This window comes from Dermacentor silvarum, chromosome 1 (assembly GCF_013339745.2).
Source record: "Dermacentor silvarum isolate Dsil-2018 chromosome 1, BIME_Dsil_1.4, whole genome shotgun sequence".
In the NCBI taxonomy this organism is placed as follows: domain Eukaryota; kingdom Metazoa; phylum Arthropoda; class Arachnida; order Ixodida; family Ixodidae; genus Dermacentor; species Dermacentor silvarum.
The window spans coordinates 77,949,602-78,021,690 of record NC_051154.1 but is presented as its reverse complement, the minus strand read 5'-3'; the positions used below and the strand labels follow the sequence as shown (position 1 = coordinate 78,021,690).

The following is a 72,089-nucleotide window of genomic DNA, read 5'->3' as shown; positions in this document are numbered from 1 at the left end:
GTATATTGGCGCCCACGCGCTTGCTTTCTACCTTGAGACAACATACGCGACCTGCCAGTGATGATCAGCGCACGCTTTAGGCCGCGTTATCGCTATCTCGTGATCCGCAAGTGACTCAGCCCGACTCGTCTGGCTGAGAAGCCGCCGAATATCATCGATAGCGTTGCGCGCGCCACAGGTATCCGCTTGAGCGACGCAAACGCCGGCACTGCCATCTCTTGTGCACTTCGCTGCTTACTCGCTCCGCGAGAGGAAACTTCAAGACGCCGTCTTGCGTGCATTTCTTTTTGCAAATTAAAAAGTCACCGTTGTCATAGCCTTTGATAACGCGAAAAGTCATTAATATTGATTACAATACAAACGCAGTGGCGAAAAGTGCAAAAAGTCGCAAGAAGTTTGCTAGTTTCAACCAATATTATTTCAAATAAACGTGTTTTTAATAAAAATGAAGGCTGAAAACACAAATGCCAACACTATCCGAGAGCGATACAAATGCTATGAACACGCGTTGTGAGCAAAAGATATTTAAGGCCCGAAATGACAGGGAAAATGCGGCGATACGCTTGCCTCTCCACTGCCATTGCATATGGCTGCTCATTACCATAATTCGCGCGGCTCGTCGCACCACAAATTATGGCGGAAAATCTCTGCAATGGCGGCCCAGCGCAACGTCACGCAACGTCAAATTGACGTTTACGAAACGGCCCTTCCTGTGACTACACTAGTACACTGTACTGTGACGCTCCTCACGAGATATTCCTTCAGCCAATGGACAAGCTGACATGCCGGCTATCTTGGAACGCCACCACATATTCGCGAAATTGCAGATGCATTGCACGAGCTTCTGCATGCTACCGTCCACTTTCTTTTTAAAGCGCTAAAGTCGCAATATAGGCGCCAAGGACCACAAAAAAGTATTAGTCGATAAAACTTGCTGCTCCACGTCACGCTTCGCCATTCTGACGAAAACGCAAAATTGCATTTTGCAAAACTTCCGTTTTCCGGCACAAATTTCGAAACACGTGACCTCTGGACAGCCAATGAGACAGCCAAGATGGCGGATAATGGCGGCCGTGCAGCCGCCATGCGTGTCCAGAATAGAGCCTCAGGTAATGTTCGTGTTGTTTTAAACACACGAGAAAATCTATATTTTAATTTTCAACATTGACAGGTCGATCGATCTTTATTGCAGTGGTTTTCTCACTACACTTTGCACAGCCGTCCGTATTCCGTCGCTCTTCGGGCCACATTTTGCTCGGTTCTGCATATTTCTGAGCATTTCCTCGCTTTGTTTACTCAAGGCAAACCGCAGTCTTCAAAGCAAATGCGCGAAGAAGCTTTTCCATCACATTATGGCATTTAGGGAGTTCGATGAAATACCGCAAGGAGCTTCTCAGCTTTGCGATATCAACAAGTTCACCAAGTGGGAGTGAACTTGTCGCTCTTTATCCGGTGCAGCCAGAGATAGCACGGCGCTTGCTGTCGCTCTTTCCGCTTAACTGGTATCGCGAAAAGCGCTTTTCCGGACTCCCGGCGGTTGCTGCACCCGAACGTGCAGCACCCGGGCATTTCCTTTCGTTTTGTTTTAAGTCTACGAAAGTTACATATACACTAAATTATACAAAATGCAAAATCTGACCTCGTTGATGACTCGTACGCGCGGCGTGTGCGAGCGATGTCTGTCTGCTTATCTCCTCCGGCGCGGCTTAGATCCGCCATCTATAGTGGAAAGTGATCACCTGACGGCAACTGACCAATCGGCGGCGCGGCGGCTAATTAGAGAAAAGGGCTGCGGTACTTTCCAGTGACCTTAATTGGGACGTACGCGCTACAGCTTTCTCGTCTCCTGTTTGCAGCTAAGGTTGCAACAAAGGCTCGCCCTATCGTCACGTTGAACGTTTTAATTCCCCGGTGGTGCAATTGGCGATAGACGTCGTCAAATCCGAGACTGTTTGGCGCAGTTAGGCGCAATATTCGTCGATTGTATCAGGATGGCGCAGTAAATCCCAATTGGCGCAGTTGGCGCAGGAGTGGAATCACTGCAACACCGTCTTGACATTCCCGCATCTCGCCGTGACGTCATGGAATTTGAGGGTGTATGCTTGGGTCAAGTGAATTTGTTATCGGTCAAGGTGAATTGATTTCTAAGAGAGCCAAACACAGAACTTAGCAATTCAAGAATTTTTACTGAACTGCAACTGCCAAAAAAAAAAAAATTAATATTTGAAACCTGTGATGTCACAATGACGTACCAGCATTGAAGTTCTGTCATGAAATTCAAGAAACTGAACTGCGACCTTCATTTCCTCTTCTAGTTATCCACCTATTACCACAAAACTAACGGAATTAGACTTTTGGAAAAATGCTTAATCAAGCTAAACTGATTTATTGTTTCTCTTTAGTGTCTGTTTAACAATAATTTACTTTTGAATGCAGCCAAGGTGGAGCAATCACACTTGCAGCAGCAATCTTGGAACAGCAAAGACTGACAAGCAACACATTGTTATAAAATCACAGTTACTTTTTCAGCGACTTTGTTGTTGCCGATTCCACCTACTGTCTTTCAGGAACATGTCTGTATAAACTTGCTAGACTCGAGCAGACTCAAGTGCCCTTTTGGTGTCCACCATCAGGTAGTCATGTGTATGGCTCCAGGAACCAGGGTGTCAAACCGAGAAGTTTTCGGGTTCAATTCGAGTTCAAATTCAGACTTCTGCAAACATCAAACAGGCCGATGTTTGAATGACCGGCTGAAGGAACATGCGTACGCAATGAAAGGGTCTGTACCGAGCCATTTAGCCCAGCACTGCAAAGAATGCGGCTGCAAACCTCTCTTTGAAGATTGCACAATAATAGGTAGGTATAAAGATCAAAGAGCACGCGAGATTTGGGAAGCGTTTTGCATTCAATCGCACGGAAACTCCTGCGTCAGCGTACCCTCTGTCTCTCTGCATAGCTGCGAGATAAACTACTTGTTAAAAACACGATAACCTGCCATGACGAGCGTGATTAACTACTTGTTAAAACATGATAACCTGCCTTGACGACACGCGTGATGTGATGATTTTATTCCCTTCCTGGCGCAGAAACCGTGTTTTTGTGGCCTTCTGCGCTGAACCTGTGCTTTGTATATATTGCTTTGACAGCAATAAACCAGTGGTTGTTAGTTCAGCGCCTTGTCTGTCTACTCACTTCGTCCCGTCCTAACGCTGTTTGTTCCCTTACCAATGATGTACCAACCAGCCCAGACCAGCACACTCCTTCAATACACTGTGAGCCGAGATGCACAGGTGTACTGTAATTTGCTTTCGAAGGCCACAGTGCCCAATGCGATGACAACATTTAATTCCATTCAGTTGCTCCAGCAAGCTGCCTTACAGCTGCATGCACTTCACCCGATGAGGTACCAGTGCGGTACTAATATATTAAACTGCTAAGAACATGAATTGAGATAACCCCGCTGATGGAAAAATCACCTATCGTATCGGCTAGAACGGGCCCTGTTTTTCTCATTAAATGTGGATTTATATTTTTAATTTTTCACTAAAAGTCACGAAAAATAATCTTTGGCGCCCCACGTGGCAAAAACGTGAGCATACTTATGAGGTCTACCACGTGACCTTCTACTAATGTACGCAATTCCTGGTCTGTTTATTAGTATTGAAATGCAGTATCATTCTTTCTATTATAAGTTTTATCTAACTTACAATGTACAGATTAGCCTTCGTTTGTTACGAGCAGAAAAGTGGCACTGCCTTCACCTTCATTTTCAGTGAGTTGGCTTGGCTTGTATATTGACAGAATAACGACGCCGGGGGCCGGCCAGCCATGAGGTAGGCGTGTACTTGGGAAAAAACGCGGTACAACTATTAGAAAGGTCTGTACAACAATGAGAACTTATTGTCCCAGTCTATTTACCTTTAAAAGTGGTTGGAAAGGTGAAAATATAGGTGGTTAACCACAGTTCCACTCCCTCCAGTGAAAGCAGGACGATGGGTGGCTTTCAAAATTTGCGAGGCGAGCTATCGGCATCGCTATCACTTCTCAGCATTGCTGGAGAAGGGACTCTATAATGTTTTAGAGGCTGCTCAGATAAAAAAATTCTGCTTACAAAATATCCACGCGCTTTTGGAAGTAACTGCTGCAGGTGTAAACACTACCGAGGGTGAGCTTTTCGCTGCACCATATAGAACTGGGTCCATAAAAATCGGTTGTCAGTCCCTTTAAGATTTGGCAACGACACAGGCCTGTGCGACAGGCATTGCCCTTGCCCTTACAAAGGATGCTCTGTTTAGTGCAGCCTGCAACCAAGTTCTAACGACACACCCATGCAAGTTTCATCATTTCACAAGGCTGAAACTTACACCATCACATGTTTTCTGCGTAAGTGTGACGTAACACACCTAACTCATTCCGGGCTCTTCCAATGGAATCTAGTCTGCAGATTCAAGTGGGGGCTTTGACTTCCTCTTTTCATCGTGATTCTCACATGAAGCCTGTCACATGCGATGCCAAGCAGTACTGGAGAGAACGCCAGGCGTTTCAATGCTATAGATTTCTTGTGCGAAGTTGTATTACAACTGCAACTCAAACAACTGTGTAGCATAGAAACAGAACAGGAAGTTCAACCGAAATGTTCCACTCCCTTTGCTGAAGCAAGGTGTACAAGCACGTGAAAGCACGCCAGCATTTTTCATCACATAGAGAGCAGCCTTGGTTGCACAAAAATTAATAACATGAGTGTTAGAACTGAGTTGAGGTTATTAAGTCTTGCCTGCAGCGTGGGGAATCGTGTGCAGACTACGGGAGGATTTGGGCCTTTGTAGAGCGTTTCCCCTCTGACATTCCGAAGTAGAGGGTCCACAGGGCCTTCTGAAGCTTTTATCGAACCGGTTCAGTACAGCTCCACCAATAAGTTCGGTTCGTTTGCGGTTCTGCTCCGGCTTTTGGTTCAGTTTCGGTTCGACACCCTGCCAGGTACACTACCGTCAGGAGGCTCCCAACGGCGGGTTTGGAGTCCGTTGACGGAAACGTTTTCGCTAACAGAATTTAGTTTTTCATAAAACGTGCCAAAATTTGTAAACTCAGCGGAAAATTCGTGAGTTGGTCCATTGTTTCTTAATGCAATGACGAAACCCATTCTGGGGGATCGGCCATGAATCAGGCAGTACTAGTGTTCGGGAAAATAAGATTATAGGCAGGTATGATTACCAGATTTGTGGGGGAATTCGAGGCGCCCATCGGGGTGGAAAATAGGGAACTCGTCGTCGCTGTCACTGGCAAGGCCCACCGGTGGCAGATCGTCGTCGCTGTCACTGGCAAGTTTGGTTTGGTTTGGTGCCTGGCCCACCGGTGGCAGATCGTCGTCGCTGTCACTGGCAATACCCACCGGTGACAGATCGTCATTGCTGTCACCATGTTCTGAATCCGAACTTATTGTAATAACGACCGGCGACTTCCTGTATGACGGAAAAATAATGTATTAAACGACAGCTCCGTAATTATACGTTGATATTTACGCCACGAAAACTTCACGTTTAGACAATGGAAGCGACACTCAACATTTAGCGAACAGGGCAAGATTAGGCAGTGGTACCGCGTCTGCACTAAAAGCGCTCCAGACAAATACCGAGCCAGCGCACATGGAAAACCGCGATCACATAACGCAAAACTGAGAGCTTACCGTGGAGTGCTCCGCGTCGGTTCGGCCTCCTCACGACGCTTCGGCATCGTCAAACCACGACGATCAAACACGACAAGCAGTTGCAGAACTTGAACAAGGACGGTGCCGACGACACTGAAAATTACGCCTCCAGAAAGCAGAAAATTTGATGCAGCACACGCGACAATCGCGATGAAGTAATTTACTTTGCTTGCTAGAACAGTACACTCTAGTTACGTATTTTAGTTCGCATTCAGACACACTTGGCGCCAAGTACTCGCGTTTGCGCCATAGAATAAAGAACTTTGCGCGCACGAATGCAGGCTTCGCGCCACTTCGCGCGGTCATAAAATGCGCGGTCTCAGCCGATGGTACGGTGGCTAGACTGCTTCTCCGCATCATGACAACAGGAGTGGCGCTGCGGTCAGACGCTAGGGCTACTTTTCTGTAAAGGGCTTAACCCTACAGTGCAAGGCAACGGGGCTGATTTTTTCAAAGCATTGGGGTTTAGGGACAGTGAAGGCAAAATAGACTTTAAGCGGGTAGAAATAACCAAACAGAGGTTATCTGATTGGTGGATAAAATCAAGGCAGGGGTGAAATTTCACCCACCACAAAGTACAAATTATGTTAATAGTCATGGCTAGGTGGCGTATGCCACCGCCCGATTTAAAGGGTTCATCTATCCATCCATCTATGTCGCGAAGCGCGCGTCGTCTGCTACTGAGTGTGTTGTTGCGCGCCTGTTATATTTAAAATAATTGGTTTTCACAGTAAAACCTGAAAGAAAATGATCAAATTCTGTTGTGATAATGCACAAGAGTGCGATGCTTCTTGCTGCAATGACTAACTTTTAAAAGCAGTCATTTATATCGGTAAGGACGTATTTTTGGGCTAGTTGGTTTTTAATCATCAAGTAAAAGACAGCGCCAGAATATGCACAGGACCAAACGACGAGTAACGAGACAGACACAGGGCGCACTAACAACTGAAGGTTTATTCACAAAAAGCGCAGAATATGACAGTTGTTAGTGCGCCCTGTGTCTGTCTCGTTACTCGTCGTTTGGTCCTGTGCATATTCTGGCGCTGTCTTTTACTTGATGACATTTATATCGTCTGTTAACACGCTGACGGCACGGTGCACTGCGCTCGCAGTCACGATAGTTCTCTGAGTTCCTGTATTTTCCTTAGACCTTTAAGGAGCGAAGTGAAGATTGTGGGTGATGTACGTGAATACCGAGCTCGTGAGACTACAGGATAGAGTGAAAGTGTTCCTGCAAAGAAGAAAACAAGCCGGAGGGGCAACACTTGCTTTGCACCGAATTGTAAGTTCGGCTACAAACATGCAAGCCACGGGTGAAAATATAATTGGTTTCGATGCGCTACGACCCAGAACTTTCTGAGAGGCGTGAGCTTGCCCTTCGCCGTGCTGACAAAATGTTTCAACCGCATTAGTCCTACCAGCACCATTTCAAGGCGCATGCCATCGAGCGTATGACCGGCAGGAAGATCGTGCAGATGCCGATGCCGTATGTGCAGCTAAGGAGTGACACTGTTCCTTCGATGCTACCCAAAGCCGCGGCTTACATAGTGAAAAAAATTTCTAGAAAAACAAGCAAGGCTCCGACGGGATGTCGGCCGTTGAAATAATCCCGAAGAGACAGCGAACCAAAAATAACTTACACACGCTTCAAGCAAATAAGATGCGAATGAAAATGTGGCGTGTTTTACAGGTGAAGAATAAGTATTTGTAGACAAATAAGAAATTAACCTGCTCAAAGATGGACGACGAAATAATTGTGTATGCGAAAAATTCAGCTTGAAGCGCAGCGGCCGCGGTTTACAACAAAATGACTGGTAGATTCCCTGCCGCTGGCATTTTTTCAAGCGAAACTTGTTATAAGGCACAGATTTCGGAGGCGTCCGTGTACGCAAAAAGTATCATCATCAGCATTAGCTCGAGCGTCGTTGTTTTCGTCCGCAGCTGGCTCGTTGGCGCCCATCGGTTTGCGCTCGTGCTCGGCAAGCGCGCTCGTGCCACTGCTCCCACAGCTGGCTGCGTTGCCGCTCGTCATTCCAGCGTAGAATTTCACTTCTTTTGTGACCTCACCTCAAAACCAAACCCTACACGGGAGGACTGGGAGGCAGCCCTGCTCGGCTGCTCCCACCTGGCGAGCCAGAAGGCCCTGGTCGACCGAGCACAAGCCGCGGCGGTCGCCAATAGGCTCCTGTAATGAGGAGCCCACCTAGTGAGTGTGAGAGGTGGCCCGGGCCAGCCAAACCTTCCTCCGTGTATTTTAAATAAAGCTTTTCAGACAGACAGACTGTCGTCGTAATGGGGGAGGCCGCGTTTACGGGGGTATGAGCCATTTATTGTCTACGTAACGGGAAGATTTAATTTCGGAGCAATTTAATTTCGAAGAATCGCAAGCGGCAATGGCGGGCAAATGCTGCTAACCACGCTAGGGTGGCTAGAAGGGGAGGTGTGAATACCGGCGGCGCAAGCGTGACCCCTCAGCGCACCGATGCCGCAGGGCGGCGCTGTTGACCGAGGCGCGGGAAGGCACGCAACCGAAATGAGCGCATCGCCAGCCTCTAGAGTCTTTATCAAAAAATCAACGTTTTATCAGCCCACATCACTACTCCTGCGAGATTTTACGGGCCCAGTTCGTTTTGCGTCGATAGATTCAAACGCGTTTTTTTTTTCGTTTTTTTTTATTTATTTATTTAGTTTTTTTTTTGTCCTCCGGATCAGGATCATAGGGGCTGGGGGCTCTGGAATAATTTCGACCACTTCGGGTTCTTTAACGCGCACTCACACCTTACGGCGCACAGGTGCCTTGCATTTCGACTCCCTCAAAATGCGACCGTCGTCGTCGATGCCAGCAGTAATCACCCTATGCGTGCCGTACGTACGACCTGTAAACTGCAGTCATTACCCGATTACTTCTCGACGTACAAACCACTTTGTGCCAGCGCTTGAAGACGTGTAGCATGTCATTTCGACGCTCAAATAAGCAATTTACTATGATTGCAGACAGCAACAGATCTGGTCATAAAATCGTTTATTTAAGTGAGGAAAACAACTATGGGAAAATTTGATCTACAACACGCAATATTTCAGTGCTTTTAGTTTATTCTCAGTGCCCTGCTGAATGACACCTTTAAGCAAAAAATGAACCCTTGTTACGCAATAAAAACGTACAACTGATGCTGTCAGGGCAGCAGAATGCTCTAGGCAATCAATTTTTGGCACATCACCAATTGATCAACTGCATAAACTTTGCCACAGCTGGCATGCAAACGAGTGAGTGTTTTCAATAAGGACATTAATTGACCAGCTTGTAGAATGGTTCTGATAGATATAAAAGGCCCCCAAGGTCCCTTCTGTTTGTTCTTTAGATTTCACAACGGTTTCGTTGTGAAGCTGTCCAGCCAAGTAGATGCTACAGCTGGCAAGTCCTTCTCCAATGAAGAACACTACCATTTTGGTTAACAGGCGCAGTATTTCGTTCAATGCAAACTCTGCAGTCCAGTAACGAGCAATGTTTTGTTTAAACTGTTGCAGTGACCACAGTTCCAAAGGTCGCTTAAGCTCGATAATGAACAATTCTTCTGCGACTGGACTGGGCATTCCATCCCGCTGTATATTTACAGCCTCCACGTCTGCCGGTGGGCATGCATTCCCCCGTCTTGTCAATAGACAAGCGCCGCTTCTCTTGTAAGATAATAATAATAATAATACTTTATTCGTACTCAGAGAGTCGAATATGTAGTCCAGGCATACAGGGTCATAGTAGGGGGAACTGCCTATACCGGTCCGGAGTGGTTTGCGTGCGGATCCTGGGACCCATGGAGCGTGTGCGACATCTCTTCTTTTTCTTTCTTTCGTCAGAGTCCTGCTAATGTATTTTGGCAAGTTCGGAAGTACTGTGGGCCCGGCATCTTCTGAGAGGGCAGGAATGTGACGTTGTATCAAGACTGCAGTTCCATTAATAAAGTCGCGAACAATAAACCTAAGAAAAAAAAAAGGCGGTGGTGATCAGATTTAGCTAGCGTGAAAGGCCTCGTGAATAATACTAGGATGGCAATTGGCAATGCCACGACGACGCTGTGCAACACGCTATGTATCGCGAGAAACACAACAAAACAGGCGACGAGACCAAAACTGACGGCGAAGGCACGGAGGCAAGGCGAGGCCGGCAGGCCGGCGCGGCTATGCTTCCCGCGCCGCGAGCGGTAGCGCCATATTTCCCCTGGTGGCATCGGTGCGCAAGGGGGTCACGCGCGCCTGCAGGAAAGCGCCGCCGGTATTCACACCTCCCCTTCTAGCCACCCTAACCACGCCGCCGAGTAAACCCGAGACATCGAAAGCAAGCGACAACGGCGGACTGCGGGCATACTGTCAGCGACGTCGTTACGGTGGCTATAGTCGGGTACAACTTTAGAAGGCAGCGGCATTTGCCCCCTCAAAGGCGGATGCATACAAGCCTCCAACAATAGGCGCGCACCATATAGACTTGCGTCATGAGCCGGACGGCTGGTGTCCCCGCCGACGGAGAACATGGCAGCCTGCGCTTCAGGCTGGGGCGAGTCGCGTCAGCGGGACTATTTCTTTAGTCGCGGAGGCAATCGGCTGCTGCGCTTCGGTCATCTGGGAGGGGCCTCTCCTGTCTTCTTAAGTTGTACCCGACTATAGATGGGTAGGTGTGCCGACCGAGCGTAGTTCACCACTTCTCCGCATCATGACGCAAAAGTGGCGCTGCGGACAGTATAACGGTAAAGCCCTATAACGGTAGGGTGCCTCGATGCCAGCGCCGGCGCTGGGCATCGAGGCACCCTATATAACGGCTGAGCTGCGCGCAACGTCGGCTGCGCTGTGTAGACGAGCCGCGTGTTTGATAGTATCGCTGCCTCTGCTCTAGCTTTGAAGTACGCGCTATACAATACCATTTTGAGCAGTGTAGGCAAAGCCAGAATGGGGAATTTGTTGCTGTCGTCTAGTCAGAAGACACGATATGCTGAAATTAATTTTCTAGCTTGGCGATTGGTCACATTTATTGGTATAAACGCGGCGCTCCAGCCCATTGCATTAAGTACGTAGATGCATTTTTTCCATGCATAAAACAATACTGCAGTGGTTTTATACGGTACATGGAAACGTGTTTACGTGATATTTAGTGAGTTCTAATGTTTAAATTTCGAGAAATCCAGCTATTGTGTTTATTGATGCCTCAGTTACGGTATTTAAATTGTTAAGAGACGAATTGTGTTGGTAAGTGCATATGGTTCACTGTTTGGTTGCAATAAAATAAAGCAATACGTCTTGGGCTAAATTCATGAATATATTTAAAATACAAGAAACGCTCTCATAACTTGAGTCAGCAAACGCACCAACATAAATAGCCTAGCGCCAGCAAGGCCGCAACGTTGGTCCACCACATCATAACATTATTCACAGCACACGCCTCCAGTTCAGGTGATTCTTCTTCTCCCTGTTGCTTTCGTGCGCCATGTTATTGCCCTTGACAAGAAAGTAAAGGCGTGTAATTGAATAGAACTTCACAACATCGTTTGTGAGCATTCTTGTGCCGCTTACATCCGATCAAATTCGGGGGATTCAGCTGCAGAAAGGATGCAAAGGATACACTGTTCCTTCGTAACTCATTTAAACTGAAGCACAGCTTGAAGGCGTCTTCGAGCGATGCTACCAGTTTTTTTAGTGCTTCAGAAGGGAGCAACAGCCCTGACCTACTCATTCTGTTGAATTCAGTAATGTCCCTGAGCAATCAGAGCACTTGGTTCTTTGCAGGAACTTCCTTGCTACATAGCCTGCTATATAGAATATCAGCCTAGAATCACTTTTCTTTTCCCTGTAGCAGCGCAGCGGTGCTCGATGTCGCAGGCGCTGAGCACCTCATGTGCGGCTTACAAATTTCCAACGTCGAGGAGCTCATGGACGTACGCTTTTCGGTGTACCGCTTGCTCATTAACGTCGCCGATACAATCTAGCCACCGTACCGATACTGAGCAAGCTACTGAGCAGCTCGGGGCGAACATTTCCGCTGTCAGACAGCGGAACAATTCCGCTGTCTTTCTCACAAATTTAGAGCCCGACTTGCAGTTTAGAGCGAAGCAGTAGGTATCCTTGGTGGTCTTCTTTGGTGGAGCAATGCCGCCGCTAATCTCGCCGGTCATTTACCGACCTGGAACATTCCACATCGCTAGGAACTTACAAACAGTACGAGAGATGCGGAGCTCTTCACCTTTGAAACTGACACGAACAGACGACATACAACTATTCCAATACGGGCTTCACTGTAGTTCATTCCTTTGAATCAACCCTTGATAAAAATGGACAAATTGACATAATTTTCCTTGACTTCCGTAAGGCATTCGATACGGTCCCTCATGATAAATTAATTCTAAAACTTGAAAATGCAGGAATCCCTCAGATGTTTATCTCTTGGGTTTCTGCTTATTTGTCTAACCGGAAACAATTCGTTGAGATAAATGGCGAAAAATCGGGCTGCCTTCCGGTCACATCGGGTGTTCCCCAGGGCAGTGTACTCGGTCCTCTTCTTTTTATTCTATATATTAATGATATTGTTAACACGGTTGAAGGTGGTGTACAAATTCGATTATTTACCGATGATTGTGTGCTCTTTAAAGATATTGTTTCTCTCCATGATCAAACTAGTTTATGTTGTAGTTTAAATAATATTCTTGCATGGTGCAGGTGCTGGGGAATGACACTAAACACAGATAAAAGTGTACTACTGCGAATGACACATAAGAAATCACCCTTGCTTTATACATATGTTAGGTCTATCACCTCTTCATGAAGTCACTAGCTATAAGTACCTAGGAGTGACCCTTAACAATACTCTATCGTGGAATGATCACATAACTAACACTTGTGCTTCAGCCTTCCGAAAACTATGCCTGTTGAGACACAAACTTAAGAAAGCCCCATCTAACGTTAAAATGCTATGCTACATCTCCCTAATTAGACCTAAGCTGGAATATGCTTGCATAGTTTGGGATCCGTACACAAAAACTAATATCAATAGTCTTGAGAGAATTCAGAGAAAAGCGGTCAGATTTATATTTAACAAGTTTTCCAGATGTGATTCCCCCACCGAACTTATGGAAATTAACAACATTGAACCACTCGAACTTAGAAGAAAGAAACAGAGACTTGAATTCCTTAAACTACTTCACACCAACAATTTACCCCTTGACCCATCTGAACATTTATCACAGTTATCAACCAGAACTACACGCCACCGCAGACATGATGCATTAACCCCTTACTTTGCAAGAACAAACACATATAAGTTTTCTTTTTTTTACTCGAACTGTAACCGAATGGAATTGTATAATTGAACCCACTTCCTAATCATGTAATTTTATGGTTCTGTTTGTTTTGTCTATCTGATTTTCATTGTATGTACCATATGTCGCCCTCCCTGCTTGGACCACGTGTCCGCAGTATTTAATAAATAAAAATAAAAATGCCATGTAATTGGACAGAACCAAGGTAATGGTTTTTGCTAGGGCACGTTGCCGGGCTAGTTGGTTTGAATTCTTAATAGACATGGAGCAGCGCAACACAACAGAGATCAATGAATAAGAAGACACATACACTGCACTAACTTTCAACTCAAAGTTTTATCTGATCGCACGTGTCATTTATACAATGACAGCGGATCGATAATAAAACCAAGGAGACAAACATATAAAGATACAGTACAGTAACCACATGTGTCATCACTCTAATCACACCGCACCTGGCCATTTCACGGCAATGATTCTAGATACCTCTTTTCTTTCTCCGATAAGGCTAAAGAAGGAACGCTCACACGTTTCTTTCATTTTGTCAATTTCATAGGCTTCAATTATCTCTCGTGTCTGTACTGTACTATATCTTATATCTTAATGTGTTTGTCGCCTTGGTTTACAATGAATAACACGTGCGATCAAATAAAACTTTTAGTTGAAAGTTAGCGCTGTGCATGTGTCTTCTTATTCTTGGTTCCTGTCGTGTTGCACTGCTCCATGTCTATTATGAAGGTAATGGTGTTTACTGTTGCTTGGAGATACTCAGATTATTATTTGCATTCTGCCTAACTACATAATTAGTCTTAATTAACTTCTCAAATATTATAATTAGATGAAAAGTGTCAATGAGAAAATTGTCGAGCCACATGAAACACTCCCGATACAGTTTTCTGCTGCTCAATACGTGCTACACAAGTGTTCTTCCGAGAGTGAAAGAAGTCCGCGAATACACACAAAATTGACGCGCGACTGGCAGCTCGAGGCACTTTGCGTGTGTTTGCGGGTTTCTTTTCACAATGCGAGACCAATTCACAATGTCAGAGTGGTCAATATTCACCTCATGAAAATAATTACTGAATGCATTTGAAATATTAACCGGATCAGTGCAGGTTTCTCCATTAAAATTAATTTTAGTTATTGGAATGTAGTGCACATCCTTGTTTAAAAAGGAATTCAACAACTCTCATTGTTTCTTAGCATTGTTTTCACATTTTTTAAATTTCATGTTTGTAAAAATGCTTTTTTACATTCTTTAGCATATTAGTTAAAACAACGCAGTAATTTTTGTATCATAAAAGTAAGGACATGTTAAATGGCTGGGGTTTTGTCTTTCTGTACATATTTTCCTTTTTTCGCATGCTTCTCAATAGTCCCTCTATCGCCCACGGATTTTGAGGAGATTTGTACTTTTTTTGCACTTTACCTGTTTTGTGCTAGCCAACACCGCATTTATAATCAATGTACAAAATTTTTTAAGAGCTAGTTCAGCATCGCACTGAGACGTTATCTCGGATCACTGGGTTTTGGAAAAAAATTCTACAAAAATTTTTCTCCTGAAAAATGCTTGCGACGAAAGATGACTTAGCAACTGGCAAGGAAGCACTTTAGTGCTTCCTTGCCAGTTGCTAAGAGAAATACTATAGGACAATGGCACATTCACATCTTGTGCAAGGACTGTACAGTTGGGACAGGTAGCGCCGCCCTTGAAAACCTTTCACTTGAAGGTGATAGCAGGGGTGAAAGCTACCGAGCCTGAATCCTCAAGGAAATTTGTCCAACCCTGTCAACCTTGTCAGGTTGTGGGCACATGTGGAACAAGGTACAGGAGTAGGCATATGTGAGAATATAAAAGCATGTGTGTCATGTTGACGAAAATTATTATGGGCTAGAAGCGATGAGGAGTCGGGCACAACAGGTATCGATAGATGCTTGTTCTTCGTGTTATGTGCTTTTTTATCTACCATGTCATTGAAAGAAAGGGTCAGAGCTCTATCCTCGTACCCAGTGTACATGAACATTGAAACACGAATCACTATGAAGCTCTTGCATTTTTTCACACAGTAATGGAGCTTTAATGACTACCTTCGCCTGTTTCATGTGATCAAGAGCAGCCAAACACGAGAATATTCTGCCAGGAGCCAATGTTCTGCCAAGGGCACTTGTCTTTGTCAGGGCAGACAAGTCCTTTTGTTGAAACATTGGCTCCAGGATGAGGATTCTCTTGTTCAGCCACTGTTGATCAGTTCAAGCCTCTTTCTTCCTGTGAAACCGTTCTTTTGTTCATATGTTTAATGGCACTCAAACACTAATCACTGCATAGTATGTGTACTTGTATGATGTTCGACAAAGAGGTTGCTGCCTCAATAGCATCAAGTATGATTTGGAGCTCAAATAAAGTTGAGACAGAGATATTCATCATGTATTCCTTATTTATTTTCTTTAATAGGTAAATGTGTAAGGCTGACTTATGTAATACATTCACTGTCATGTGTAACAGCATCGCCTGTGTGCACCATGCATTTGCCAAGGAAACATCAGTGTGCATTGGGCTTACGTTTCTTGCAGTTGAGTGATTTGTTACCTGCCATACAAGCAGACCTGCAGTGGACATAAATATAAACTGATGATGATACAAGCAGATTCGAAGGAGGCAATGCATTGACCTGAGGTACTGACAGTGATGAGTTGTAGAAGTAGGTGAGGAGTTCTGCAGAAGCTGGAAGATGACTATAATTTGCGTGCTCACTCACGTTGAGCTGCCAATTCCACTATGGTGTGTAGCTGAGCGTGTTCTTGAAGAGTAAATAGAGGCTGTAAAATGCTGGAGAGCTGTGAATGTACTCACATCTAAATTAATGACTTCAAACTGGTACCACTGCTTAAGTGCAAGTTAGTAAAATTGGGTGGGGTAGAGTAGGGAAAGTATTGAAACCGAAATGAATACCAAATAGCATAATATTCGATTGAATATTAAAAAATATATAATGTTTGCACAAGCCTAGTACATATAAACTTAAACAGAGCAAAATTTTATGACGTCACCTAACAATCTAATTTGAAACCTTGAGCGCACACTGTGTGCTGCGTTCAACAAGTACTCTGTTTGCACTGCCTGCCATTGCAGCATTTACCGTTTCACACAGATTCTCTCCAAATTAGTGTAGCCTTGCACCATTACAAAAGAAATGGAAGCATGGGTTCATCACAGGCACTGCTGAGCCAGCATAATAAAACGATTCCTTTGACTCAATTCTGTTTCATTCTTTTCACCCACTGCTCCGAATACGCTGATGCAGGTGAAATGTAAGTGGGGGAATGGTGCTGTGCAGAAAGGAATAAAATTGCAATTGAATCATTGCATTATTCCAACTCTGCCCTGTTTAATTCTGCCGCCACTATCAACAATAAGAATGTTCTTTCACAAAAAAGCACTGTATAGTACAAAATTTATTGTCATTATTTATTTACATATTAACATCAGCCACTTTTGGTAGCTCCCTTCATCACATAAGCTTTCTTAGCTTGTCAAGCCTGAAAAGTAGGAAGAGGAATAAAATGCAAACATTTAAGGTAAACTGCAGCACATGCACAAGCATAAGTATAGCATAGTGTAGTAGTAACCGGCATATACAACCCACATGAAAATGTTCAGTTGGTCAATTTTACAATTATCATTTGTAACCAGTTAAGACAATCACAAACCAGCAAAAAACCAGCTATGCAACCTTCGACTTCAGTGATAAAAATTTAACTGGTCAGTTATTTTCATCGGGAACTGATCCAGATATAGTTATTAAACGGGCACTGCAACACTTTTTGAATACGGTAAGAAAATGTTCGCAATCTGTAGACAATGTTGCCATGAACAAACGAGTAAAATATTTCAAAGCATGCAGCAGAGAACTCATAATCGCACATAAAAAATAGCTAGCTCTCTCCAGTGGCTTTCGATGCCCCCTCCATTATGTCCTACCTATGACGTTATGCATGCATGCACATTATTCCAATCTTCAAGCAAATGAGAAGCGGTGATTGTTAATGATTCCTGCTCGTCCTGTCACTGCTCCTTTGTTGCTCTCTGGCAACTTTGTCAGATGCTAACCTTGCAGGGTTGCCATAAGTGCAATGTGGAAGGAAGGAAGAAAGAAAGAAAGAAGCAATATGCCGTGCACTGCTATCAGCGCTACCCCAGCTGAGAGGAAAAGTTGTGTTGAGCAGGAATGTGGAAAGTAAATATCATGCTCTATAAATCTCCATTATTAATTAGGTTCTTTTTCAAAACTTTATTCAGGAATATATTCGTGAAAGGCATCGCACTCACTCCAGTGTGTTCTAAGTTTTGAAGAGAAGGCATTGCAGGGTCTCTTTAATGTGTAGTACACTCGGAAGCTATTAACAGTGATACAGAAGCATGTGCCAAAAATTGCTGCAGGCATATCAGTCCACAGGCTTAGCACTGCATGAAAAGTGTGCAAAATAAAGAAGATGCTCATAAAAGAAAAAGAGAGAAGGCTTCGAAGGGCACTGAGTGTTTTTGGTTGATTTTTGAAGAAGTTTCTTGATGATGAAAAGGAAAATCAGCAAGGAAAGGAAAGATTTGCTTTCAATTCTGCTCATGACTGGAACCTCTGGAACCATTAAAGGAGTACTGACATGACATTTAAAATATTTCATTCCTTACATTAATAAATGAAGGTACTCAACCACGAAACTACAAAAAATACTGGCAGGGGTCTCGGAATGCCCTATACAGCTTGGCTGTCTGTTATGCTGCTACAATGGGCTGAACAATGAGTAGCAGCATAAAAGCTGACTGAACGAGCTGGAGTGAGTGGCAAAACGGTGCAATGTTCTGGTATTAAGTGACCACCTCCTGTGACATGATGTCATGATACATACAGCTCCTTACTAACGAAACCAAAACTGGTTCGCAGAAAAGGTATTATAGTAAATTATTTAGGATGCTCTGAGGCTTGCCAGTATTGGTTCTCGGATTTTGAGGTCGAGGACTTTCATTTAAAGAAAAAAAGAAGTTGCAATATACCTTTAACATGCTCTCTCTTACTTTGCCAGTCACAGAATAATGTCATTTTTTAGCATATTTTCCAACTCAGGGAGCATACATTAAAATAACTGACGGAGAACACAAGTGCTTTTGTATTCCACCTCCATGGAATGATGCCACCACAGCCAGGAATCAAATCCATGACCTCATTCTCTGCAGAAAAATGTCACAGCTACTGAGCCACCATGACAGGTAGGCCTACACATGAAAATGAAGTACTTGACAATTAATGAGAATCTTTTTAAAGATCCAATAAGGGAACTCTGTTTCACCAATGCCTCTAAAGTGGGTGTCCCTCTCTTGTTATCTAGTCCTGCCACAGCCACTGACACATTGAATCAGGTGCTGGCTTTGGGATGAGAGCCCAAGGTTGTGGTGGTGGTGATACCAGAGGCATTCAGCAATAAGCCAGTGCGGCCTAGCTCAACAAGCCAACTGCAATCGTTGCCAGTAGACTGAAGAAGAAGCACATTCCCTGATTTGCTACAGCAAAGTAAACGATCTGAACATACTTGGTAAATTCTTCTCTCGTACAGAAGCTAGAAGTGAGCTTTAAGTGCATGTTGGTGAAAAAAGAAAAGTCTCTATGTTCTTTTCTTTATGTTATTCTGTGGTATGAAATGAGAAAGCAAACGATATACAGTTAAACCTGGATATAATGAAATTGACAAATTCCCAAAAAACTTCGTTATAAAGAGGATTTCATTATATGCAGGTTTGGCACGAAATTTGAAAAAGAAACGCTTACCGTATTTACGCGATTCTAAAGCGCCCTCGATTGTAACACGCACCCGTTTTCCGTGACCAAACGAGAGCAAAAAAAAAAAAATCCTTTACAGTACCGCGCACCTCATGCTTTCATACAGAAATACAACTAACGCTCAAGATTAACTCCCAATACACTGAAGTTGCGATGAAAAAAAAAAAAGTCCCAGTTTTCGGGCGAAACTGGGACGAAGAGCGAGCGACACGATGGCATCGTAGCGTCGTATAATAACATCACCTAGTGTCAGGTTAGTGAAGTGAAGCTCAGAGACTTGCGCAGTAACCAAAGAGTGGCGCTGCCAGTGCGTAAAAAAGAAAAAAAAAAAGAAAAAAAAAACTTTTTTTATTCCTTTGGCAACATCAACGGAAAAGAAGAGTGCCGGCTTGGTGGGCTAGGCCAGCTGCAGCAAGCGGTGGGAAAGGTCACGCCCGCGGCGGCGAGATCACAGGAATGCAGGCCCGCCTCGCGCACGCTCGCACTCACGCACACGTGCGCTGGCTCTTGCCTCGCAGTCACCGTGAATTCGAGCGCACCAAGCGCGACGCCGCCGCTTCGCATTCCGTCACGGCAGAAAAGGTGAAGCTTGCTGCTTGCACAAAAATGACAAAATTTGAGGGAAGATTTCTAGGTTGTCGGCGGGAAAAATTCGTTATTTCGAGGGGGTCTCCCGCTGCCACTTCGTTACGTGGAGGTCTCAAATACATGTGCTTCTATGGAGTAATGGCGGGGAATAGAAAAACTTCCTTATATCCAGGAATTCGTTATATGGAGATTCGTTATAAGCAGGTTTAACTGTATATACACACACATACCGGTTGTTCAAAATTAAGCTTTACGGAATTTTTAAAAATCACCTGTGGCAGGTAGCACAATTCTTATTGTTGAGCTGGGTTTTTATCGGCCGTATAAACTTGTAAACATTCCCTGTTTAACTAAATTGGTACTGGTACTGGATGCGTGGACACGTGTCGTTTCACACAAGCGCGAGGCGTCGGAAACAAAGAGCGAGCGACACGATAGCACCGTAGTGTCGTATAGTGTCACCTAGTGGCAGGTTAGTGAAGTGAAGCGCAGAGCCTTGCACAGTAACCAAAGAGTGGCGCTGCCAGCTCGTCGAAAAAATAAAAAAAAACTTTTTTTTTTCCTTTGGCAACATCAACAGGAAAAGGAGAGTGCCGGCTTGGCGGGCTAGGCCAGCTGCAGCAAGTGGCGGGATCAGGTTTGAATGAAGGGAGGGGGAAAGGTCATGCCTGCGGTGGCAAGATCGCTGGGTCGAGGGATGCAGGCCCGCCTCGCGCACGCTCGCACGCATGCGCTCGCTCTCGCCTCGCAGTTGCCATGAATTCAAGCACGCCAAGAGCGCCGCCGCCGCTTCGCATTCCGTCGCAGCGGAGAAGGTGCTTCCGGTTGCTGCTCGCGCAAAAATGACAAAATTTGAGGCGAAATCTCTAGGCTGTCGGCGGGGAAAATTTGTTATTTCGAGGGGGTCCCCCGCTGCCACTTCGTTACGTAGAGGTCTGAAATACATGTGCTTCTATGAAGTAACGGCGGGGAATCGAAAAACTTCGTTATATCCAGGAATTCGTTATATGGAGGTTCGTTATAAGCAGGTTTAACTGTAGATAGATAGGGATAATTTATTTGAAAGAAGGCGGAGAGGTCAGCCTGAGCTCTAGCCTGCTACTCTGCACAGGGGGAGGGGGAACGGGGACATAAAGGTGTGATGAAGGATGATGATGACATAGAAAGAACGATGCACAACGGTCAAAGCAAGTTCAACATTCCGTTGATAAACATTCAGACATGTCATTCATGAAGCCACCACCGGGTTCCATGCCTTGTCTGTGGTCACTAGTTCAAATGAACCTTCAGATAAAAGGCGCCAAGACAAAGCTGGTGTGTGGGCTTCTCTTACGTCAGAAGTACAAATGCCAAGCAAAAGCTTTACAAAATGTAAACAGCTGCGATAAGCGGCTTCAGTATGGCGAGCACCTGAAGGGCACTTTTAGCGGCCAGATTCTCGACACTGCAGATAATCGCGGACATTGACTCTACCACGTGCTTCGGCATTTTCTGGACACTTTCCTTCTGATTATGTCCATCTCCATGCTTGCCTGTTGTGTCGCTGGCTTTATTGGCCCTATCATCACAAATTTTCTGGGAACACCATGTAACAACGGAAGAAAATGGAGAGTCTGGTTGTGTACATCAAAGCCACAAAATTCAGAGCAAGAAGCTGCAAATTTTGGGGCTTTGACATACTCATGAGGAGATATAAATTTGAACTTGAAAAATTTTATCTAGCCAGGTGGTTTTTCATAAGTAATCAAACTTATCCAAAAATGTAAATCTTAAATGTCAGCAATGCAGCCTCTTTTGCCCGTGGTAATGGCCAGCTAGGACAAAGAAAGAACCACAAAGGACAGCGCTCATCCTGTGTGGTTCTTTCTTTGTCCTCGTGGTTTGTGCTGTCTGTTGTTACCATGAAACAACAACTCACCCTATTTTCTGTTCTTTTTTACCCACCAGCAATAATGTGTAATATTTGATGTATGCACTGTTCTTGCATGTAAGCATGCATTATAAGCATGGCATTAATAAAGAAATTACTGCATCTCTCTTCCTATTTATTTATGCTTGACTGAAACTTTACTAGCATTTTAGATGTCATGTTTTGCACATTGCACTTATCTGCTCTCTCTGGTGCTCTTTTTTTTTTCCCTCCCCCACTTCTTATTAGGGCCTCCTTCCTGTTTATGCCAATACAGTTGCTGACTGATAGTTCGGACATGCTTATTCCACTTTGAAAGACTGCTTGGCTGGCCCTCGTCACGGGTGTCGTAGTGACAGTGACGTCATTCTTAAAATGAAATTCTGTGGTTTTACGCGCCAAAACTAGTGGTGTGAGAATATTCGAAACTTTGAATATTTGACTCAAATTGGTTAGTGTTCGATTTGAATCGAACGCCACTTTTACTATTCGAGATATTTGAACCCCCAGAAATTGCTGTTGCCAGTTCTTTAAGTCAGCTTCACCGCAGTACAGCCGTGTTATGCGGCAAAGCATACAGACTGTAGACCGGTTTTCCCTAGCCTGTTCTCTTTTACTCTCTGAATGATTTTTTTTTTTTTTGAAGCACTGGAAATGTGTGATTTCTCAGAAGTCAAACTAGCCCAGCTTTCTGCCACAAGAATGTATTGCGGTGAAGCATATTTGTCATGCAGTGGAATATATCAGAAGTAAGAAGAGGACAGTCTTGAGGCCCCTGCAGGTGCTTATGGCTACCCAACACTACCAACTCATGTACCCACACTGCATTGGTTCTTCATGCATCTGCACAACACCAGCCAGGTGGTGGAAACCTGGCACTACTAATGGTGTCTGCTACTAAACTGGCTATTCCTGTATTATTTTGTATTTTATTATATCTTATTACATTAATCTTGGAACATATTCCATTGTTCTTTTGTATTTCATTATCTCTGTTATTACACTAATTTCACAACAGTTTCCGTTGTTGCTTTTTGTATTACGTCTAATTTTGAAACTGCCTACCTGCTTGACCCAAGGGTCTGTAGTATGAATTAAATAAGTGCTTAAATACACTGTTTCCAAACTGCAAATTTGACCAAGTAGCAAGCTTGGCAATGTTTTTAGACCCTCATTCTAAAGCAGTTCATTACAACCAGAATGCTTCAAAGGCAAATTGGATTAACAACTTGGCTTTAGAAGAAGCAAGGTATGTCCTCAACAACGAAAGCTTCTAAAGAGGCTCCTGCCACGTCAGTAATGTCTAAAGACTTTGATGAGCTCATCAACCAGCAGCAATTTTCACTTGCTTCTGGCAGGAATATTCATTGCCACAAGCAAAGGTTGAAAGATATGTGCATAATGAAATTTTGGACCAAAAAGAAGATCCATGTAAGTGGTGGTGTAGCATGGTGCCCACTGTTGGCTCGGCTTGCGAAGATACCTGCCGATACCAGACACTAGTGCGTACAGTGAGCAGTTCTTTTCGGTGTTTAGAGGAATTGTGACACGCAAATGGATGTTGCTGTGTCCCGAACATGTCGAGCAGCTATCCTTCCTTCATGACAACATTAAATCATCGCAGTTATGATACTGTCAAGCAAAAGTGTTGTACTAGAGAATTTTGTTGACTACAAAGCATAATTTTCCTGTACGTTATTTGCTGTGCAATGAACTTGCTTTTTTTTGTACGTTTGGTTTGTGAAAGAAATTGCATTCTTGCAAAACCATAGTACTATTCGCACTTGGTTTTCATGATTCAAATTCGCTTCAAAATTGAAAATTTGATATTCACACACCCCTAACCAAAACCATGATCCAATTATGAAGCACGCTGTAGTGGGGGGTCTTCGGATTAATTTTGATCACCTGGGGTTCTTTAACGTGAGAATATATGGTATATAAATAGATAACTAAAACATAGCTTTACTATGCAATAATATAAACTTAATGGACGAACTCATTACATGTTACTGAATCCGTAGGATGAGCAGATACTATTTAATTATCATAATCATAGGAATGTTCTATTTTGTAAGCACTGGTTGGGTAATCTTGAGACTCTACAGGCATGATTTTGCAAACTACAAGAATCTACAAAGCTCAACTAAGACATTAAAGGGCAATGCAGCAGGTAGACACACAACTAAAGATACCAGTGATACTATGCAAGACAAACACAGCATGCAATGCTGCTTTGCTATGGGCAACAATTTTTATATGCACAACAATGAAGAAAAAATCTGATGAATGTTCAGTGTATACCTTGACATGATATCTTTATAAGAGGGTTCTTTCTTCTCAGATTTTGGCAGTTCTTCACCTGAAGTGTCACTGGTTTCACTATCTTCACTGCTTTCACGTCGAGAGCTCTTTCTCACTGTTGCTTGTTTTGCATTCTTCTTGTGTTTCTTCTTCTTAAGTTTAGACTGACAAAAATAAAAAGAATAAACTTGGCATAAAATCGCGAAATTTTCAAAAGCATAGAATAAATGAGAGTTTTCTAGACATACCTTTAGCTTTTTCTTGTGTTTCTTCTCACTCCTTGATTTGTGATCTTTTTTCTTGTGTTTGTGTGAGTGTTGTGACTTAGATGAACCTTGAAGGATAGCTGAAAATAGAAAAGCAATAGGGATTAATCGCCAGCAGAAAATTAAATTATGGGGTTTTATGTGCCAAAACCCTGATTTGATTATGAGGCACGCAGTAGTGGGGGACTCCAGAAAATTTGGACCACCTGGGGTTCTTTACCGTGCACCTAAATCTACTTAAGTTTTTTTTTTTTTTTTTCTGGCTTCGGACTTTTGGGGGGTCGGCTTAGAATCAGAGTCGGCCTAGATTCGAGTAAATATGGTAAGTACACGGGTGTTTTCGCATTTTGCCCCCATCGAAATGCAGCCGCTGTGGCCGGGATTTGATCTCGCGACCTTGTGCTTAGCAGCCCAACACCACAGCCACTAAGCAACCACGGCGGGTTCAGCAGAAAATACATAAGTGCCTTAATTGCACAACAGCAAGAAAGACAAAAATATTACATGCCATTTACACACTGCAGCTTAATTCTGCGTAAATTTATGCAGATTGCATCACAGTACACCCATTGCGTTACTACTGTTCATTACAACATTCAAAGAGACATGTTACAGAAATTAGAAAAGTAGTCCCAGGAGGTAAATTTAGCTTTAGCTAAAGGAGCTAAAGAAAATAACATCATTCTTCTGTGCTTGCAAGATGAAAGCGCTGTCCCAGCAGTATTTGTTCTTATGTTTTTGCATGCCAGAAATGATGACGAAGTGAATGCTAATTCTTATGAAGGGGACCCACTGAAGGCAACAACACAAGTAGTTTTATTTATAAAAATGGAAGGTGCTACAGTAGAACCCCATTGATACGTTTTTCTGGGGACCGTGAAAAAAAAATGTAACAGCCGGGAAAACGTAACTGTGAGGAAGGCCACAAATCGCCACAGCTATGTCAGAAACAGTTGTGAATGGCTGCCAGTACCGGTTATTAGACGTCTCAATGCTCCTACCGTGACCGAGCACCGTCCTCGGTGCGTGTACATGTGTATAATTAAGGGAACATGTACAAAGTTTTACGACAGTGGCCCCTTTCAACTCTTAATATGCTTGACCACAATATTTTACTTATGCTTCACCGCAAAACACGTATCCATTGCGGTGAAGCCGACTTGAGAGAACCAGCAATTATGCTACTTATGTAAGACCCTTGCCGGTTCCAAAATAAATGTAACACTACACTCGGTGGATCTGCCTCAGTGTGCGTGGTACCCGGTGACCTTTAACTGATGCACATTTCGCTTCGGGTGCTTCGCCTGGCATGTGCAGCGCCTGGCTTGTGCAACTTTGGCCGCTTATTGCAAACTGTGGTCGCTTACTGCAAACTTTGGTCACTTACTGCAAACTTTGGTCACTTACTGCAAGCTTTGGTCACTTACTGCAAGCTTTGGTCACTTACTGCAAACTTCGGTTGATTATTGCAAACTTCGGTCGATTGTTGCAATGTGCCGGTCGCTTGTTGAAATGCACCGGTCACTTGTTGCAACGTACAAGCTGGCTGCATCACTAAATTTAAGTGACCGTTACGTTAAAACGCAACGTAAGATGCAGGAACATTAGAGATTGGCGACATATCAAGGGGGAACATAATACATGTAAATCAATAGGAGTTAGGTCCGGACCACGAAAACGCGACATAGCAGCCGGGAAAACACAGCACTGAGGAACGTATCAACGGGGTTCCACTATAATAATATGCAAGTTCTGCAAGAAACTTCAGATATCTGCTACTTCGAATATGAGTTATCGTCAAACCAGCCTTAAAATTAGTGCTGCAAGTTGTATACCTAGCCCTGATGGTTCAGTGTTGGTAAAGGAGGGCCCCCCTGGTGGTGGCGTTGGTGGTGGCATGGGGCCATATATGCAGCTGCTCGACGTTTGCTTCGCGTGTTGGGATGACATTGTTTCACCTGAGGAAGCGCCAGCCACTATGCTGCTGACTGGATTAGAGGGCATGTCTTGCAATGGTGCTGGTGGTGCCCTGCGATTGAGCTTCTCAAAGTCCAGGTTGGCAAAGACTCCAAGGGCAGGTCGTGAAGGTTGCTTTACTGCTTCAGTTGGGCTTGTTTTAGGGTCAGTAGCCTCTGAAACGGCCTCCTCACCTACAGTTGTCTCTCCTAACATGGGCTTCCTATCTACGTGCTCCTCATTCTCATCATCTGATGATTCTGAGAAGATTGATTTGAAAAATTCCAGAGGCGGGCGCTCCTCTTCAGACACGTCGCTGGACTCCTGCACCAGAAATATGTTGAAGTAAGAAAACATATTTCGACCCATTATCGACAAGCAAACACAGACTAGCTCTTGCACAGTGGAATGTGATGCCAGGCTGTTGCATTATCGTTGCAATGGTTTTGTTTTTGTTTTTAAAGCATCAGTGTTCACATGCTTAGGTTATATAGAAGATGGTAACTTTTGACTCACATGGCACTCAGTGCATATGCCTGTCTCATTTTCTTGCAGCAGTTAGTCATCATCTATATAGGTATATTGGATTTACCTGAATCTAACGTGCACATTTTTTCAAAGAAAATGGATCTGATGATTGCCTGCGCATTACAATTAATACAAAGCCAAAACTGCATCTGGGGCGTCGGCAGCAGCTTAGCATCAGAGCCATCAGACGCAGCGTCATCACCATCACAAAATAGTGACGGCAAGTTTTTGTGAAAGTTGCTGTTGGTTCACTTTGTGCTCAACTACAATCTAGAGTGGTATTCTTGGCCAATAACTACCGGAGATACATCAATTTCACAAGATTTCGCGCGATTTGGCTTCGGATGCGTCGCCATAATCGGCCTCCAGCGTTTCTGGCACTATGCCAAGCTTGCTGGCTGCGTACAGTACCAGGAACACTGTTGGACGCATACTTCGACAAGTCCGATGCGGAGTCTTGCAAAAGTGATAGCAGTATCTCTAGAAGTGACTGCTCATGAACACTGCCCCTGTGTGCTTGGTATCTGTGGTCAATCAAGTGCAAATGCGATGATGACACGCTGCTTTTATTATAAGAGCTCATTGCTCTTTAAGAAAAGTAAAACTAAATTCATCTATGAAGGTGAATTCTACATGTCTCAGTTTTTCTGATTGCAAACGTGAGGTGCATACTATATTTTTCTTTTATGAATCGGCTGCCTGTTACATTCAGGTGCATTTTATTGCTGCAGCAATTATATAGACACTCTATGCAAACTTCTGCAGTCGCCGTCGTTGTCACCGTCGTCATGAGGTTTCGTATAAAGTTCAAGGGTGATAACACCGTCGCCCATGCCCTATGCTGTATGTGCGAGTGAAAGTGTGTCAGGGGAGCCGGCGATGTGGCTTAATCTCGCCCGCGCGAAAGGGAGGAAAGTGGGCAGAAAATGTGCAGTCCTTCGCCGCGCATGAGGCACCCAACGTTGCGAAGCATTGGGGGAAGGGGGCAGCATTTTACTCCAGATGCAGCTGCATATGTGGCGGCTGCGCATGGACGCGTGACCGTATCTAGAGAGCGATCTGTGTTGGGGGCACAATCTAGGTGCGTCGGCGGCTTGTAGCTTTGCACGTGCTTTGTGTTCTTGGTGCTCATTCTGCGTTGAAGCGATAGACAACAGCACGAAGGTTACTTCACTCGCTGCGCTTCCTCACACCAGCGTTTTGACAATGAGTGCCCACGGTCATTGAGTGCGATGTGTTCATGTTTGCTGTGCGCGCTGACGCTATGCTTAGTTAGCATGTGAATGTTTACAAGTTGATATGGCCGATAAAAGTACTACCCTTACTTCGTATGGCTCTCTGCTGATATGCTATTGCAATCGAGGCTCTGCCTTTCGGGCAAAACTGCGACTTTATTTCAACAATTGGGCGCATGTTAGAATCAGGTAAATACGGTAATAGCTCATAATTTCTTTTCTACATTAATAAAACATTAAGACATGCATTACCACTTTCATTACATTAATAAACTAATCAATCATTAAATTTCACTTTATGTTCTCTGATATGAATATGCTGTCAGTGGTATAGACAGGACTTAATCTTGTGTGTTGGGGAGTGTGAGGGAGTTTGCAGCCCAGTGTTGATTTTAAGAGGTGCATTTCACTTGCTTATAACCTGTTTTATGTTTTAACACAAAATAATTTTCAGTAATTTTCTGACACCAAAACAACATGCTATGTACGCAACTGTTAAATGTGGCCACAAGAACACTTGCCTCTTCATTATCGGACCTGGATTCCACTGTACTTGTCATCACATCTGCACCTGAGCCAGCAGGTTCAGTAACTGGCACACGTCCTAAAAGAGAGATGGGGATTTTGCAATAAGCCAAACTTTTCATCAATGTAGTTTTTCAGAAAACATTTGTGTGGGGAGCCCACAATGTTCCTTGACATAAGCATGTTGCTATGCTGGTAGAGAGAGCTACAAAGGAAGGGGTACGAAAGAAGAAACCTGACAGACACGTGATATAGGAGAGGGACGGAGTGTCTACCACTTCTCCACCGGAATGGAAGCAGTGCGCGCTCAGACGTACGCGTGAGACAAGCAGTCGTACAATCTGGGTAGTGTCACATCGCGGCAACTCATTGAACTAAGGCGGACCAACGGTTCCCATTGGGAAGCGAGCGATTGCACTGGCATTGAAAAAAATAGAGGAGGCAATGCACCAATAAACAGAACCATGGAGCCCCTGATTTTTCAGTGGATAGGTATAGAGCAGAAGCTTGACACATCTGTTTTTTACCGCTTTGGTAAGATGTAACAAAAGCGCGAAAGTCTGATATCTCAAGAAGCCCAGAAATACAATGGAAATGAGCCTTTAAGAGCAGTGTTGCACACATGGCTTTGTCCAAAGTATTCAATTAAGACTTTACTGATGCAATGGCTCACAAGCCTATAACTTTGCACGGATCAATGTGGGAAGCTCCAAAGTGCATTACATAGTAATAAGTGCTATTTTCTACATTAAAAATGAAGTCTGCAATGACACTATATGAGAGCAGCAGTTCTCCCACACAGCAGTATTCTGTTTTCATGTCCTAAAAGCAGAATAAACAGTAGTTATGCCTGCAAATGTTCATACAAGCACTCCCCAACTGAAGCTTCACTGCAAATTCGAAGATAGTACATGATACATGAAAACCCGCAGTTGGCCTGCCAAGTAAACTGGGCTAACAAGCCTTCCATTAACAGATTTTGTTAATATTGCAGACTGAAGGATACAAGGAATTGAATTAAGGCTTTATCTACACTAAACTATATTTAGTTATGACGAAGTCCACACCTTCATCCTCTTTGGCTGTTTCGTTAGGCTTTTTATCTTCATTCACAGGTGTCAAAAAGTTGAAAACGGCATGCTTGTCAACTGCAACGGTTGCCAGGCCAACTTTGCTGCAGCTGTGAAAAAAAGAAAGAGCCCAGGGCATCAGCTGTAAGTTCCAGAAGAAAGCAGCAGTTGTAGAAAATTTTAATTACAGTTTGCATTCATGTATCTTAAGTATAGCACACGAAAACACATTGTGGCCAACACAAGCTGTTTAATTATACTGAGCTTAATGGCACTAATATCTTGTTTTGAGACAAGTAGAAAGCCACCTGAGTGGTTCTTAAAGCTTATTTTATCATCACGAAAAGTGATTTAGTAAGTTCGTTGTACATGGGCTTCTTTTTCATTAAAAAAGATTAACTTCCTTGAAAGCATGAGATATGTTACAATTTGTCTCGCATCTTTTTGTTTTTGATGGGCTTGTGGTGCGGCTGCATGTGCAGTTCTACACACGTTTCATTTAGGTACGTATCTCTGCGTTATTAAAAGCTGGTCATGAGCAGAATGTGTGTGTCTTCTTCCTTGTCTTAGTCTGTCAGCACTTGCTTCACAAGATGTGAAGTATAAAAATGGAAAGCTCAAGGCGAACTACTGTGGTAATTTTTTGTACCTTTTTACTATTAAAGTCATGCAGTTAAAAGAGCTATAAAATACTGCTCAGTCACCAACCTTGCATAATTCTAACAGTAGATAATTTAAATGCGCATAGTATTCCATAAAAGACCAATTTCTGCCAACATTGAACAAGGAATGAAAGCACATAAAAACTGGACACTGCATAAATTGTATAGTACAATTATAGTACAATTATATAGTACAATTTTGGCATTAGTATAACTTGCGGACTCATATATGTACTCAACATCTTCAGAATCTTTAAGTTCAATATTCCCAAAGGGACACTAAAGGCAAATATTACAGTGTTTTAGTTGAGCGTCTTTACGGTCCGCTCCGCTCCGAGTTGCCCCGCTAAGCCACAGCGGAGCGGCGGGCGACTTTCACGTTTTAGTTGTGCGTTTAGCGTAGCGGAGCAGACCTTTCGTAGTTGCAGCCCCCTGTGGCCAAAGTCAACGTAGTGAAACAAAATAAAAAGCTGTTTTGTCACTTTTACAAAGTAAGACGAGTATATATAACTTATTTGTTCATGAAGTATCTAGACGGGTGCTTGTAATGCGTTACCGGTCCATTTTATCGAGTGGAAAGTGAAGCATCGACTTGGTGAACGCCACGTGATAGCCAGCGAGTTTGCATTTCGAATCCAATCCAATCCTTTCTGATGCCAGTGCGCTGTCGACGTTTTGGGATAGCTGTGCTGTTCACTTTGTATTTCCTTAAATAAACAGTTGGAGGTGTATTACATCACGACTAGTGCATCGATGCAAGGTGCTTCGATGCACACGCGAGAGAGGGCGCGTGCATCGACCACACTCGCTAGCGGAAGACAGCAGCAACGCTCTGCGCTCTGCTTAGACAGCTTGTAAGCGGACCGTGTTTCTCGCCCCGCTAGCCCGCTTGTGGCTAAGCGGAGGACGCATGGGCATTTGTGCTTCCGCTCCGCTCAGCAGCTAAGCGGAGCGTAAAAACGCTAAACTAAAACTGTCTATTAAGTCAAGCTAAATGACAGATTAGTGCTCGAGAATCTCTAAGGCGTCAATATTATCGTGAACAGAGCCTTAGTAATCGAGAAATTAAGGTAAATGCAGGACGCGATTAGAGACTCCCCCAGGAGATTCAAGTACTTGCCCGATGACGAAGGCACTCCTCATTTAAATTGTGTCACTAGTACTCAACCACTCGTTATAAAATCATCATTGTACTGTATTATAAGACGAAAGAAAATGCTACTTGACAAGTTCTATTCATTTTTAGGAAAAAGAACTCATTGACATTACCGTTCACAACGGCGCGGGCGGTATAAAGGTTTCGTTTTCACTGGACTCTGCGCCATCCGCACTTTCACATTTCAGTAGTTTCGACTAGGGATTTATACACACCCCCCTAACACCCCCCCAGGAGGATCTGGACCCCCCCCCCCTCCCTTTTGAGACAGGCACTCATCCTGGAAAAAAATTACGCTGAACCCATGCACTGTGGTTAATTGCTTTACGAAATATTTACTCTTTGCCTACGCTGTTCAGGCAGGGACCAGATGGTATCCTACAAGGAAATTCTACAATTCTACTGCCAGGGATGGGGGCATTACCCTGCCGCTCCCAAAAATTTCGATGAAAAGCAATCAGTTACCTGGTGCCTTTTACAGACGCACACTTTCCTAAACCCAGTGACGTACAGTCACCTCTATCCTGGGCTATATACAGCAGATTGCAAATTATGCGCAGGTAGAGCCGATCTTCATCACATCATGTGGTCATGTCTCCTGATAAGGACCAGATAACCCACTAGCTTATTGCCTCCCCTTCCCATCACTACCCTAGAGCAATGGGAGACTGCACTGCTCAGCGGAGACCTGGATCTCCAACTCCGGGTCGTCCAGATGGCCGAAGACGCCGCCAAAGCGCAAGGCCTGGCCGCCGCCTCAGGAAGAAGAGGACGGTCCCTCCCACTCCCCTCCTCCCTAAACTCCAACTCAGAAAATAAAGTTTATACTACTACTTGCGGAGGTGGATGCTAGGTGGCCTTAATAATGAGGTCCAATTTTGATGTTCAGCGCGCAGACGACAGCACTACACTGTGACCTGCAGGAAGCTGAGAATCCTTGAGGTCGCGGTAAACGCTTGCACGTTAATGAGATGCAAGATTCATGTTTGGTCTTTCTGTTTTTCCATTTTAAGTCAACATACTCATATGCACAATGCGTACAGTACGAGCACTACCCCTGTGCTTAGTCGTAAAACTTACAAAGTGGCACATTGCTTTTGTTATCGTTAAGCTCTGAACGATCTGACTGGGGGATGAGTGGAATTTACGGAGGGTATCCTGGAGAGCTGGCTTCACAGCAAGCACTGCTAATGCTCGCGTGTGAGGTCGAGAGAAAAAGAATGTTCCCTGCTTTGTCATCAGCTGCAATGAAGATACAGCTTCTTCCCGTAGGAATTGCTGCCGTTGAAAGAAACTTTTCCACCATGAACAGGCTCTTAACATGAGATACTAGATGTCACATGACGCCCGCCCATGCCGATGCGCTGATAAAAATTTATACCGAAGCTACAAGTATACCCAATATTAGGAATGCAACAAACGAAGAAAAGGATAAATATTCGCAGTTTGTGGACCAAGCCTACATGAAATCAAAAATATTAACTTTAAATTTTAAGATAATATGCCATGAAAATTAATATTAACGAACAGAACTCATTTCATATCTCATTCTTAAATAAGAAAATCCTATTTCAGTATTCTTCCCTTTTCTACCCACTGCCGACTGATTCATGGCCAATCCCCTGTACTGGGTTGTGCTATACATATATGCACCAAACCAAACCAAACCTATATGATGTGAACCAAGAAACCACGTCGGGTATTGTAGATACGTGCGAGGTGACACGGTGCAATTGTGTAGTTTGTGTACTACCAGTTTCTTCTTCTTTTGTTTTAACAGCGGAGCTGTTTAAGCTGGCCGTAATGTGTCTGCTGAATCCAAAAATCTGGGCCGATCCTGGCGGTTGTGCAGAAAGGGTCCAAGCGCAATGGCAGATACCCCTGTGAACTAGCGAAGGTGTGAACAGCGGAGCTGTTTAAGCCAACCGTCAGTCCGTAACGCGCGAACAAAAAACACAGCTGAGCGATGACTGTCACCTGCATTGCCTAGCAACAGCTGGCACAGTTGTGCATGGTCTTCACAAGACTCCGCGCCGCTTCGGTAGGCCTCCGCCAAGCTTCGCCGACCTGCCTAGACACTGCGTACAGCTGCATCTGCTCCGCAAACCTGCCCAAACTGCGCGCAGCGCATAGCTGAGTTTAACCATGACGTTCCGTGGGGCGGGTGGGACGGTGGGGCTTGACTGTGCCGTCAGCGGTGATAGAAACGGCTTGTGTGCAGCGCCAGTGTGCCATACGTAGCGATGGGGAGGCCGAGGAAGATTCGCACTCCCAAGGAGGAGGATGCTTACCGGGAATCGCGTCGCGTGGCCAAGCAAGAGTGCGATTGACGACGCCGAGCATTGCATAGCAAAACCTCGATAAAAAAACATGTAATATGATTAAAAGCTTGATATACCTTGTCAAAACTTAGGAAAGACATGTGAAACATTAGCAAAATCTTAGCAAAGGCCTAGACTATACCTAGATGCCCATCTGCTCCGCTGTCTCTTAAGCATTGTGCGCCTAGTGCAAGCTTCTCTAATTTTTTTTATAGTTACTTTGTGAATGTGGGAGCCATGGTTGGCCTAGTAGTTTCTTTGGATATTGTATGTACCGGATCATAACGGACATGATGCACATATATGCTTTTTAAATGCGAAGCATTTCAACGTGATCATAGTACCACATTGAGAGTATCTATCTATCCCTCCCTCCGTGTGTTCGCCTACATCTTGATGCTCTGATGGTCGTTTCAATAACTTGTTGTGTACCAAGATTGGCATAGTATGATACAAGTGTATGACGAACATAAATGACAGTTCATGACATGGATGTCATGACATGCATGCCATGTAGGTCATGAAACAGTCGCCTGCATCTTTGTGCGCTCATGGTCGTTTCGTTAACATGGTATGTACCAAAATTGGCATAGCATGACAAGGGTGTATGACGAATATAAATGATAGGCCATGACATGCGTGTCATCTAGGTCATGAAACAGCCGCCTACGTCTTGGTGCTCTCATGGTCGTTTCATTAACTTGGAAGGCACACTGCTTCGCATAACATCGATTCCCACAGGGCGTGGGATCTGCCGGCTTTTTTTTTCTTAGTTGTTATATTTTAATTGCATTGTTTAAGGTATATGGCTTCTCCGTGTCTATTGTACTTGGTATTTTTTTTTCTCATGCCAAGTGATATTGTACTTTGTTTTGAAAACGTCTGCACTTTGTTCTTTCAATAAGACTTGTAGATTAAGAACTTGCTTCACGTTGTTCTTCATATAAAAAAAGAATAAACTTCGTGCAATCAAATGAAAACTCTAAACGCTCTCCCTTATGTTCTTGCAATTTTTAAACATGGTGACAGAATGACATGGCTGTTTAAATATAGTACTGAACTTATAATCCCGAAAAACTAGGCCCGCATTTCAGCCTTCTGTATACAGCGCTCATTCGTGCCTGCCTGTTTCCACCGTCGTTGTAGTATTGTTTGCGCAACAACATCAGCTCAACATGCACCAACAAGGACGAACTCCCTTGTAAGATGTGGTTTAATATGCTTGTTTAAAAGTTTAATTAGTGTACTTCTAACTAGCAGCTTTTCCATCACCTATTTGTTGCAAAAAGCGTTATAATCCTTAATTACATAAAACAACGTGGTAAAAAGAGCGCTAGCCCCTTGAAGCTCTTACCCCCGCCGCCTTTCGCTCAAAAAAAGATAAGCAATAACTTCCTATCCACACCCCCCTCATTCTAGTAACAACCCCCCAAAATCGTAATACTGGATAAACCCCTGGTTTCGACTGGTTTTGCGGGCTCGCGGAACTCACTGTCACACAAACTGCAAGTAGCAGAGAATTCCACTTCTATGTGACGTCGTCTGCACAGAAGGTCAGCTGGGTGCCATTCAAATTCGTCATGTGTAGTGCTGCATTGGTCTTGCTGGCTTGCCAAACTGCAAGTAGCAGAGAATTCCACTTCCATGTGATGTTGTGGAATGCCCGAACGGACCATGCCACTTGACCAAAAGCAGCTGCAGTGGCGAATCTCTGTCTTGGCTCAGTTTCTCCATGGCTGCGCGTTTGCGTTTTGTGCAAGAAACCATATCGCTGTCTCTCGGGCGTCGTTTTACTCACCGACGGCAGCTAAGGGCTCTGATGGTGTATACAACGTCATCACTCCCCGGTTGGGTGGCGGGAGATTTGAATTACAATAAAGGTATTCGGATCTTTCAGATGCAATTTTCTCATATTCCAAGTCTTCTCTCAGCACGAAACAAGCGTTGTGAGGTTTCTGGAATGGTATTTAAGAAGTCCACGTCGACTTAGTATTTGCCTTTAGTGACCCTTTAAGCTCAAAGGTTTGCACACAGGTGAAGCAAAGAGGGCTTACTTTGGATATGGATTTGGCACATTGAATCGTCTGCACAGAAGGTCAGCTGGGTGCCATTCAAATTCGTCATGTGTCAGCTTTCCAAACATGCCTAATTGAGCTGCCTTGGCTGCATCTGCAGTTTCTTCCTGCATGTAGCAGAGCAATATGAGTGACAAACATATGAGAAAAGAATGCCAAGTGTCATGGCAACAGTACTATGACAACCCAAGAATGCAGTGGCAAATACACTGCTGCCCATCCATACAAACGAAATTTATATAGATGCGCCAGCCAATTAAGTCTGTTCATTGCCGCGACATTGCAAGGGAAGCAAGCTACTTTTAATATCAGTGTCCCTCGTGAACTATTTTTGAGAGCACAGAGGGCAGGTGCAGTGCGGCATTGTAGGCAGAGCTCGTAGTGCATTTTTAGTTTGTCACCAAGTACAGACTTTATTGAGCTAAAGTCTTACTTTATGAAAAGGTGAGACATAAAGGACAGCCTAATTGCATACGTATACAGACTTCCGTTAATTTATCTCAAGCTAATTTTATTTTTCGGTCAATTTGATCCAGACTGAAAGTCCCGGATGGCGACCATGCATTTTCATGGGCCAAAACATTGTTTTTTTGATCCTAAAATGAGCCCTCACCAGATACTTTAAACTTATCTGGCCGGCCCAAATGCGCCTGATACAAATGATGACCCCAATGGCTGCGGGGTCTTGTTTTGGCAGTGCTACAGGGGCAGTGAATTTGCTGCAACGTAGACCCTAGAAAAATTTTCAAGCAAAACATGGCAGCTCACAATGAATGATTACAATATTTATCCGATTCTAATGTATGCCTTTTCTCCCCCCCCCCCAGAAATTGGTCCAAAAATTGTTTGCATCATGCAGCTGGATACAAAACCAAGACCACATTCACCCCATTAGAGCCAGTGTCATCACTGTTGCCATTACAAGTTGACAGAACAAGTTCTTGCGTAGCATGGTGACAATGATGCAATGCCTCAATGTCTGATTACAAAAGTTCATAAGTTTTTTACAGGTTAAGCTAGTGGCAACAAAGTCGCGTCATATATTCTCCGCATTCTGAAGGACTGAATACGTCACAGGACAAACTACTAGCAAAGTGGTTAAGTGGCTAAGCCCACATACAGGATGTGGGCTTAGCCAAGTTTAACTGGGGCCTTACTGCATGCAATGCAAGCAGCAATATTTAGTCCAAGAATGAGGCTGAAAACATAGTGATGAAACTTGCTACAGTGAAATCTGAAGAAACTGCTATATGAAAGAGAAAGTTGTCAGCCACCTTAATGCAGCACAAAGCTATAACGAAAAACCAATACAGATTCTTAAAAAACACCTACCTACCTTCACTCTGCAGATTTCAGCAGAAGTTATTTTGTTTCTAGCTAGCACTCTCAAAACTGGATAAGGAGCCTAGCAGAACTCAAAAAAAAAAAAAAAAAAGAAATACAGAAAAAAGAAGAAGGGCAGAAAAGGATGACAACAACCCAACATACCACTTTATCAACAGGCACATCAATGGTGTCATCATCCTTGAGTGTTCTGGTGGAAATGAACCGAGATCCCAGGCCCTGGCTTGGTTGGCAAATCATAGCGGCCCTTTGGAACTCTTTGCGTTCTCTTTCCTTTTCCCATTCTGTCATGCTGACTGGTTGCATGGCTGAAAATATCTCTGCAGGAAAATGTGTGCAAATATTACCGTCACCACTAAATTAATTAAATTATGGTGTTTTATGTGATCCTGTGAAGGCCACCATGCTGTGAAGCACAGTGTGAAGACCAGCGATGTGCAGGCAACCATCGCTTCATCATGGTCACAGATCCAATATATTGTACAGCCAATTTCAGCCACTGACATGTAGCTTTTGAATAATAAAGTGCATTTTAGGCCATTTTAAGGAGCAACTTACTTAATTTTGAAGTCGCTAAAATGTCGCCGGTAGCTAAGTTGAAAAATTTGTCGCTACACAGAAATCGCTAACATGCTCACTGGTCAAGAGACATCCAATAACAGCAATTAAATCAACCCAGGTACTGCGTGATCCTTTCTGCTGACTAAAAAAGGAAGACCGGGAGATGTAAAAATATCACATGACAATGCATCCGTGTGCCAGTGATTGTAGTAGTCTCAAATTTGCACTGTGAAATCTAGTATGCTGTGAATATGGCCCACATCTCTCACAGAGCATGCGACAGAAACCATCATGACCTTGGTGAAAGCAAAGAGAACTTGCCGCATGGTGAAAATTATAAGGGCTTATTGTGTGCACAGGTAAAGAAGATGGGCATAGAGCGGATTGAGGCTGACTCAGGCATGGGAAGAAAGGGTAATAAAAGGGATTCACTGAACTGGCAAGAGGTGGCAGTGACATAAGGCTAAAAAAAGAAAGCAAGATATCATCTGTCCCACAAAACTGCAGATGTGTGTCCACCAGCACAACCACAAGCTAGTCTTTCCCAAAAAGCCTTGCAATGAAAATTAGTTACACTTACCAAGTCTGTCCGAGTTCAAGAGGGACAAGTACTGCTCAAATCGCTTTTGCTTTGCCTCGTCCCGTGCAAATGGCTTCATGGGTTTTCCTGGCTCAGGGGTACGAATAGGTGAGGGTGTATCTGCAGACGATGCTGTTTGAGAAACAGGCGGTGGTGGGTGAGGTTTGCTGGAATTGACAGTTTCTTTCACGATCTCAGTGCTGCCAGTTTTCTTGATGCCTTCAAGTCTTTCCCTGTCAGCTGGCGATATGAGGTCAAAGACAGATCCTGAAAAGGATAGTATTACTATAAGGACAGAATGCTGCATGCTTGTTGTATTATAGTTGTTCATACGACACAAAGGGGTATACAAGAAGGAACCAATAATATTTCACAATACACATGCTCATAGAACTAAAGATGTGACCAAAGTAAAATACAAGCACATTCATCAAGCTACCATCAACAATGCTTGTAAAAATGATGTAGGCTAATAAGATAAAGCAACTAATAATTCTTGTTCATGAACACAAGTTCTGTGCGACAAAGGTGAACTTACAAATAACTTAATATAAGGCAATTTTGCTGAATGCTCCCGAGATGTTGCAGGAACAACAATTACTGTCACTACCTGAATGCTCAGTTTTTTTGTCCTTGCAAAGTTCACTTTTGGGTTCTTCAAAGCGTCTTCGTTCTTTCCTGGGGGCCTTGTGGATAGGTTGGAAATCTGCGGGAATTTTTGGTGGTGGATAGAACTTCATCACTATTGGTGGCTCTTTAGCGAGGTGAAAGCCTTCCAGCATCTTAGTCAGTTGATGTACAGGCTTGCTCTTTCTCCCTGAAAGGAACATTCAAAGATGTTGGCCAATGTGCACGATTCACTAAAGTGCAAATATTCACACAAACCATGAGCAATAAAACTGAGACACAGAGCCAAAACAGTTTTAAAAAGTATGAGAATAGGAATGATACACCATAATCAAAGACACTTCCACAATAACCTCCACTAAACTAAAATTCTGTCAAGGTGGACTTGCTGAAACCAACACTGTAACATATCAACTGAACATATGTAATGTGGTACCATGGAACTCTACTGAACTGTTGACGTACAGTGGAATCTCGATGATACGAATCTCACGGGGTCACGAAAAACATTCGTAATAGCCGAAATTCGTATCATTGAAACACAACTAAAACTAGCTAAATTATGGGGGGATTAGGGGATCAGACCGCGAAAATCACGAGAAAATTTTATTTTTGAAAACCACGCATTTCAGTATCTGCAACGCCTAATCTACACTGTATCAAATGGTTTGGCTGAAAACGCACTAAAAGTGGCCGAAAAATATTTATTCGTCAGTGCGCAGGGCGAGAAAACAGCTTTAAATCGTGCAATACCACCGCAATTCACGGAGACTTATCTTGTATTTCCCGCCACCAAGCGCCGCCATCTTGGTATCGTTCGAAAGCTCCAAGTTTCGCCGTCCCGCTTCTCAATTCGTCCGTCGTCGCCATCTTGTAACAAACGCGCAAATACAAAAGAAGCGCGGGTCTGCGATAGGTAGTCCCACGGGCCCTCCGATGAAAGCGGGCCTCCAATTGGCTGCCGTGCTGAAAGGCGTCTCTCCATTGGTTGCTGCTGTGGCAGGGGCAAGATGGCAACCGCAATTGTCTGCTTCGTAAACCACGCCGGCGTCCTCACTTGACACTAAGAATTCGGATTACTGAGAGCTCCCAGGTTAGTGATGGATCGTCGCTCGTTGGAGAAGAAATTTTGGACGAAGCACGCCTTCGCAGTACGGAAGCGCAAGCCTCCTACGGCAAGGAAAATACGGCGATTAGCGGGAGAAGCGGAGGAACACCCGACTGAATGTGCCGCGCTATCTTGCAACGTGTGACTCCAGCAGGGAAACCCAGGGGAAACCGACAATCGCCCTGTGCCATCGGCACCGATAATGCAGTCGACGGAAGACGCGCCAACGGAGGCTCCCACGCCTCGGCGTACGGCCGCCCGAATCAGCCGAGATCGTATCTTGGTAGACATAGCTCGCTGCGACTAGGCAAAATGGCGCAAACACAAAGAACGCGGCCCGAAGCTGTACCGAAGCACAGCAGCCACTCCATCCGATGGGCGGCCGCCGAAAAAGAGGAAAAGCAACAAAAGCGCCACCGCTTCAAACTCTTCGTGCCCAGTCGGGGCCTCCGTGCTGTCCGGCGCCGCGTCCGCGTCTCCGCACCAAACGAGAAAGGGAGAAAGCGCGTGACTGCACGCTGGTCTCTTTCGCGGCCGTCGGTGGGGCGGCGTTTATTCGTATCAACCGACGCGGGTCAAAAATCGATTCGTAACAACCGTTCTCTAGCACGTTGCAAAGTAATGGGGCTCGGCCGGGACCGCAGAAAAATTTGTATCATCCGGAAATTCGTATTAGCCGTGATCGTATCATCGAGATTCCACTGTATATTGTTGGCTGTTTCTCTCTCAGAGACAAAAGGAGTTAGGACCTGTTTACATGGGTAAAACTGGTCATTGCAGTGTCAAAAAGCAATAACTGTTGCAAACAGTGATTGTCTACAGTAACACATTGGCTGCAATGCAGTGGCCATGTTTTCAAGGCTTACCGCAGCGTATGATGCAACACTTCAGCCTTGACATTGTAGAATGAGGCTTTTACATGCATAACACAGTAAAATAAGTGAAGATACACTGTGCTCCAGCACTGCTAATAGGGCAAAAGCACACCAGGTTGGACGAAGGTCCTAAGTGGAACACCCACCTTACATGGCCAAATCCTTTAAAATGCTGCTGCTTAATTCCAAATGCTTTTGTCAAATGTAGTTTGACACAACTACACATGTGCACGCATGCACATACACATGCACGCACACATGCACATGCACACACGCCGTGTGTGCATGTACAGTGCTTGTATCCATTTGTTTGTCCCTGTACGTCACAGCGTTTAAAATTCCTAAGTATGTCTTACCAAGTCCGAACCTCAACGTTCATATGCAAGAAGATGTGCTAGTACTTGTGACAGTTCTTCTTTTCAATGGCTTCATGGCCTGACATAAAAAAAAAAATAATAAATATGTACTGGTGTTCTAGTTAGTATCATCCGCAGTGTGCTCTACAAAACACGAAGGGATCTCAATTACTTGTGCGGTCTGGGCTGTGAAATTTGAAGCATGATTCCAGTAAATGCGACATTATTAGGTTTAAGAATAAGGAACAGCCTCTGGTTACCAACTATCACGTGGATTGTTTGCTTCTGTCTGGTGGAACAGAATGTAAATATTTAGTAGTGGTTCTCTCACTTTTGCCTTCCAATACTCATGCAGTGCACTTTACACTGAAAGCTAGTCGTACAGTACTAAACTTTCTGTGAAAACACTACCGAAATGCACCAACGGTAATGAAAAAAACTTTATATGTCAAATGTCCATCCAATCCTAGAATGCGCTTGCACTGCTTACTACCTTGCTATAAGTCAAATACAGTTAAACCTGGATATAACGAAATTGACAAATTCCCGAAAAACTTCGTTATAAAGAGGATTTCTTTATATGCAGGTTCGGCACGAAAATTCGAAAAAGAAACGCTTACCGTATTTACTCGATTCTAACGCACCCTCAGTTGTAACGCGCACCTGTTTTCCGTTTTTGTCGAAGCACTCATCCTTGGAATGTCGCACCAGGTACCGGATGCGTGGATGCGTGTCTCGCACAAGCGCGAGGCATCAGGAAGCGAAGAGCGAGCGTCACAGTGGCGTCGTAGAGTCGTATAGTGTTACAGTAGAACCCCACTGTTACGTTCCCGGAAGCTACGTTTTCCCGGCTGTTCGTTTTCGGCTAGTCCCGGCACAGCTCCCATAGAACCAAATGCATTGGTAGCCCCGCTGTTGCGTCGCAACTGCGGGACCGTTTCCGCATCGTGCGTTGCGAACTGCCACCCTGCGCCGGCCCGAGTGGCCATTTTGACTTTTCATGTCGCTTGGCTTGGTGGCTTGACGATGGCATTGGCCGCCCAAAGTGCCGAGGCAACAACCTATGACGTATTTTCGGTTTCCGCCAGCAAAAGTATGGCCCTTAAGATCCGTATTTGCTATATAAAGATGGTGTCTATGACGCGTTGTGGCCCTAAAATTAGTTTTGGCTCATAGATATCCCGTATAAAGTCCAAGGGCGATAACGCAGTCGCCGTGCGCCGTATGCTGTATGTGCGAGTGAAAACGTGCGAGGGGAGCCGACGACCGCGTCTAAATCTCGCGCGCGCAAGAAAAGCAGGGAGGAAGCGCGCCTTCTTCCGTTGCGCTCGAGGCACCAGCGAGGGAGCGAGGGGGGAGGGATAGTGGGGCGGCGTTGTACTGTACTCTGGCATCAACTGCGTACTGCGCGGCGGCGCGCGGGCCGTATCTTGAAAGCGATCTGCGTTGGGGCAGAGTCTAGCAGTGTAGGTGCGTCGGCGGCTCATAGCTTTGTGCGTGCTGTGTGTTCTCGGCGCTCAGTTTGCGTTGAAGCGATAGACAACAGAACGAAGGTCACTTCGCTCGCTTCTCCAGCGGCGCTTCCACACGCCACCAGCGTTTGACAGCGCGTGTCCGCGCTCGAGTGCGATGTGTCACAGCGTGTACCAGCACGTCGGCAACATCAACTGGAAAAGGAGAGAGTGCCGGCTTGGCAGGTTAGGCCAGCAGCAGCAAGCGGCAGGATCAGGTTTGAATGAAGGGAGGGGGAAAGGTCACGCCTGTGGCGGCAAGATCACCGGGTCAAGAGATGCAGGCGCGCCTCGCACACGCATGCACGCACACGTGCGCTCATTCCGCATTCCGTCGCGGCGGAGAGGGTGCTTCCGGTTGCTGCTCGCGCAAAAATGACAAAATTTGGGGCGAAATCTCTAGGTTGTCTGAGGGGAAAATTCGTTATATCGAGGGGGTCTCCCGCTGCCACTTCGTTACGCAGAGGTCTGAAACACATGTGCTTCTATGGAGTAATGGTGGGGAATAGAAAAACTTCGTTATATCCAGGAATTCGTTATATGGAGGTTCGTTATAAGCAGGTTTAACTGTATAGATGAATTAGAACATGTCAAGGAACATGCAGCCAATTTTGCGTGCAGTGACCATGAGTCCACAAAAAGATCCAGCGATTTTGTGAGAAAGTTGGGATGGCCTTTAATATTGGAAAAATGTAAATGCTTCAGGTTGCGACCTGTTTTTCGCCATCTTTCACAGACCAACAGGGATCAACAAAATCAAGTGTGTGAGGGAACGAAGCTACATTTCCCCTGCCAAATGACCACAGCTCTTAACTTTTAATTTTTTTCCTGAAACAATAAATGAGTGGAACCGCTTTCCAGAGGAGATTGTTACTGCTTCGACTTCGCCATTTCCTGGGATTCTGCAGCAGTTTTCATTCAAGCACTCACAAAATTCTTTTCATTGCTTCCCCAGTTAATAACTGTATTTCCTCTGTCAATAACTGAATACTTCTGCTGGCATTCTCTTTCTTTTTTTTATGTTCTGAATTGTGCTCTTAATGAGTGGTGTGTTGCTCTTATATTCTGCAATGCTTGTAACTGTTATTCAATGTAATGCTTTTGCATGATGTGGTATGGCTTGTACGAAATTATAACATGTACTTTGTGTGGTTACTCCCCCTAAAATAATGCCCTGAATGGGTGCTGCAGGGTACCTGTATAAATAAATAAGTAAGTAAGTAAATAAATAAATAATAAATAAATAAATAAATAAATAAATAAATAAATAAATAAATAAAAACAAACAAACAAGCAGATAAAGAAAGCTCAGCGGGAAGCTAAGGATTGTGTGATAACCAACGGAAAAGAATACGATATGCAAATGGTTACGCAATAGAAAGGTAACACTAAGGATTAGGGGTCAAACAAGGGTAGGTGAAGCCCTAGTTGTGATTATTAAGAAGAATAGGTGGAGTTGAACAGGTCATGTAATGCCCAGCACTGATAGTCAGTGGCCTAATATAATAACAGAACGTGTGCTAAAAAAGGGGAAGAGTAATCAAGGTCAGCAGAGGATTAGATGGGCTGTTGACATTACAAAGGAATGAGATAGCTAGCACTAGGTTGGTGGAGGGCAAGACCAATTAGAGGTCTCTGGAAGAGGCCTTTGTCCTGCACCGATGATGATGAAAACTGCCTGCTTTTTTTTTTTGGGGGGGGGGGGGGGAAGAAAGAAAAAACTTTTTTGGTTACTTAGATCGGCTGAGAAAAAAAACACATGCTATGAAAACCCAGATACTCTGCTTGGAATGCTAGGTTGCAGTTTGAAAGTGGCCAGACTGGTTACTAGACACGTAAGAGACATTACAATTCATTTCTATTCATGCACGTTTCAGATCATGCTAGTATCTGCACATACATGAAATGCCATCCAAAAGAAAGCCAGAAAGCTTCGATTCATACCCTCGATGGCAGGAAGCACCTTGCGAGGCTTGTCCTCAGGTTCGTCAGTTACCTCAAAACTGTACTGGGACATATCTTCACGAGCGTAAATATCGCTGTCGTCCTCTTCAAAAGCACCAACACCGAATGCCTGAAAAAACAGCATAAAGCCTTAAAGGAGCTCACTTTTACTATTATATACATCCGCCTTCCAGACAATAAAACATGATGTTCTAGAGTAACTTTTTCAAGAGGTAACTTCTGCAGGAGTATAATAATGCCCTGCATTCCAGCTAGCTGGCACGTAATCACACGAGGACAGCAGGTGACTGTTGCAGGTGTCAACTATGGTAGCATGAGCTGGCACGAGCAAGCAAGGTCAGGGGCTACGCAAAGACACAGTACTAGTCCACGCACTAGAGCGAACGACCTGGGAACAAGCCAAGACACAGGACCGCTCTCGCCCAAGGGGCCAACTGCCAGTGCCTGGTCCCTTCCTCCTTTTATACCCCTTTTTCATGGGTGTGGGGCCTTAGGAGGAAGGAGACAATACCCTTCCGGCAAAGGCGAGGCCGAACTGGTTCCTTCATGACTGGCGAGGCTCGAGTGGCTTACCGTGTCATGTTGTCGCACAAGTGCATGTACAGTACACTTCTGTTAATTCGACATTTTGGTTAATTCAATCCCCAATCATCAACCTGGGCTGAAGGGCCCGGCTGGTGCCCATGCATTTCTATGGCCCTAAACTTTCGTTTGATCATTTCTATCATAAAATTGGCCTTTGCCAGATAATTCGAACTTGACCAGCCAGCACAGATCCACCTGACTCCTATGGTGACCCTGATAGTGACTCATTCAGTGGCAGCATCTGTCTTGGTGGGGTTTAGGGGACAGTGAATGCGTTGAGTACACATCCTCTCTTGTCGAAAACGCCTATTTTTGGCCTGCCCTAATAAGATTAGCAAGCAATAACCGTAGCTCAAAATGTTTGATTATGGTATTTACACGATTTTAATGCGCGCCTTTTTTAGAGAAAATTAGGCTTGAAATTGCCTGCAAGGTGCAATCAGACACGAAACCAAAATCGCCTTCGCAACAATTGCATGGTTTGACGCATAACACAAATGTACTGTGGCAAAGCTGATTTTAGGAAACCAGCCACCAATGTGCAACAATTTTCTTGCTAAAAAATTGGGTGTGCGTTAGTTTTCTACTTTCTTTAAAAGCTTTAATGTCATTTCTACGTTAGTTTACTACTTTGGACACATCGAAAGTGGTTATGCATTTGATACGGGGGCGTGTTAGAATCGGGCAAATACTGCCAAATGAATCAGTGGTGTCTTTTGGCGTTTTTTCTACATCTTGGTTAATTCGACCCGTTGGATAATTTGATCAATTTAGTTGGTCCCCTGCGGGTCGAATTAACGGAAGTCGACTGTACTTTTTTACTCTTTTAAAAACATGGATGGCTCATGCTGTGTTACATCAAATTGTGACTAAATGGGCTTGCAAAGTTTGTCTTTTTTGCACAAAGTACAATTGATGTGTGTGTTCTTCCTCATCAATTGCAGCTTTAGGTGCACGTTGACTAACATGCACTAGCAAGGTGCAGCTACTACATACCTTGGTGAAGCCTCTGTTTTTAATGCGGCATGGTATTGTGGCATCATTTAGTATGCACCTTAAATTCTGAAGTATTACGTGCCAAAACCATGATCTGACTATGAGGCACGCTGTAGTGGGAGACTCCAGATTGATTTTGACCACCTAGGTATCTTTACGTGCCCCCAATGCATGCGGGACATGGGCGTTTTTGCATTTTCCCCCCATCGAAATGTGGCCACAGCGGCCGAGATTTGATCCGCGACCTCGTGCTTAGTAGCACAACACCATAGCTGCCAAGCCACCATGGTGGGTAGCAGGATTTCGGTGCACACCTTTGTGTAATTTTCTCACATTTTATGCCGTTATGTGATTAGACACGACACACAAGAGGTTTCAGACCAGATGACACAAATATGACACTAAGTATGACTTGTAAAAAAAAAATAATAATAACAATACTGAGAACCATCAGGTTATAATGAACTGATCTGGAGATCATCTCTAAATGTTCTATGCATCTGACGGAGCCCATCATGTATTAAAATGTACTACGAAAAATAGAATAGAATGCACTGAGAAGAGGGAGAGAGAATAAGACGGGGAATGTAATGTTGCTAACTAAAACATGGTGTGGATGGTTACCCTCTGCTGCGGGAGGGGAAGAGAATTGAAGACTCACAAGACAAGCACCATAGGTGCTGATAAAAGCCTTCTTACCTGTCCTGTTATAGCAAGTTTCTTTTTGCTCTTTTCCAAGTGGCACCTAGTTGTTGTAGGCTGGTCAATATCAATTGGTGCCGACAGCACAGAGTGCTTGTCCAGAGGGACATATCCAATGCCATGTTGGTTGTCTTTGGGAACATACAGCACATCGTCCACATCAGCTGGTGCAAATGAGTGATCTGCTGAAAACTCATCTTCTTCGTCAGATGATTCTGTGCTTGGTGGCAAGGCACAGCTGTACACTTTGACACCTGGTTGCTCCTGGGCCTGTTTTGGCTTTTCTCGTTTTACACGTTCTCCTATGCCCTGTCCTTGGCGCCAGCCCATCTTGTTTAGGAGCTTGACACCAATGCTCTGACTGTAAAAACAATAATTTTTTTTTACACAGTGACATGAACACACTGAACATGAAACTCGGAACAACTGGTATAAATTAATCATATGGACATGCAAAGTTCATTAATGTCGGCTTCAAATAAACAGACATGGGACATCAAAGTGGGTTATAGTTAAACCCACTTATAACAATACTCAAGTGCAAGGAAATTCCATTGTTATAATCGATAATTGTTATCACAGGGTTGCAAAAAAAAAGAAGGAAAAAAAAAAGATACAAAGACAGAAACGAAAACATCTTAATTAGACAAGGAAGTACTGTCGAACCCACTTATACCATTACTGCTTTTAACAATGAGCAGCCGTGGCATCTTAAGTTTTTATGTGTGTTCTATGGTAAAATAAACCGCTTACTATGTATATTACTACCATGCCGTGTTATTGGTTATAACAATTTAGTCTGGCTACTGGGTGTCTGCACCAAAAGGAAAAGGGATGCGAAATCCTGAAAAAAAAAAAAAAGAAAAGCGAGCTGCTGCCCCGCTCTATGTGCCTCATCGCATTGCCATTTACACATGGAACTTCATGAACTCTTGCCTCAATCAACCAGTTTGTGAGTTCATCCAGCAATGCATAAAAATGTCTCTGGAATGCCTAAAACATGTGACACAGCAAACTTTTCTTTTGAGTTCTTGGAATTTACGTGCTCTACATGCAGTTTCTTTTCATGAAGTATTGTCAGAATTACTACCTAAAGGGTAATCTGGCACCAGTGCCTATGTGAGTTTCTGAACTGTTTACGTGCCAGACATTTTGGACGTTTCTGCCTGCTATGTGCTGGAGGCTTTTTCAAACTGCAACAAATTCAGTTTCTGTTTTGAGTAACACATTAGCAAGCTTTAAATTCAAATGCTATTTATTTGGGATATGTTGCTGACCATTTTACAAAGTTTCTTAAAAGCTGAAAAAATTGAAATGAGAATAAGACATGCCAATTAATAGTTTTAATTAGGATAATTAGTGTTCTGCAGGCAGCCTGGCATTTTTGTCGCTGCCACCACTTGAAGACCCCTCGTAATCAACAGTGAAGTCCTCTGAAGCATAGTTCATAAGTACCGTACTTTCCGGTGTATAAGACGGGTTTTTTTTTTTCTGAAATTTTCGTCGGTGCGTCTTATAGAACGGTGCGACTTATGTACGTTTTTTTTTTTCCGGAAAAACTGCCGTCAAAATCGGATTCGATGTTATGGCCACGCGAAGCGCGCTGGTTGACTTAATTGCTACGGGTTCTGTGCCCGCTATCGAGGTGCCGGGTATGTTCTTCTTGTGATCGGGTTCCCGAGCGCCGTGCGAGAAGGACGGAGCAGCAACGCAAGCGGCGGCAGGCCGATCGCGTGTTGGCCAACCCCAAATTTGTCGCATCTGCAGATTGCTGTCGCTGCGCAAACTATGCAGTTTCCCGCTTTCTTCCCTTGTGTGCGATTCGGCTCACCGTCGGACGCTTTCACTCGCACATACAGCATACGGCGCGCGGGGACGATGTTATCGCCCTTGGCCTTTATACGGAACATCGCGGCAACCACGATGGCAGAAATGCGCCTGGAGTGGAAATATTCACGGAGTGAAACGTCACTAATTTTTTTTAAATCGCTTACCAAATGAACAGGTGCGTCTTATACACCGGTGCGACTTATATATGTGTTTTTTTCTCCGTAAAAACTGCCGTTTTGAGGGGGATGCGTCTTATACAAAGGTGCAAGTTATAGAACGGAAAATACGGTAGTCCTTAAATTTCTGCACAAAAAACAACAACAAAAAAATACATGCAGGCTTTTTGCGCCAGTCTGCTAGGTCAAAAACGAGATGCGAGCAACACTGACAGATAAGCTTTGTCGTGCCATCTGGCGTATAAAAACAAAAGCTGCCACACAATTTTAATTTAACCAGCTTCTGTGTAGATGACACAACCAGCCTACAGAAGTTCCATGTTGATGAATTATCTCAGGAAAGGCAGGGAGTGTGCAGAAAACCTGACACGGCTTTCTTTGCTCGGGAACGGCTAGGGGGATGCATCAGTGTCCAGATGAGTATAATCGGGCACAGCACTCAGAGTTAAAGGGTGCTATAAGAGCATGAGAATGTAGGGATAGGATACAATGCTGAGACATGAAATATTTTACTTGTCCTGAATGTGGCTTGGCCCAAAACATGCTCAAGGCTGCAGAAATAAAGCTTTCCTAGAATTGAATCTTAATAACAAGTATTGGTTCTCCATAATACATCTTGCACCACCCGCCGTGGTTGCTCAGTGGCTATGGTGTTGGGCTGCTGAGCACGAGGTCGTGGGATCGAATCCCGGCCACGGCGGCCGCATTTCGATGGGGGCGAAATGCGAAAACACCCGTGTACTTAGATTTAGGTGCACGTTAAAGAACCCCAGGTGGTCCAAATTTCCAGAGTCCCCCACTACGGCGTGCCTCATAATCAGAACTGGTTTTGGCATGTAAAACCCCATAATTTAATTTTTTTAACATCTTGCACCACATTTGCTGACACATAACAAGTAACCAAAGAAAACAAAAACATACTACTGATACTGGCACACAGTGAGCACTGCTCTTCGTATCTTTCCTCCAAATTTCGCAGTGCAATTGTTGTACCGTTCACATTTGGTATAACTGTAGACTCCAGTGTGAGTGCTTATGCTACACTAATAAATTACTTTACTATATACTTTTAAGTTTTACGGAATTTTTAGAAATCGCCTGTGGCAGGTAGCATAATTCTTATCATTGAGCTGGGCTATTCGATGAGGTGGAAATTAGTAGCACGAGAAATCGAAACACATATCGAACTACTAAACAAAAATTCACTAATTAACTTCTTAATTAATTACTTGATGACACATATTGCAATTTACGAATTGTAACTGGTGAGCTTGTCAGGCGTATCAACTTGGAATGAATTTCCAGAATGACACCAGTTCGGAGATATGCGCCATCAAACTTGTCGTAAAAATGCACTGTTGTTCCACTTACTTTCTTTACCAAAATGCCGTTTTATATATTGAAGCACAAAAGTAACTGGAAAGCCCATGTATTTTGTTGGGAAATAATATATTGAAACTGGTGTCATCCTGGAAATTGATTTCAAATGGATGCGTCTTACAAACTCACCGGCTAGAATTTGTAAATTGCAATATGTGTCATAAAGTAATTAACTAAGAAGTTCATTAGTCAATTTTTGCTAATTAGTTGAATATGTGTTTCGATTTCTCGTGCTACTAATGTCCGCCTCTTTGAATAACCCAGCTCAATGATAAGAATTACGCTACCTGCCACAGGCGATTTTTAAAAATTACGTAAAACTTAATTTTGAACACCTGGTATAATAAAATAGCAAGAACACTAGGTGTCTGCAAATATTCGAAACTTTCAAATAACGAATCTAATATTATCTTATTCTTATTCAACTTGGTATGTGAATTGAGCAGTTACTATTTATAAATTTGAATATATTTCTAACAAATTTTTAAATACTATAAATTGCCAACTGTGTGCTATCAAACATAAAACTGAAGCAAAAATGTAATAACTTTAATACCGGTGGCTATAGTGGACACAATATGCGAGAACTAATGTCTTAGAGCACGATAAGTCATTCAGAGAGTCAGACTTCTCCAGCGAAACCATGATCTCTTGCACTTATATTTCATTCAGACATGGTATACTCGGCCCTGTTATGGAATCTGCCCACCTGCATGTTCCCTTCGAATTAAATCTTAATATGATTTGTTTGAACATTATTTGATATAGTAGTGGCACAATCAGCTACAAACATTCCAACAAGAGAAAGCGTCTCCTTTTCTCGGTCTGCCATTGCTGGAGACAATTTTGTATTGAACATAAACACAGATGCTAACAGGCCCACAAGGCTGCCTGTTACTTCATTTTGATAATGGATGATCACACGAGCTCTAAATAGTTTCGAGTATACAAGCAAATTGCTAATTTGTTCCTAATGCTCCATTGGTTCTCTAAAAACACTATGCATTATAAGGTGCATAATGATAGAAACTTGCTAACTTTGTGAATATATTAGGAATACTAGGATATGAACACTGTTTTGTTTCATTGGTGAAAACAATTGTTCATTATTTGGAAAGTATTCAATATTTGCTTTGCTTCGCTTCCAGCACTATTTGTTTCATATTTGATTTGGTCTCCAACATTAGTATTATACGCAAACCCTTAAAACACAGCACTTTACACACTATTCTGCTATAGACTGTGGCAGATGGAACTCAAGGTGTCTTGGCTCTTCGAAAAAGATGTCAATCCGAAGCCCTTAGTTCCCGGCATTCCTACACATATACGAGCACCACACTGCTTTTTCTTTCCTTTAGGTAATTGTAAGAAACTCTATGGTACATGGCAAGGAGTTTCACACTAAGAAGACAAGAGAGAAATCGGGCGCTACTGTCTGCGTGTGCTGCCAGTACAGCATCTCATCCAGCATGGAATGGGTATTTCGTGGATTTGTCGAGGCCTTACCCTTTTGGCTTCTAAGAGCCTTCCGGTTTTTTATTTTAATCCCATCGGTCATCACAAGTTCACTGTATGGCTATGGTTAGCCTTACTCAGCCACAAATTCTATGATTGTACAGTTTGCAGAACATTTTAACTATATAAATCTTTCAGACATAAAAATAATCACCTATGGTGAGTGTTTCTGCACAAATGTCATCTAGGTCTAGCGACACACATTTCCATAGGTGTAGAGATTCACTTGTGCACTGCAAATTACATAAAAGAATGAAGTAATAGCGAATGTAAAACGCTCAACTGCCATCAAGAAATACGGTCTAGCTAAAGCACATGGCACAGGCAAACCACAAGGAACAAAAATAGAAGCTGCAGTTTGCTTTTTCAACGAAACACATAAAAAAATCTGCGAGCTACCCACAATTCTCCCAGTTGTTGATTGACTGTCATGTTTTCCTTCTAGTAATCGTAGTATGAAACTCGATGGTAAATGAAAACCTGTTCTGTCACCACCTTGTGATGACAACGGCAATGATGTTAGGCCTGATGGTAGGTGGCTGCCAATGCTGCAAATGCAGTTTTTGTTTGCTATTCAACTGCGACAAGCAGAAAATTTGTGCACCCATTTTTGGGAAAAAAAGTGCACATTAGAACCAAGTAAATATGGTACATCGAGGCAAACATGGCCCTTTCCATGTCACCTCACTGCAAGCCTCACCAGCAAGAGGTGAGGCGTAGGCTAAAGACTCTTAACCCCCGACTTTAATCCTGCGCAGCAGTGTACCTTATTACTTCTTTATTAAAAGAATACAAGGAGCAGAATGCTGAATATAGTAGGTACTTTCCTTTATATGGAGAAGGAAAATGCGACAATTTTTTGCTAACAATGACTCATTTGCTGTGTCTTCTCTTGCAAAAAAAAAAAAAAAACTGTTAGTCCAGTCAAAAATATATTTCAGCCTTGGAAAAAATGAGACACACACACACAGACACACACACAAAAAAAGGAAACTGAAAAACTGAGAAAATATAGGAAACGGCTGATTGGCAGGAGCATCAATCAACCTGCTAGGGAAATCACTGAGGTACAGTGGAATCTCGATAATGCGATCATGGCTAATACGAATTTCCGGATGATACGAATTTTTCCGTGGTCCCGGCCGAGCCCCATTACTTTGCAACGTGCTAGAGAACGGTTGTTTTGAATCGATTGTCAACCTGCGTCGGTTGATACGAACAAACATCGCCCCACCGACGGCTGCGAAAGAGAACAGCGCGCAGTCACGCGCTTTCTCCCTTTCTCTTTTGGTGCGGACACTTGGACGTGGCGCCGGACAGCGCGGAGGCCGCGACTGGGCGCGAAGAGTTTGAAGCGGTGGTGCTTTTGTTGCTTTTGTGCTTTTCCTCCTTTTCGGTGGCCCATCGGACGGAGTGGCTGCTGTGCTTCGGGCCGCGTTCTTTGTGTTTGCGCCATTTTGCCTAGTCGCAGTGAGCCATGTCTACCGAGATACGATCTCAGCTGATGCGCGTGGCCGTACGCCGAGGCGCGGGAGCCTCTGTTGAAGTGTCTCTGTCGACTGCGTCATCGGAGCCGATGGCATAGGGCAATTGTCGGTTTCGCTGCTGGAGTCACACGGTGCAAGATAATGTGGCACGTAATCCACGGTGCAAGGTAGCACGGCACGTTCAGTCGGGTGCTCCTCCGTTTCTCCCGCTAATAGCCGTGTTTTTTTCTTGCCGTAGGAGGCTTGCGCTTCCGTATTCCGAAGGCGTGCTTCGTCCAAAATTTCTTCTCCAACGAGCAACGATCCATCACTAACTTGGGAGCTCTCAGTAATCCGAATTCTACGTGTCAAGTGAAGACGCCGGTGTGGCTTACGAAGCAGACAACTGCGGTTGCCATCTTGCCCCTGCTACAGCAGCAACCAATGGAGAGACGCCTTTCAGCACGGCAGCCAATCGGAGGCCCGCTTTCATCGGAGGGCCCGTGTGATTACTTATCGCAGACCCGCGCTTCTTTTGTGTTTGTTACAACATGGCGACGACGGACGAATTCAGAAGCAGAATGGCGAAACTTTGAGCTTTCGAACGATACGAAGATGGCGGCGCTCGGTGGCGGGAAATACGAGATGTGTCTCCATGAACTGTGGTGATTTTGCGCGATTTAAAGCTGTTTTCTCGCCCTGGCACTGACGAATTAATTTTTTTCGGCCACTTTTAGTGCGTTTTCCAGCCAAACCATTTTGATACAGCGTAGATTAGGCGTTGCTGATACCGAAACGCGTGGTTTTCAAAGACTAGATCTTTCTCGCGATTTTCGCTATCTGATCCCCGCATAATTTAGCTAGTTTTAATTGTGTTTCGATGATACGAATTTCGGCTAATACGAATATTTTTCATGACCCCAGTGAGATTCGTATCATCGAGATTCCACTGTATTTAAAATACAATAAGCGATGACTCTGTGAGTGTAGCATTTGTAAAATTTTTGGATGAAAAAGCGTATCTTGTAGTTGGTTGAATGCAAGGATGCATGCTGATTTCTGTTTCTCATATCAATGCTACACAGTTTGCTTTTCTTCATTTTGATGTAAACTTTTGTTTTATTGTGTGTGCTTCACTAGTTATGCATTTATGAATGTAACCAAAGTCTCGCTGGCAAGCACATTGCATGTTCTTCAGTTTCCTGTTTTCTGTCTCATCTTCTCATTTGCTCTAATATTTAACCCTTTAAGGACCAGTGATTCCAAATGGAATCATCAATTTCGTAGCTCAGTGGGCAACCCCGGGTTAAAAGAAAAAGGTTGTTCTTACGCTAACACTCATATTTAGCCCTTGCTCTACATATGCTGGCAAGTTGGTAGACTCAAGGAAGTGCTGTCACCTCTGAACGAAAAAAATAAAAGAATCGCTTGCACTGTTCCTGCCATTAGCTGAGATCCCCTCTTCTTTTCACCGTGCAGTGGTACGACAATTATTTTATTTTTGTCTCGAACATTTCGATTTGAACTATTAGGTGCTATGCTATCCCTTCGCAGTAAATTTATTCGGCGAAAAGAATTTGCGGGTACCGGAGATCTTTGCGAATCTTGATGATTCCAAATGGAATCATTGGGACGTAGCGGCCCCGACTACTCACGCGATACATTTTCGATTGACGTTACCTCACTGACTAAATCGCGTGTTTGTTCGGGCTCAAACGGCGTTTCCATGCCGTACTTGGCCATGTTTTGGGCGCGTGTTACCTGATGGATCATTATCGCGTCAGTAGCCTGTATTATTGGTGGAGCCTTGATCAGCTTTTTATGATTTTATGCTCTTGATAGCCTATGCCGTGTAGATAAACTTTCTTGGGGGAAATTCCTCCGCAATACGGAAACAATTTCTTTCGGAACCGATGGCGACAATCAGCGCATGCGAGTTTCATTGGAAAAAGAAAGAAGTGGCAAAGCTTGTGCTGATCCCTCAAGGTGAGACTGATTCGTCCGATGAAAAAGAAGTCATTGCACAAACTATAAAAAATAAAGAATGTGCTCTTACTCCCACATTCGGTGCAAGAAGTGTGGCGTACACCTCTGCCTCAACAAAGAAAAGAATTGCTTCAAAGAGTTTCATCTAAAATAGACATTTCACGTATTGCTTGAAACGACGCATTTTCAAGTCCACCAAGTCCCACTGATTCCAATTGGAATCATCTAATAAGTTTTGATTGAAAAGTGTGAGCACAGATTTTTAAAAAAATTTTAATTACCACGATCATGCACATCTCAAATTGTAAATACCAATTTTTTACAATAAACTGAATTATTTTGGGCCCCCCCTGAAAGGGTTAAGCCGTGTCATACCAACCTGCCGAAACCTTCACATTACTTACTCCTGCTACATGAATCAAATGAACAGCTCCTATCTGGTCAGTTCCCAAATTGCTATTATAAGCTCCAAAATCCCTCCTTCAAAGACTCACTACTATAGCAGTATAGATACAACTATGCATAAAAGAGTGCAGATAATATCTCTGGAAAGCTAAGTGCAAGTTACAACAGCAACAGAACTTCCCATTAAAGCAGCACAACTATAAATAAATAGGCAGATATAAATGACTTCAGCGGACCAAATGCAGATTATTAGAGTTGGTAGTTGCCCGTCACTAAGTAACAACTACCCAAGCTTTTACAAACTTTCCTATGGCATGATAGCAAGGCAAATCAAGGCAAGATAGACAATTTTTTCATTCTGTAATGTCTCCCCCCTTTTGACATTGAATCACTACACCCACAAACTCTTACAAACAAGAGCTTATCTTACAAACGAGAACTTATCCGAACCCTTTATTAATCAACAAGATCTATCCAGAGATCTCTACTCATACAACATGCGATAAATGTAACGACACCATAGATCTGTCATATGCTCTGCGTTGCTCCGCGTTACGCAGCGACAAGGACAACACTGAAGAGCGGTGGGACGCAGCTCTACACAGTCTCACATTAGATGAACAGCTATGGGCAGTCCAACGGGCCTGCGAAGCGGCCAATAGGCTAGGCCTTTCGGTCCCAACATGGGAGCGGCCCGCTTCGGGCTAGGAAACTAGCGCGACCCAATGGACCAAAATAAAGTTTTTCCATCCATCCATCCACCACACCCATAATTAAATGTTGCAGGACATGTAAGCCCCCTCACCTGACAGGCTTGAAAATGTTTTTCAATGGCGGGGAGCCAGGAATAGGACCTTGGTGCATGCGTGGTGGCTCCCGAACTCGCTTCCGTTGTTCAGTAAAGTCAACAAAGTCATCTCGTACTTGAATCCTTTGAGGGGCAATTCCAAATTGCCCAAGGTCCTAAGTTAAAAAAGGTCTTGCTTTCAGGCACAGCAGTGAGAACTCAGCAAGCTGATAAATGAAATTCTGACATAACACAGTTGACACAGCACAGGCATTCAGGCAGCATAAGGGCCTACTACATTCAACACTTGAGGTGGATTTAGCCTTAGTCCCACTTATTTATGTTCATAAACTACAATGCAAACTTTGCAAGGTTTATAAAAGGACACAGAATAGCATGCACAACTATCAGTTCCTCATTGCAGGTTCACGCATACTTGAACAATGTAGACTGTTATGCCCCATGGTTAAAGGCAGCTAGCTTTACCATTTTTTTTATCTCAACTGCTAGTTCTCAAATTTTGCACAGGAGTTGCATGTATCACCAGCATTTGCATAACACTTAGTCTTACAATGGTAGCTGTCTCATCTGGTAGCATTCAATAAAATCAAAGTCCACTGTTCTTTGCAAGCATGACCATAAATCTGCGGCCATAGCAAAAAAAAAAAAAAAAAAAAAAAAAGAATGCATTTACACTTATCATGGACAAGTAGTGAAAAACAAAAAAACCATAGTAGTTTATATCTGTTGTGGTAAATTTGCACTCATGTTCACCTCTTCCATGCACAATGGTCAAGAATTACATACGAAAGTGCACGTGCACTTTGATTCCTACATCCAAAATGATGGATTTCAGTGGGCAGCACCGAAAGTAAGCTCATGCAATTTATTTCAATTTTCTTTTCTTTTTTGTGAATGTTGCTTGTAGCATGTGACATACCTTTTGTTCACTTAGTATGCAATATGTTATCTATATTCATTCCAAGAATTACATTTGAATATTCTTTATCAAGATGTCAAATAAATATTGCTTTAACAGGCTGATGGCCCAAAGGCCCCCGTCAGCTGATGCAAACATATTTTATATAAAGCTCTTATTGCTTGGTTTCAGGGCTATAACATGTTTTTTTCTTGCAGTATCTTGTCTCCATTAGACCAAAAGTTACTATAGCAATTTTCAGTGCCACAATGAGTCAGGGGAAAGCACTGAATCAATTTGGACTGGGATCTATTGCAATAGAAAGTGACTGTGTTCCAGTATTTCATTAACACAGAGTTTAATGCTTATTGTTTCATTAGTACTCAAGCTGCCCTTGTCATGGGCATATAAGATTCTGCAATGAGCGCTATGTGCCACTAGAATTAAGTTTTCCAGGTGCACAACGAAGGTGAGCTATTCTGATGCACTGACACACATTGGCTCTCTTTGCAACCACACAGTTTTCCACTAAAATTACTAGAGGGAACTCTGGCACTGCATCTCCCCAGGGAATAACGGTTAGTACATGGATTCATCTAATTTTATATGCCTTTACTCACCTCAATTTTGAAGCAATCTTATTTTTCTAAATGCAAAAGCCAATAACAATCTGTTCACATGCATAATCAATGCAACTTTTTGCTTTTATAATGTAATATTTCCTTGAAAATGAACCCTTTGCAAACTCACAAAGCCGTTGGAAGACAGAAGGCCAAAGTTTAGGCAAAATCCATTTACTAACCATCATTCCCATGCATGCATATGGTAGCTGCCATGCTTGCAGCTACCATAGACACTACTGATAGAGTTCCGTCTAGTAATTTTTGTAGAAAACTCTGTTTGCAAGATCCACAGACAGTGGCGCTACACAGCGATCACACAGAGAAATGCCATGAAAAGGGTCTTCAGGCCATAATGCGACATGGCCACATTTCCTCACATGGGTAGTTTGGGCTGTGCCAACGCTTCCTGCACTGTGCGCTCATTGTCACCTCTCATGAACAATGGTCAAAAACTACGAGAGTAAGCACATGTGCTGTGTGGACAAACCAACAGCAGATATAAGCGCCAGTCTACAAGGAGGCAGCGGGAACTTTCTTTTTGTTTTGTTTGTTTACCACTGGCACACCAATTGTTTTCTTTTTGACAATCAGATAAAGCAAATACGTTTTTCCTCTAGTGTACGACTATAATTTATGTATTTTATCCAGGTACCACCTCCATCTCTCTTCATTTAAATCTGCACATGGCACGAACGGAGTTGTGTACAGAAAGACAAGATAATTTTTTTCTGGAAGATCTGTAGTGAAAGAAGGAATGGGTGGTGAGGCCGTGGATTAGCAGGTTTGTGATGCTGCCCATTATGTTTTGCAGTACAAATTTGACCTCTAGTGACTTTTTCCCTTACAACATCACCGATACAGCTCTGCAAGCTTTAACACCAGAGCAAATGATGTGGCAGCATTTAGTTCTTTTTTGCCTTCAATTAGGCATTGAAACCCCCTTTTTTTTTTCTTTTCGATATGGCTCAAATGTCACCTAATGAAAGTAGCTGCGTAAATTAGACGCATGATATCACACGTCTGCTACAACATGCAAAAATATGGTTTGACGTCTCCATTTGCAGGGCTCTTCTTAGACAACCATCTTGGTTTGCCTTTGTGGTTCTTTGCCATCTTGGTTTACCTATAGCTTTGTACAAGAAATGGAGGAAATATGGTGGCCATACGAGATACCATGTGTCTCATATCACAAAGATGGTTTATAGGTTCCCTCGTTAATGCAGGATAATATGCCAAACTTATGATACACTCACCTCCTCATCCATAAAGTCTTGAGGCCTGGATGCAACAACATTTTCTGATTTGTTTGTCTTTGATGACTTGTATGTCGAAGGAGTCCAACCTTTGTGTATGCAAGCGGAGTTGTCCAAGAACAGAAGAAACACAAACCAGTTACAAGCGTGCACACAATGACGGTGCGCGCAGTGAAACATCAAAACATTAGTTCCATTTGCACTGGACAATAATATATATATATATATATATATATATATATATATATATATATACATTTAATAGTCCAAAATTTCGATGAAGCTTTTGCAAACATGAATGCAAACATCCCATACAGAGTCATAAAGCTGGTAACTGTTTGATGTCCCATGATCTGAATGATTGACTGATCGGGTTCTATGTCGCAAAGCAAAACAGAAGGAATCTCCACTACAGTGTATCATAGCAACACATGGGCTCCGGAATAATTATGATCCCCTAGGGTACTTAAACGTGCACATATAGCAGGATACGCGAGTATTTTAGCACTTTACTCGGGAATGTGTTCCCCGCAGCTGGTAATGGGACCTGCAGCCTTGTGCTCAGCAGCAGAACGCCATATCTATTGAGCCACAGCTGCAGCTTGTATGGTAATAAAAAATTGCTGGAACGGTATTTGTTTTTTACTAAACATGTGTGTCCAGATAGTCAGTGCGATGTTCTTTTGGTACACCGCCTTGTATGCGGCCTCATTTGCACACTTGAAAGGTGTAATGCCTGTTTAAGTTGCCCACATTCACAAAAATCTGTACAACCGAAAGCGCTAGCAAATTGTCAATGTTAAAACACTATGTATTGAATGCATCAGTTGAAATGCCCTACCTTCTTTTGTGCCAACAGTGTTGTAGTATCCAGCGGAAAAACCACCAGTGAAAGCCCCGTGAAACCGGCGCCTTCCTTGTGCATCTCTGACAGTGAGATCGGGTTGGAACTTCTTCCGGGGGATGTCGTCTGCACAAAACAAGGGATACTTTGACATTCGCGTAAATGCTAACGCACGCTGCACTGCTTCACATCTAGCATAGTGAACAACAGTTGACAAAAACAGTGATTTAGAACGAAACAATTCGTTGTTCATTCGCAGTTTACATATCAATCGCACCTTCGTCAAGTTCCTCTAAAGGAGTACCAAGAAATACGTATTCTTCTGCCATATCGAAATGCCAGCCACACGATCGGCGACAATACAGCAGTTTCAACTTTAAACTTGCGCTTTCACAGCCCTAGGAGCGCAATTCTAGCTGCATTTTCGTCCTACATCAGCCATACATTGGTACGCGGTCATCAGACGCACAATAAAATTCTCAAGCGCGCCGCCATATTGTCAATCTAGGGTCATTGTGGCCAAGCTCAACGCAGTCAACGGCCAAAACAGGAAATAAACAGCGAAGTTAGAGTGTACTGCGAAGTTGTGCAAGATCTGTCCACAATGAAATAATTAAAAAAATCAGCGCTAAAAAAATCTAGATTATTTGAATTATCAATATCTCAATACACATTGAATTTTACCTACGCTCAACTGCTCAAGACGAGCTGTCGAAACTAAAGTGCATAGATTTTCTGCTTTTTTTCAAAAAAAAAAAAAAAAAAAAAAAAAGAAGAGAAAATCTAGGGACTTTAGTCGGAACGTGTGACTCAACAACAACAACAACAACAACAACAACAAAAAAGATATTCTGTTTTTGTTTTTTAATATTTTGTCGCGTCAGCTACTTGCGTGCAGCTCCCTTTCTAACTTGTTTTTGTTAAAAAATTCAAGAAATGTTCAACACAATAATTTAAGGCCAGGTGGCAAATTTTATTGTTCAGAAGAATATTTGACAGAGTTACAAATTTTTCAAATGTTGAAGTGACTATGCATGGTTAGTCGCAAAAACTATCGTTCTAAAGTGACACAAAAGTTTGGAATTCTTATGCATAATATATTATTAGAAAGGCCCAAACTATGCCATTGCGCAACTTTTTAACAGTGTACCGGAACTCGCGTTGTCCAATTATTGGAGGCGAAGATGAACCCGAAAGGGTGTAAAAATTTTCAAGAGTGCACACTTTTAAAAAAGTTTGCACCCTTTGGGGCTTATCTTGTCCCACAACGATAATCGTCATCTGTCTCGCCCGCCTTATCAGCGTGACATAAAGGGACACTAAAGGCAAATATTGAGTCAAGCTAAATGACAGATTAGTGCTCGAGAATCTCTAAAAGGCGTCAATATTATCGCGAACAGAGCCTTAGTAATCAAGAATTTGAGGTAAATGCAGGGCACGATTAGAGACTCTCCCGGGACATTCAACTTGCCCGATGACGAAGGCACTCTTCATTTAAATTCTGTCACTACTCCGCACACCACCAAATCCAAAAAAAAAAAAAAAAAAAAAAAAAAAAGTCCCTTGCACCATGGCGTGGTGGCCGTGGCTGAGCGGCTTGTGTGTCAATGGTACTAATTTGTCCCGCAGGGAGACGTTCGATGACAGCTGCGTGTACACAAAGTGATTGCAGTGATAGGCTTTCTTTAGTCGAAAGTTTCGATACGGCCATTCACTAATTTAGACAACGTACCTATACAAATATCCCGGCCGCGGCGGCCGCAATTCGATGGAGGCAAAATGCAAAAACGCCCGTGTGCTTGCATTGTAGTGCACGTTAAAGAACCACAGGTGGTCAAAATTAATCCGAAGCCCTCCACTACGGCGTGCCTCATAATCAAAACTGGTTTTCGCACGTAAAACCCCAGAAAGAAGAAGAAGAACATACCTATACGAAAACGTGTTTGATGATTTTCCGACGTTTCGTCGGGTGTCCGGCGCTGACTGGTACCCTGACGCAGCTAGGCCGGACCCTGGCCGAAACACAGCAAAAAAAAAAAAAAAAAAAAAAAAAAAAAAAAAATGTTTTTGTACGTGCATCCTCTTTAAGTATACACATATAGATATTCAGAAGGGTTTGGGTGCGAGCTAGTTGGTTCGGATCATTCATATTTAAAACAGCGCAAAAAAAAAAGAAGAAAAAAAAAAAAAAACACGGACAAGAGAGTACACGGGACGAGCGCTGATTGCCAACAACACCTTTATTGAAGCCTGCGCAAATATATACAATTCGCAACGAGCAGAAAGAGAGAAAAAGAGGAAAGGGGAAGGTGAGTCATCGTCTGCTAACTCCTGCTGCGCATGCGTCTAAAACATTAAAAGATACAAATGTAACAATACACATAGTGTACACAGGCGAAACTGATTAACTCCTAAGGAACTTAAGTTCCTTATCGCAAAGAGCTATAGATGGGGTACTTACACAGGTTGCTCCTAACTGACACATTGAAAAGGCCTCAAAAGTTTCTCGGGCCATCTTATTGCTGTACCTTCTCAACACACGTGTGTCATCCAGGAGTGGTGAACAGCCACACTTTGCACAATGAACAGCCAGATTACTGCCAGTCTTAATCTTGACACAGTACGCATGCTCACGCAATCGTTCATTAATACAACGTCCCGTTTATCCTATGTAAGTGCAGCCGCAAGAGGTGGGAATGTAATATACATTTGTATTGCATTCTACAGGCTTGGCGACATGTTGCTTATTGCACAGTCCAGGTGTTCTCCGGCTCGAGTTCCCTTTTTTGCACAACCTTCCCAACTTGTTAGGCGCGGTAAACACCACCTTTACACCAGCCCGGCCTGCGGCTTTCTTGATGCGATGGGACACACCATGTATATACGGGATCGCAACAGTCTTGGTTAAGTCCTCAACCACTTCGCGCTGTTTTTTTGGGGAACGAACGTCTTGCAATAAAACTTCTGTCAAGGATGACAGAAGTTGTGCAGGATAGCCACTTGCCTTAAGCCGCTGGACTTGATTAGAGAAGCTGCTGGACATCAAGCGAGGGCAAGAGCGAACGACAACATTTCTAAGGGCCCCTAGGGCGATGGAGCGCTTCACCACTTTTGAATGATTGGGTGTGTAGGGAAGAAGGTGCTTTTTGGAACGCGGGGCATACATCCAACAAGTATGCCCCTCCTGGAGGTGTAGTGCAAGATCAAGAAAGCTGGATTTGGCCTTTTTCAGGCAATTCCCTTGTGAACGTCAAGCCTCGATACATGCTCCTGAATTTTTCAAAAAAATTGGTCGAACAGGGCTGTGGCTTCATTAGGGAGGGCAGAAAGTATCACCAGAAGATCGTCGACATAGCGAAACACTTTCACAGGACCTGTTGTGCTAAGTTGCTCCTGGAGGAGACTATCACAGTGCGCCGACAATAAATCACTCATTATGGGCGCAATGCGGGAGCCTATGCATATTCCGTTCTTTTGCACATAGAACTCTTCCTTATGCACGACAACCGTAGATCTTAGGTAAACCTGCAGCAGGTCCAGGAAATTGGCGACTTTGGTGCCAACTGAGTTCTGAAACCGGACTTCGCCTATTATTTATATGCCTTCTTGCACAACGGCGAAGAGGTCATCTTGAGGTAGGGAATAATATAAGTCCTTGATGTCTACCGCAAAACCTCTTCTTCACCTCGCAGAGCACGAGCGTGCGAACACCCCAGCGGTGGACGAAGACGACGACGCTCGAACTCAATGGTTCGCATAAATGCATGTTCTGCAAGCGTGGCTGTATAGCCTATAGTGGTTACGACGCTCGCCTTGGGACCGTGGGCACGCTGGTTCGAATCCCGTCTCGGCAAGAACGTTTATTTATTGATAGTTTCTTGATACGAACCACAAATTACGGCTGGCTTAAACAGCTTCGCTGTTAAAAGAAAAAAAAAAAAAACCGCGCAAAGAAGTTGTCCAGTTCAGTGAGGTACACGCTGAGTACCTTTATTTTATCATCGTTAATATTACGTAGATTAAGTGGAAGTGACGTGGTACAGGTGGATCCAGTGGATTATGGATTTCATGAAACGTCGTGCTATGTCACTGCGATATCGCATTATTCGGCGTTATTTCTTTCCATTCGAAAACAAATACTACATATTAGTGGCATTTGTAAACTGCATGATAACGTAATGTAATTCACAATTCAGTGACTAACATTAGTGTGCCTAATTTTATGCCTCTATCGCTCTCAATTGCGACAAAAAGGTAACGACACTTCTGCGCAGTCGCAAATGAAGCAGACAACTAGATTCTTGCATGACGATAAGGATATGGGCAGCGGTGTTGGCGATTTGCGTGCCTAATTCTTGCAGAGTCTCGATCGTATCGCCCCGCGCACAGTGCGCCACACTCACACTTGAGCGCTGCGTTGCAAAGCAAGTAAAGAGTAATGTACCAAAGTAGCTACTCTATAGGGTCGGCTTACCGCTATAAAGACTGTGCGACTTAGTAGTGGGGGAACTACTTCCGTGATCTGCTCTAGACGAGAGTCCGAAGCGACATCGCGGCTCGAGACGAAGACGAAGAACGCTCTCGCGGAGATCGGTCGCGGGATCTAATAAAGGATCATCATCATCATCTCGTGGCATCCCCACGCTCGTTCCAGCCGTTCGAAACGGGGTGGCCTTCGCTGAGCTCCAGGAGGCTCAGTTCCATTTCGGACACCAACCGCGACACGGAGAAGTTGCTGCGCCCACACAACCCAGCCATTCGCGCTGAGTTTCCCTCGGCCCCTGCCCCGGAGACCGCATGGGGTACAGCGGACCCCCAAAACGACACCGAGTGGTGGCCCCGGGACGAATCCCGCCGGGCCACGCGGCCCACCCGCAGGCGCCTCCGCGGTTCCGCCTTCTGGTTTCGCTCTACTTCGTGCCCTTCCAGGGAGGAGGACCATTCGAGGCGTCGGGAGCATGCGGTGGGCCTAACGCGCAGGCAAAAACCGGTAAGATAATACAGTTTGAGTGGAATGGGTGCACATTCTACCTGTACATACCTGTCGTGACCCAGGGAGGTGCCGCTGCCGCTGCTGCAGCTGCCAGCTGGCACATGGCTGCTCCCGGCGAGCCATCCAATCCACCGCCACCGTTTGGCCGGTCCAGGTCGTTCGATTGGCATCAAAGGTACTCGCGCTCACAGAGCCGCCGAAGAAAAAAGCAGCAAGTTTTCCCTCGGAGGGCCCCCGCGCCACCGTGGACGCCGCGCCCACTCCCACAAGACAGATCCGGACCCGGAAACAGTAAACCCATAGCTCTCCGTCGCCGCCACCGGAGGTGAACCATACCGGCCCAGGGAGCAGAACCCGAGGATTCCCACGAAAGGAGAACAAGACGCCCGCGAGCCACATGCACCTGCCATCCTTCCTGGCAATGGCGAAGAAGCTGCCGTCGACACCGAAGGCAACACCGTCGCAGACGTCTAGTAGCGCAGGACATTAATTAAACATATTTATTTTTTTAAATGCGAAGCATTTTTTGGCGGACATTTGCTACTTTGACAGTATCTATCTATCTATCTATCTATCTATCTATCTATCTATCTATCTATCTATCTATCTATCTATCTATCTATCTATCTATCTATCTATCTATCTATCTATCTATCTATCTATCTATCTATCTATCTATCTATCTAGCCGCCTACGTCTTTGTGCTCGATGGTCATTTCGTTAACTTGGTATCTACCACAATTGGCATACTATGACAAGAGTATATGACGGACACAAACGACATGTCATGACATGCGTGTCATATAGGTTATGAAACAGCCACCTACGCCTTGGTGCTCTCATGGTCGTATCGTTAACTTCGTAGGTAACAAAATTGGCGTAGTATATGACAGGAGTGAATGACGAACATAAGTGATAGGTCATGACATAAATGTCATGATTGCGTCTCATGTAGGTCATGACGATGACACAGCGAAAACGATTAACACTCAAAAGCCACTGAAATGGATTCGGACATGGGTACTAAGTGAAGGAAACACTAAAGGATGCTGGTAGAAGTCATAGTCATGAGCATGACTCAGCAAAAATGACAATGACTCAGCAAAAAAAGATTAATACTAAAAAACCACTTTAATGGGTTCGCACGTGGGCACTAAGTGAAGGAAGGAAACACTAAAGGACGATGGTAGAAGTCATAGTCATGAGCATGACTCAGCAAAAATGACAATGACTCAGCGAAAAAAGATTAATACTCAAAAGCCACTGAAATGGGTTCGGACGTGGGTACTAAGTGAAGGAAACGCTAATAGATGGTGGTAGAAGCCAGAGTCATACAATGACTCAGCGAAAAAAGATTAGCACTCAAAAACCAATGTAATGGGTTCGGATGTGATACTAAGTGAAGGAAAAGGCTAAAGGTTGATGGTCGAAGTCATAGTCAGGAACATGACTAAGGCTTTCGCCTTAAGGTCTCTTAGGTGTAGCTAAAGGGACGCCTGAGGATTCATCACATGAATGTCATGACATGCGTGTCATGTAGGTCATGAAAGAGCCGCCTACGTCTTCGTGCTCTTATGGTCGTTTCGTTAACACTGTAAAGCTCCCCGCACACTGCTTCGATTCCCACAGGGCGTGGGATCTGCCAGCTTTTCTACGAGATGGCTCTTTTGTCTAATACGAGGTGTGTCGGGAGTGATAAGTGCGTTGCGAGGAGCCGGATGTACAACCGGTGTAATAGCAACACCTTTTTTGAACCATTTTTAGGGCAGCGCGTGACGCGACATGACGCCGGTCACGTCGCGACCTTCCGGCCGACGAACTTCGCCTATCCTTCGCGCGCCTGGGATGCGATCTGCACATTGGAACTTTAGCGAGAATCAGTGTGAACATAATGAGGTGTGTTTTACGTTCTAGGTTGTGGGTTCAATGTGTCGCGGTTGTTCTTTGACACGAAAAGCCGCACTGCAATGTGAATACGCGTTCGTAATAAATACGAACGTAATAAATGCAAATAAATGCAAATAAATAAACAGATAAATAAATAAATAAATAAATAAATAAATAAATAAATAAATAAATAAATAAATAAATAAATAAATAAATAAATAAATAATGTCTGCACCTCCTAGTCGTTGACCTGGCGGCGAAATTGCGCTATATTTGCCATGCGATCTATATATAAAAAAAAGGGAAATAAAAAGAGGTGATGCGCGCGCACACACACACACAACAACGTCCACGAAGCGTTCGAGGGCGGTCGCAGAAGCCCATATGTCTTTTAAATGTGCAGAAAGACTCTGGTGGTTTTCTTTGCGGATGACAGTCAAGTCCATGGTGCCGATTTCTTCTGTGAGCGGTCGTCCGTCTAGTCAGATTAGGATAGCATGTCTATGCATGGTCGTCGAAAGGCAGTAGCACAATAAGTTGTGCTCACCCGCTGTGGTAGCCCTGTCGCGATGGCGTTGCGCTGCTGAGCTCGAGGTCGCAGGTTCGGTCCTGGTCGCGGCGGCCGCATTTGCCTTAGGGAACCTCAAGGGGTCAAAGTTAACCCGGAGTCTCCCAATACGGCGTTAACTATAATGAAGTTATATTTTTTATTAAGGTTCTGCTCGATATCGTGCCGTCGCAACAGCAAAGGCTGCATAAGGCGTCGTGACGATAAGAAAGCAGTAGGTGCTTGCAAACGCGCGGCGCCCCGCCACAAGCCACGCGGTAAATTTATCTCGCGATTCGAGATAGACCAAGGCGGCAGTTGAAGTCTGAACGGAGGGTCAACGGAGTGCCCACAGGACTTGGCAAATTTCGGTGAATTTACCGTCTAATGCAGTGCGACAAGCGACTATTCCAAGTTGCCGCGCGGTATCAGGCCTTGACAAAGACACGAGAGCACTCCGGACTGGTTGGTGGGCGGAGCGCGCCGCTTCGTCGGCACTTTCGTTGTCGATTAGGCAGAAATGACCCGGCACCCACTGAAATTTGACTGTGCGCCAGATTTTTTTCAACAGCGTGGTGGTAAGCTACTCTTATATTGAAAACCATCTGTTCTTGAGAACCGTGATGCTTATTGTAGACTTTGGACGGCCGCCCTAGAGTCACAAAACAGAGCCCACTGGCTAGGTGCACTGTTGATCGATGTAATGAAGAGCGCCTTTGAGAGCAGGAAGTTCCGATCTCGTGGATGCTGCCGTATGGGAGAACTTGAACCTGATCGACGCCGTTCCTGGGATGCCCACAGCACCGGACGAGCTGTTCACTGTGGCAGAACCACCTCTGTATATGTGTTCACAGTCTTACATAGTATGCCTGATACCAGAACAGTAGAGTGGTGCGGCCGTAAAACATGATGTAAGCGAGAATGGCGAACCAGGAGATTTCGAACGTGTCCATAGTAGCAGCGCGTAGTAAACGACATCATCTATCTGGCTCACATTTCCTAGTACCCGAACGCGTGATAACCCAGCAAAGTCACGCGTTATCAGCGTGATTTTGCACACTTAAATAAGTTTGCACCCTTTGGGGCTTGTCTGGTCCCGCAACAATAATCGTCATTAACTGTATAGCCTCGTATAAGGGCCACACCCGGGCCGCGCACCCCAACTTCGCCGCCCAAAAATTGGAAAACAAAATTTCCAACAGAGAAACAATTGCCTTCGGTGCCCCGATGCCACGCGCGCGCGTAGGCGAATTTTCGCACGCTGCGTACTTCTGCGGGCCGCTAGTAGGTGGCAAGGGCCATTTAGTAGTGGCATCTAGTATCTATAGAGCCATCCAATAGCGGCCCTTACACGGGACCGAACCAAAATCGACCACACCTATAGTCAAAATTGTGAAAAAGTATAAAATTACACCATCTTCCCGTAGGGGAACCCGGAGTAGTATGCGAGCAGCCATGGGGTCGACCACGGCGCTGACACTGGCGTTGACGCTGGCGCTGTCCGTGGTACTCATCGCGGCGTTGCGTAAGTAAGATTTCCGACGCTGCTCGACGAGTAATGGCTGATCTCGTCGAAAACCTCCGAGCCGCCCCCAGAGGCACCGGCAACAGTCACCAACGCCACGCGCGTTCGGTGCGAACGCGGATAAAACGCCGACGGCGTCGACAACAGTTCTGCGCGTTGTGGCGCCCCCCAGCGGAGTATGCAGCGCCTACCGTCGCGCCTCTAACCTAAGCTGCTTCGCATTATCGCGCGCAGAGCCGCAGGTGTTGCCATTCGTTGCGCAATCCGGAGAGGAGGAATGCCGAGAGGAGAGGAAATGAGACAAGAAGAGGCGGGGGGAGGAGGATGCGCATGCGCAGTGCGGGTGTGGACGCACGGCGGATGGATGGAGGGAGGGAGTGACATGACCCCGACCATAAGCTGCTTCGAATCTAAAAGATTGCGGCCCTTACACGAGTCTATACGGTATCTTGCCAGGTTTTCCTTTCTTTAATGCTGCGAGCCCGGTACTTCCAGGTCACGAATGGGAACAGCATTATCAGCGTGACAATTGCCGCGCAACTGGCCGCTCGGGCACTTTCCGTGTATTCGTGGGCTTCTTTCACGCTCGGAAAAACGCTTTTATGTAGTACGTACAGAGCAACAGAAAGCTGTATCGGGAGTTTTCATGTTCCTCTACAATTTTCTCATTGACACTTTTCATCTAATTATAATATTTGAGAAGTTGATTAATTATATAAAGACTAATTATGTATATAGGCGGAATGCGAAAAATTATCTGAGTATCTCCAAGCGACGGCAAACAACATTACCTTGGTTCTGTTCAGCTACGTGGCATTTACATATTTTTAAATCTTGGTGCATGATAGTTGGGACACCATGTAGAACGTGGCACACGGAGCGGCGGTGAAGTATGCAATGTCGGCGTTCTTAGCTTTTTTTTTTTTTTTTTTTGAAAGACTCTTGGACAAAGAGCGAAGCGCAGACCGCCCGAACACCAGCATTTCAAAAGAAAAACATTTCACCGACGATTACGACACTCCCTAATGAAACATTTTGAGCACAGCTCTATACGTACTTTCATTTCGTGATATATTGGCTGGTGCGGACAATCTGTCTTGTGCGGCACGTTGCAAACGGAGCGATGTATGGCGCGACTGCCTGGCTAATCAGGAGATCGCGAGAGGTAGCGCATGGATGACGCGTGGGCGCGCTTAAATCATAGCAGCCGCTGCACACAGACCTCCGCTCATGCAGCGCTTTGTTGCATACAAATGACGCGCGCTACTCTGACGCCATCTCGTAGCCATCATCGCCGCAGAGCCCGTCTTGCACGGCACTACGCTTTTCTGATCACGATTTCACCGTATACTCTCCTCCTCCGCTGACCGCCTCATGGTTGCGCTGCACCCTAATCCCCCGCTTCCCTCCTCGCGCTCTCTCCGTTATCGCCGTCTTTCATCGCCCGCTGCGCGTTCGCTCTTTCATACTTCGCTGTGTTCAAGAAACCGGATGCACTGCCAAATTATCGGGATATAAAACATTCTGTCAAGGAGACCTGGCCAATATGGATGGAAGTAACAACAAGCCTGTGGTTGCGACACTGGTCCGACGCAATCTGCCGGTCATCCGACATGATATAGGCACAGAATACATCGACCACGTTTTCGTTGAAATTATATCGGCAAAAAACAGAAACAAGAACAGTCTCTTCGTACTAAACGTATACAGCAATCCTAAGAAAAAACATAGCTTCGCGAATCTTTTCCAGAAGGCGCTAGATATAGCAAAAAAGCACACTTTAATAATAACAGGAGATTTCAATGCGCGCCACCCCGCCTGGGGCTACAGGTTGGAAACGGTGAAGGGAAGACGTCTATGGCAGGACGTTCAGCGAGAGGGTCTTACCCTGATTACCGACACAGCACATCCCACCAGGCTGGGGAACAGCGTGTGTACGGACACAACGCCAGATTTGACATTTGTAAAAAATGCTAAAGCTGATGCGGGATGGCTAAATCTACAGGAAAACCTAGGAAGTGACCACTACATAGTGGCCACCACACTAGTTGCAGGAACAACCAAGCCCAGAGAAGGCAACCAAATTAGAATCACCGAATGGGATGAATTCAGGAAAATAAGAACGGCTTAACGCGAATCCGAAGAAAACAGCAGCAACCCAAAGGACATTGAAGACATTGAATCCTGGGTTGAACAGCTGCACAAATGTGTCGACCAGGCAACTAAGACCATACCAGAGGAAGCAGAGATAAAGCAAGCCGACGCGAAGCTCCTACACATGTGGGAAGCGAAACAAGGCCTGCAAAGACGATTGAGCAAACAAAAGCTAAATCGTAACCTACGAAGACGCATTGCAAGGCTAAATCAGGACATAGAAAATTACGCGCACCAACTAACCAGACAAAACTGGTACAGCACGTGCGAAGAAATGGATCTACAGATTGGTCTCGCCAAAACATGGAATGTTCTTAGACATCTAATTGATCCAGATAAGAGCAAGACGACGCAAAAGCACAATCTAAGCAAGATAATCCATAATTACCCTGGTACAGACAAGGAGTTAATTAAAGAAATCCAAGACAAATACATAGGGTCCAATCCCAAAGAAAATCTAAAGGCATACGCAGGGGCATATAACGAAGCACTCGATCGTCCTTTTACCGTGGCAGAGGTACGAGGGGCTATTCAAAACCTCCGCACAAAATCTGCTCCGGGCCCAGACGGAGTTACCAACAAGATGCTTCGTAACCTGGACGATCAGTCTATTGAAGCTCTCACAAAATACATGACCATCTGCTGGGAAAGAGGCAAAATTCCGAAACAGTGGAAAACAGCAAAAATCGTAATGATCCCGAAGCCAGGCAAAAAACTACAGCTTGACAACCTCAGACCAATCTCGCTGACCTCGTGCATTGGGAAATTGATGGAACATGTGGTCCTCGACAGATTAAACAGATACATGGAAAACAGAGAAGCCTTTCCACACACAATAGTGGGCTTCCGCCCGAAATTATCGACGCAAGACATAATGCTGAGAATTAAGCACCAAATAATAGACGGAAACGGCTGCTCCCGGATGGATACCAGGGCCATACTGGGACTAGACCTAACCAAGGCCTTTGACAATGTGAAACATGAAGCAATATTGGAAAACCTGGAAAAATTAGGAGTTAGGCGTAAGACGTACGAATACATCAAAGACTTTCTATCTGACAGAAGAGCCATTTTAACAATAGGAGGAGTAGGCGTGGGACGAACTAGAGATGGGAAGCAGAGGTACGCCGCAAGGCTCTGTCCTCTCGCCTTTTCTCTTCAATG

The 72,089-nt window shown here is 44.2% G+C and overlaps 1 protein-coding gene across 1 annotated transcript; it reads right to left on the bottom strand.

The window, feature by feature from the left end:
• Positions 1–16,434: 16,434 nt before the first annotated feature.
• Positions 16,435–60,315, bottom strand: LOC119431063 (G patch domain-containing protein 1-like). Its single transcript, XM_037698528.2, has 16 exons — positions 60,097–60,315; positions 59,817–59,945; positions 58,976–59,064; positions 56,199–56,356; positions 46,633–46,996; positions 44,332–44,461; positions 38,521–38,727; positions 37,911–38,177; positions 36,914–37,089; positions 35,405–35,532; positions 29,209–29,321; positions 28,138–28,220; positions 25,733–26,177; positions 23,880–23,977; positions 23,632–23,795; positions 16,435–16,536 (listed from the first exon to the last, which is right to left on the bottom strand). Exons 1-16 carry the CDS (start codon positions 60,146–60,148, stop codon positions 16,509–16,511), a joined length of 2,631 nt encoding a protein of 876 aa, XP_037554456.1. The 5' UTR covers positions 60,149–60,315; the 3' UTR covers positions 16,435–16,508.
• Between the last annotated feature and the right edge of the window lie 11,774 nt (positions 60,316–72,089).

Excerpts from the sequence above, each read along its gene's own strand:
- LOC119431063 (XM_037698528.2), bottom strand. The coding sequence starts at position 60,148 with ATGGCAGAAGAATACGTATTTCTTGGTACTCCTTTAGAGGAACTTGAC. Across the intron at positions 38,178-38,520 it reads CAAAAAAACTGAGCATTCAG|GATCTGTCTTTGACCTCATA; the intron begins GTAGTGACAGTA and ends TATCCTTTTCAG. Across the intron at positions 37,090-37,910 it reads CTTGAACTCGGACAGACTTG|AGATATTTTCAGCCATGCAA; the intron begins GTAAGTGTAACT and ends ATTTTCCTGCAG.